Source organism: Pongo pygmaeus, chromosome 15 (genome assembly GCF_028885625.2).
Source record: "Pongo pygmaeus isolate AG05252 chromosome 15, NHGRI_mPonPyg2-v2.0_pri, whole genome shotgun sequence".
Taxonomy (NCBI): domain Eukaryota; kingdom Metazoa; phylum Chordata; class Mammalia; order Primates; family Hominidae; genus Pongo; species Pongo pygmaeus.
The window spans coordinates 33,676,932-33,748,280 of NC_072388.2; the positions used below are offsets into that span (position 1 = coordinate 33,676,932).

The 71,349-nt window shown below is 48.5% G+C and overlaps 1 protein-coding gene and 2 pseudogenes across 1 annotated transcript; 1 reads left to right on the top strand and 2 right to left on the bottom strand.

Annotated features, from left to right (window-relative positions):
• Window positions 1-23,745: 23,745 nt before the first annotated feature.
• LOC129012299 (large ribosomal subunit protein uL10-like) lies at window positions 23,746-28,492 on the bottom strand (annotated as a pseudogene).
• A 14,853-nt stretch (window positions 28,493-43,345) lies between these two features.
• NFKBIA (NFKB inhibitor alpha) lies at window positions 43,346-47,572 on the bottom strand. Its single transcript, XM_054449265.2, has 6 exons — window positions 46,240-47,572; window positions 45,516-45,624; window positions 44,977-45,187; window positions 44,603-44,691; window positions 44,226-44,495; window positions 43,346-43,882 (listed from the first exon to the last, which is right to left on the bottom strand). The coding sequence occupies exons 1-6, from the start codon at window positions 46,464-46,466 to the stop codon at window positions 43,835-43,837; spliced, it is 954 nt and encodes a 317-aa protein (XP_054305240.1). The 5' UTR covers window positions 46,467-47,572; the 3' UTR covers window positions 43,346-43,834.
• A 15,866-nt stretch (window positions 47,573-63,438) lies between these two features.
• The window catches only part of LOC129012319 (dnaJ homolog subfamily C member 8-like), an 11,215-nt pseudogene continuing 3,304 nt past the window's right edge, over window positions 63,439-71,349 (top strand).

The window sequence follows — 71,349 nt, forward strand, 5'->3', positions numbered from 1 at the left end:
GTGGCTCATGCCTGTAATCCCAGCACTTTGGGAGGCTGAGGTGGGAGGATCACTTGAAGCCAAGAGTTCGAGACCATCCTGGGCAACATAGTGAGACTCTGTCTCAATAAATAAATAAATAAATAAATAAATAAATGAAACTCCTTTGAGGATCTCAACCAACATGAGCTGTTTGTAATTCCAGAAATAGCCCGGACGCTGAGTGGCCCTACCCCCTCAAAGGATTCCAGGACAGCTCCCACCTTCTTAGAGGGAGGGAGAGCCAGCCCTGGGCATGTGACTTCTGTGCCCTCAGCCGCTGTTGGCTCACGCTGAGGAGGTCCAGCCTCCCTCCCACGGGTCACACAAGCATCCCTCCTCTTCCCCGAGGAGCAAGAACACAGGGAACGTCTACATCGAAAGGAGGAGCTTTAGGGTTTTGTGCCAGCTTCACTTCATTTCTTCTGTTGTTCGTTCATTCATCTAACAGAATTTATTGAAGTCCTAAGGGGTGGGGACACAGAACTGAACTCTCCTGGTCCTGGCCCCTGCCTGGACGGCTTGAATCCGGGAGGGCCAGGCCCACCTCCCGTGTGGCCCGGTTTCCCCTCTGGGAGGTGGGCAGCCTCACTCGGAAAAGTGCTTGTAGAGCAGTTTCGCCCCTTTGTGAATGAGCTTCGGCAAGCACAGGGGTGAGTCACGGCCTCGGTGACACAGAACACATGACTTCAAATTGCCCAGAAGTATGACTGGTGCCCCGGCCTGTGCTTCCCCACCCTGAGGGGGAGGCCACTGTCAGCTCAGAACAAGGGATCCAAAGATGACCTTTCTTGTTTTCCAAAGACCTGCTGTCAGCTGAGGCCTTTCAAGGCCCTGTATATCCACGGTGAATTCCTGGAAGGCAGCTTGAAGTAACCACCGAATGGGTTGGGTTTGGTTTCTTTTTTTTTTTTTTTTTTAACTATCTAAGCAAAGCACCTTTCTCCAAAAAGAGCAAATTCACTTGTGGGTCACTTCCTGTGGGAAGGTGGAAAATGTTCTTACTTGAGAGTGGATGGGGAGAGCAGGCCCAGCTCCAATAGCTTGCTGGTACCACTGAGATTCTTGAGCCTGGAGGATCCTGGCTGACTTGCTCCAGACCTGGCGGAGGGTCTGTCTCAGTCACGGTTCTCCCCAGCGACGACCGAGAACTGGTCCCAGTTCCTGACATGCTCTAGGTCCAGTGTGACCCACAATCTGCCTGGCCCATCCCCTCGGCGGGTGTACCTCTCCTAGCGTAGAATGAAGCAGAAATGGCGGAAGTCAGTGGGCGCCGCTTCTGTGTCCACCAAGTCAGCTGGGATCCATGCAGCTGGTGGCTTGTCGGTGGCAGGCCAAAGCCTGAGTCATGTCCCCATCACAGCCTTCAGTGGAGGGCTGACCCACAGAGGAAATTACACAGCATTCTGTGGCCCATGATGGAGTCAGGGGCTTTTCCAAGGGCATCAACTGGTAAGGCAGAGAGAAGTCATCACCCACGCTGGAGTCTAAGGCTTGGGGACCCCCACTTACTCCAGGGGAGAATGCCTGATGACCTCGGGGACAGCGAGGCCTGTGCACACCTCTTCCACAGCCCTCCACTGGCCAGCAGGGTGCCCACAGTCCCGACCCCTCTGTGACAGCGCTGCACGTTCACCAAGCCAGCCTCGCCCCACACAGTTCCTTGGGCTGCAGCAAGAAGTCCATCTGCAGCCTTTTACCCAGATCCACACCAGCCCCAACCCTCAGTCAGAAAACACAGCACCTCCAATGGAGCCAGAGGCCACCCCTCTCAGATAGCTGTGTGACTCTGGCAACTAAATTCAACTCTGTGGGCCTCAGTCTCTTCATCTGTAAAATGTGTCTTGAACACGGGGCTTCAGTCTCTTCATCTGTAAAATGGGTCTTGAACACCTATCTGACCAAGTTGTGGTGAAGATGAAATGAGACTATGCAAAGGCCTGGCATAGAGCCGGCACACAGTGGGTTCTCTGTACATGGTCCTCGCTCTCAGCCTGCTCTGTTGCAAAATCCAGGTTGGCACTACCCCCCAGGGCTCAGCCCTCAGCATTATCCCTTTCCTTCCCCATACCCAGTCTCCCAATCCTTCGTGCAAGTGTGTGGTGGAGGAGACTGAAGCTCCACATGCAAATGGAGGGGTTGACTCCTCTGTAGTGAGGGGTCAGCCTAGCTTGAGTCACTGGGAGACTGTCTTCCAGCCTCCCCTTGCCCACCCCAGACCTGACATCCCAGGGCCACCCTGCAGGGAGCCTGAGGTGGAGGGGCCTGGCTACCTGTCTGCAAATGTGGAGCGGGGGAGGTTCGTTGGCAGAAAGGAGGGACAAGTGACGAGGCGCCCCAGGCCCTGTGCCTGGAGTCAGAAGGGCCAGTTCTGGGAGAACCTTCACCCCCGTGGACTTTGCCGCAGAATGTTTGCCTGGAACCCAGCCCACTAGGGCTGACACCTGAGGCTGAGGCTGCCCTGTCATGCCCCTTCCATGCCAGGGGCTCTGTGCTGGGATTGCTGTGGCCGGTTACGGGGAGGCCTGCAAGTTTGGGCAGCCAAGGTCATGCTTCTCAAAGAGGAGCTGGATGAATATATCAAGTAGATGTGCATTTCAGCTTATGGTAGGGCCAGACACAGCTCTGTGTGTGTGCGTGTGTGTGTGTGTGTGTGTGTGTAAGGGGAGCAACATTCACTGTGCACCTACCATGTGGCAAGCTAGTGCTAGGCCCTGCACTTGTACTATTTCATTTAATGAGTTTAATTTGCATGGCTGCTTCTATGGCATTCCAGAGTGGCTTTTTACACATTCTTTGGCTGGGGTGGGGGTGGGGAGAACTGTATTTCTATTTTTATCTTCCCAAGGTGGGGTGCTCTGCTCATGGGGCCCCTTATCTCCCCCGGCACTTTCCCCTACATCCGGCTGCAACTAGAAGCTTTCGGTATGCAAAGGGAACTTGCAGCTTCACACCAGCCCCCTCACCCGCCTCCTCCCAGCCCTGCATGGCGGTCAGGCCACCTCTTCCCCAGGAGGACCCTTCTTTTTCTCTTTTGGGCTGGATGGAGGCAGGATCTGTGCTTCTCCCTCCAACCTGGGAACCAACTGGGAGGGGCATCTTCTGCTTTCACCCTCTTGCCCCAGCAGCTCAGGGGTTCATTTGGATGAATGGGCCCTCCCTGTAGCAGCCTGGCATGGGGGCAAACCAGGACTCCACATGGCTGAGGAGCTCCCCGGGCCCCTGCACTCCAGTGGGTTGACTTATTTTAACCCATTGCACTCCCAGCTGAGCATTAGAGGGTGAGGTTTGGGGTTAGCGGGTAGCCTTGGGGTTGGAGGTGCAGTCTCGCATAGTGACTTGACATCTAGGAAGAGCTCATTGTTCTGAATGTGATCTTTACAACCACCCTGAGGCTGGTCCCTAAAGCTATGCTCTGGAAATGAGTCCAAGTGTCCCCAGTCTGTTTCCTCATTCCTCTGCTTACAAACAAAGGTGCGCTTTTACTTGGTAGGTACAGTTGTGGGTAGTTTATTTGATTTTGTAAAAGCAAAACTCTGTAATATTTTATGACGTTGGGATGCGAAGTGTGTTTATTCTCATTTCTTTTTCTTTTGTTTCTCCCCTCACCCCAGAGAGGTGAATAGTCTCATTTTTAAGCAATGTGCAGCTACTGGTGCCTTCCTTCAGCTGGAACTGTGTACAAAAGTGGCCCGGAGAAGGATCAATGACAGGCAGCTTAAATTTCTAAGGGGTGTCAGGGTGGAACGTGTGATTCAGAGCTTGCGCCCACTCCAGGGGCTTTCCTGGACAGAGGGGCTGGGCTGCCCAGGCCTCCTGGGTGACCGCGGGGGCAGGAGAGCAAATGCCTGGGGACGCCCGCCCAGACTCTGCCAGAAAGAAGCCCACAAACCCAGCGGGGGACAGGACGGCTGGGCTGAGATTTTTTAACTCTTGAGATATCGGAATGCAGCTATTTTTCATTCGGTTATCTCTAAATTGCAAAGACAAAAGAAAACCACTTAAACATCAGCTAGCTGTGCCAGACATTTGTCCCTCTGGCCACGTCTTGGGGACAGCGGCGCTGCGGCTCTGGCCCGTGGGATCCCGGTTGGGCTCAGCCCCGGGAAAAACGCGGCGGAGATGGGCGGCGGAGGGCGAGCCGAGGTCGGGGTTTGTTTCCTGGACTCCCTACGGGCTCTCCACGGGAGTTGCGGGTCACCTGAGGTCCGCACCGCTCTAGCGCTGCCACTCCTCTTTCTTTCTCTCACTGGGCCGCTTCTGGGTTCAGGCAGGGTCCGGGCAGCTGCCGCGCGCCCAGGATCCAGCACTAACCCTCGTGGCTGCCCCACGCTGGGCCCTGGCCTTTGTAAACGGTTCCTTTATTAAACTCTCTCCAAATACCCACCGCATGCGTGTGACAGCGGACTCCTTCCTGCCCGTCACACTGGCGATGTGCACGAAAAGTATCTCAGACCCTCTCCTCACCCCAACTGATCCCGTCAAAAAGGCCTCCATGAACGCCACCCTCCATGCTGGGGTCTCGGGGCCTGGAAGATCCCAGCTCAGTGGATTTGAAGGAACTGATGGGCCTGGAGTCTGGCAGTGTGAATGAATACACTCTGGGAGCAGGCCCCGCTGCAAACTCCTGTTTCAGACCTGTGGATGTGCCAAGCACATTCCTCCCCAGGTGGGGCCTCCGGAGGCACCGGGGATCATATGTCCATCATGGATCCGACTGAGACCACCGCTGTACCAAGCCGGGTGCGGGGGCACCTGGGCACACAGGGCTCTGCAGGTGCTGCCGGGCTGCGGGGAGGCCCCTCCTTCCGCACCAGCTCCACCCATGGTAGGGCAGGGATGACACTTCTCAGCTCCTGGGCCAGACGCCAATAAGCGGACCAGGGGCCACACCCAGTCCTAGAAGGAAGAGGGGCGGCCGGAGGTCGGGGCGCACTAGGAGATGCTGCCTTTTTTGGCACACACCGCCCCGGGATGCTCACAGCCAGTCAGCTTTCGGAGAAACAGGAAACGTTCTCAGACTGGTCCACGCTTGGCACTCATGTTTTTTTCCAGGTCTAGAGAGCAGCATGAAACGCATCCTGTTACCGTAACATGAGTCAGATGAATCCTGTTGTGTCCTCCAGGTGTCCAGATGTACAGCCCGGGTTGGGGCGGGGACTGGAACGCAAAGGAAGCTAGACTTTGCAAGCTAGAGGAGAGGTTGGGGAGCTTCTGACCAGTTCTCTTATCACCCGAATTTCACAGACCAGGAAGGGGCCTGGGAGTTGGAACTTGCTCATGAGCTGCAGAGCCAGACCAGAACCCAGGAATTCCAGCTTGGTGCAGCGCCCTTCCCTCTAACCCTGCTCTCTTGGCACTCAGCATTCTCTGAGCAGCTTTTCTAAACCCTTTGCCAAAAGCCTGGAATCTCAGACCAAAGAGGCTGAGTTGAAAACAGGTTTTTCAGAAGCTGGGGAGGGATGATCCTTGGCATATTAAGAAAAGTAAATGCCACCTCCTCCTGAAGCTGAAACTGCTTTTGCAAAAAATTTAACAGTGAGGAAATGATGACAGTGAAAGGGATCTGACCTAACCAACTCCATCCTGCCTTTAACCTCCAAAGTGCCCCTGGTGATTCTTAGGTGTGAGCCAAGCTAACGCTGGGAGAAATTTAGTTTATAGTTTAAATGATAATAGCTCTTCTCCAAAATTAAACCACTTTTGTAAAATGAATGAAACGCCACCAGGTTAGGACGATGAGAGGGGCTTGAGCTCTGCTAAGATGTACACATAGTTCAATGATTACCAGCCATTATTCCAGAAGTCACAAGATTTGTAACTTCTCCAATTACTTTCTTATATCACATACGTCGCTATTGTAGAAACTGAGACTGGCCTTCTGAGATGGATTTTCAGCCATTTGCATTTCTGAAGGCCAGGCCTCTTGACCCAACTTTTCTGTGCCCCACACCCAGAAATGGACTCAGTGCAAGAGGACCGTTTTCCACACCACTATGATTGCATCCCCAGCCATTCAGCAATACTGATTCCCTAGCCCCCTGCCCACCAAGCTATACTTGAAAAACCCTGGCCTCCAAATTTTCAGAGAGGCTGATTTAGTAATAATAAAATTGTGGTCTCTTATTTAGTCAGCTCTTGGTATATTAAACTCTTTCTCTATTGCAGTTCCCCTGTCTTGATAAATTGGCTCTATCTGGGCAGCAGGCAAGAAGAACCTGTTGGACAGTTACAAAGCCCTCCCTGATAACCCCTATGGGAGTGGTGACCGTTCCCTTTTCTGAGATTCCATCTCTTGGGATCTTCCAAAGTAGGGTGGAAATATAGATATCAATCCACACTGACTGTGTGATGCCAGTGTTCCTTCTTCTTGCACAGCACACAGATTCCTGAGCAACTTTCCACCTCCCCATTCATGCCTAACTTGAAGAGTGTGTGCTGAATGTGGATGGACAGTCATTCTAGGAGAGAAGCCATGGAAATCCAAGGACTGGAGTGAAGAAGATCTAGGTGCTGCATCTCTAGGCTATCCGGCTGAGACAAGGCCTTCTGCAGCCCAGGTGGTTTGGGGGGTTGGGGTAGGGGGTGTTGACTCCGATTAGTGGGACCAACTGGGATTATTTTCTGAAATGGGGCAGATAAAAAATCTTCATAGTCTCCCCACTGCCCAATAACTAATTTTTTTTTTTGAGATGGAGTCTAGCTGTATCGCCCAGGCTGGAGTGCAGTGGCACGACCTCAGTTCACTGCAACCTCTGCCTCCCGGGTTCAAGCAATTCTTGTGCCTCAGCCTCCCAAGTAGCTGGGATTACAGGCATGCACCACCATGCCTGGCTAATTTTTGTATTTTTAGTTGAGACGGGGTTTCACCATGTTGGCCGGGCTGGTCTCAAACTCCTAACCTCAAGTGATCCACCCACCTCGGCCTCCCAAAGTGCTAGGATAACAGGTGTGAGCCACCACGCCCAGCCCCAATAACTAATATTAATGGTCACATTATTGAGAGCTTACCATGGGTCAAGGGTTTGGGTTACTTCTTTCCATACCACAGGTAGGAACTACAAAACCCTTCAATTGAAAGGTAAGCAAATTGAGAAACAGAAAGGTTAGGAGATGTGCTCAAGGTCCCACAGTTGGCAGGCAGTGAGGCCAGGAGGCCACCATGAACCACTGCGTTCTATTGCCTTCCCAGAAGTGACTCCATGGTGGCCTCCCTCCCTTGATGGAGTATCAGGGGGTCCTCTGAGCAGGGACTCACAAAGCCTGCCCAGGCAAACCGGGCCCCAAGAGCAAGGAAGTTTTTCTTGGTTATTCACAGTGAGGACTCCAACAGTGAACTGTGAGAAGGCCTTACTCAGACCAGATCCTTGGCTGCCAGTGGGCAAGAGGAGACCACAAGGAATGCGTCCAGCTGGACCCTGGGCCCACCCCTGTTGCTGCCTGCTGGAGGGCGGGTCATGGAATTCTCACCAGGAGCTGGGTTGTTCAGACTGCACAACAATGAGGCTGGGCCAGGCATGGTGGCTCGCGCCTGTAATCCCAGCACTTTGGGAGGCAAAGACAGGAGGATTGCTTGAGCCAAGGAGTTCTAGACCAGCCTGGGCAACATAGTGGGACCCTGTGTCTACAATGCCAGGTGTGGTGGCACGCACCTGTAGTCCCAGCTACTCAGGAGGCTGAGATAGGAGAATTGCTTGAGCCTGCAAGGTTGAGGCTGCTACAGTGAGACATGATTGCACCACTGCACTCCAGCCTGGGAGATGGCGTGTGACCCTGTCTCAAACAAAACAAAAACAATGAGGCTGGAAGGCAAGCCAAGGTGCAGGACTAGCAAGCCAGAAACAGTAGTAACTAGTGCCTTCCCCTCATCAGGATATTAGAGGCCTGGGGCACTGAGCAGTCAGAACTAAAACTTCCCATTAAGACAAAGTGGCCTTTTGAAGCAGACCATTTGGGCAGAAAGTCAACACTGTGTATACAGCTGGCCCTTCTTTTCCCAGGGAAGGGTCCCAGCCAGCAGTCTTTCCTGCATCTATGAATGGAGCCTTTAGCAAATAGAAAGGTCAGGTTCTGGACCAGGTGTGGTGGCTCATGCCTGTAATCCCAGAATTTTGGGAGGCCCAGGCAGGAGGATTGCTTGAGCTCAAGAGTTCAAGACCAGCCTGGGCAACATAGTGTAGACCTTGTATCTAAAAAAAAAAAAAGAAAAAGAAGAAAAAAGAAAGAGAAAGAGAGAAAGAAAGAGAAAGAGAGAAAGAAAGAAAAAGAAAGGAAGGAAGGAAGAAAGAAAGAGAAAGAAAGAAAAGGGAGGGAGGGAGAGAGGCCAGGCGCAGTGACTCACGTCTGTAATCCTAGCACTTTGGGAGGCTGAGGCAGGCAGATCATGAGATGGGCGGATCACGAGGTCAGGAGTTCGAGACCAGCCTGACCAACATGGTGAAACCCTGGCTCTACCAGAAATACAAAAATTAGCCAGGCGTGGTGGTGAGCGCCTGTAATCCCAGCTACTCAAGAGGCTGAGGCAGGAGAATTGCTTGAACCCAGGAGGCGGAGGTTGCAGTGAGCAGAGATTGTGCCACTGCACTCCAGCCTGTGTGACAGCGTAAGACTCTGTCTCAAAAAAAAAAAAAAAAAGAAAAAGAAAAAAGAAAGAGAGAGAGGCCAGTCGTGGTGGCTCACGCCCATAATCCTAGCACTTTGGGAAGCTGAGGTGGGTGGATCACCTGAGGCCAGGAGTTCGAGACCAGCCTGGCCAATATGGTGAAACCCCATTTCTACTAAAAATACAAAAATTAGCTGGGCATGGTGGCACGCGCCTGTGGTCCCAGCTACTCAGGAGGCTGAGGCAGGAGAATTGCTTGAACCTGGGAGGTGGAGGTTGCAGTGAACTGAGATTGTACCACTGCACTCCAGCCTGGGCAACAAGAGTGAAACTCCATCTCAAGAAAAAAAAAAACGAGAGACAGAAAGAAAGAGACAGGTTCTGTTTCAAAGCCCCCTGCGCTGCACCTGAAGGAGTCCCAGCTGTTAACACCTATGTCTCCCTACCTTCTGTGATATGACTAGGCTACTTTTTTTTTTTTTTTTTTTTTTTGAGACAGGGTCTTGCTCTGTCACCCAGGCTGGAGTGCAGTGGCACAATCTCAGCTCACTGCAACCTCTATCTCCCAGGTTCAAGCAATTCTCCTGCATCAGCCTCCCAAGTAGCTGGGACTACAGGCATGCACCACCACACCCAGCTAATTCTTTTAATTCTTTTGTATTTTTTGTAGAGATGGGGTTTCACCATGTGACCCAGGCTGGTTTCGAACACTTGAGCTCAAGTGATCCTCCCTCCTTGGCCTCCCAAAGTGCTAGGATTACAGGCATGAGCCAACGCATCCGGCCTGCACTCATTTCTCAATCAAGGAAAAATGAATATAAAAGGAGTCTTGGGAAATCTAGGAAGCTCATTACAGGAATTCCTCATAGAGGTGACTCAGCACTTCATTTCACAAGGAGAACCAGAAGTGTCGCAAACACAGTGTTCTTCCCTTTAAAGAGGCAGATCGAACCAAGATCTCCCTGCGTAACTCTCTGCAGGAGACCCGGGCTCAGTTACAAAAGACTCCGGGTTGGCAGAAACAGTGCTCCCACTTTTTCAGAAGTGATTGGGTCTGGAACGGCTGAATTACATGATGTGCTTCTGCGAGAGGATGGCAGACTAGCTGGGGCCAGGTAGCCAGGGCTACCTGAAACACCAGGAAATAACTATTAGTTCATCTCATGAACCAGAAGCAATAGTGCTAACAGAAAATTTGCCTCTAAATAGGTCGTAAAATCCCAGCCAAACTTTCGCACACAGCATGATCAATGGTGTCCTAGTTTTTTATTAATATTCATTATTAATTTAATATTAATATTATTAATATTCATTTGAGCTTATAAATGTATATAAAGGTATATGAACACTAATTATAGTCAAGAAATGGAAAGGATGGAATGTCTTTATAGTAGCTTGTTTTGCCAAATTACCTAAGGGTTTTTTTGTTTGTTTGTTTTTGAGGCGGAGTCTTGCTCTCTCGCTGGGCTGGAGGGCAGTGGCACGATCTTGGCTCACTGCAACCTCTGCCTCCCGGGTTCAAGCGATTCTCCTGCCTCAGCCTCCCAAGTAGCTGGGACTACAGGTGCACACCACCACGCCCAGCTAATTTTTGTATTTTTAGTAGAGCTGGAGTTTCACCATGTTGGCCAGACTGGTCTCGAACTGTTGACCTTGTGATCTGCATGCCTCGTCCTCAAAGTGCTGGGATTACAGGTGTGAGCCACTACACCTGGCCAAGTTTTCTTTTTTTTTTTTTTTTAAGTACTTTCCAGGCGGGGTGAGGTGGCTCACACTTGTAATCCCAGCACTTTGAGAGGCCAAGGCAGGCAGATCATGTGAGGTCAGGAATTCGAGACCAGTCTGGCCAACATGGTGAAACCCCATCTCTACTAAAAAGCTGGGCATGGTAGCACATGCCTGTAATCCTAGCTACTTGGGAGGCTGAGGCAGGAGAGTCACTTGAACCTGGAAGGCAGAGGTTGCAGTGAGCAGAGATCATGTCATTGCACTCCAGCCTGGGGAACAAAGAGCAACACTTCATCTCAAAAAAAAAAAAAAAAAAAAAAAAAAAGGTACTTTCCCAGATGTCATGCCTTCCTTACCAATGCTGTAATTTTCCTAATTTCACACATGCCTCACATATGGTATATTTCAGCCAGCGAGAGCTCAACCAACTGCAGAACATCCGGCACTGCATGTCACATCATGTCACCCACTTGCTGAGGGCAATCCTAGCATGGTTTGGTCTGAAGCTGACTGGAAGAGCTGAGAGTTCAAGACTTGTCAGTGGGTCCCAAAAAGGCCCTGTGAGCCTGGAGGCAGAACCCAGTCCTGTCTCAACCACCAAGCTCAGGACTGGGGGCTTTCCTGAGGATAGAGTCACACACGCGCGCGCGCGCACACACACACACTCATTCTGTTTGATGGTGGAGCTCCTTCCTTATGGAGAGACACTTTTCAATAAAAAGAAGATGTGCTCTCTCCTCCCTCTCCCTCTCCTCCCTCTCCTCCTTCTCCTCCCTCTCCCTCTCCCCTTTCTTCGGTCTCCCTCTGTTGCCGAAGCTTGACTGTACTGCCATGATCTCGGCTCACTGCAACCTCCCTGCCTCGGGCTCCTGTGATTCTCCTGCCTCTGCCTGCCCAGTGCCTGGGATTGCAGGCGCGCGCCGCCACGCCTGAATGGTTTTTGTGTTTTTGGTGGAGACGGGGTTTCGCTGTGTTGACCGGGCTGGTCTCCAGCTCCTGGCCTGGAGTGATCTGCCCACCTCGGCCTCCCGAGGTGCTGGGATTGCAGACGGAGTCTCGCTCACTCAATGCTCAATGTTGCTCAGGCTGGAGTGCAGTGGCGTGATCTCGGCTGGCTACAACCTCCACCTCCCAGCCGCCTGCCTTGGCCTCCTAAAGTGCTAAGATTACAGCCTCTGCCCCGCTGCCACCCAGTCTAGGAAGTGAGGAGCGTCTCTGCCTGGCCGCCCATCGTCTGGGATGTGAGGAGCCCCTCTGCCTGGCCGCCATCCCGTATAGGAAGTGAGGAGCGCCTCTGCCCGGCCGCCATCCCGTATAGGAAGTGAGGAACGTCTCTGCCCAGCTGCCCATCCTCTGGGATGTGAGGAGCGCCTCTGCCTGGCCGCCCCGTCTGGGAAGTGAGGAGCACCTCTGCCCGGCCGCCCCGTCTGGGATGTGAGTAGCGCCTCTGCCCGGCCACCCCGTCTGGGAGGTGAGGAGTGCCTCTGCCCGGCTGCCCCGTCTGGGAGGTGAGGAGTGCCTCTACCCGGCCGCCACCCCGTCTGGGAGGAAGTGAGGAGCGCCTCTGCCCGGCAGCCCCGTCTGGGAGGTGAGGAGCGCCTCTGCCCGGCCGCCCCGTCTGGGAAGTGAGGAGCGCCTCTGCCCGGCCGCCCCGTCTGGGAGGTGAGTAGCGCCTCTGCCCGGCCGCCCCGTCTGGGAGGTGAGGAGTGCCTCTGCCCGGCTGCCCCGTCTGGGAGGTGAGGAGCGCCTCTACCCGGCCGCCACCCCGTCTGGGAGGAAGTGAGGAGCGCCTCTGCCCGGCCGCCACGTCTGGGAAGTGAGGAGCGCCTCTACCTGGCCGCCCCGTCTGGAAAGTGAGGAGCGCTTCTGCCCGGCTGCCCCGTCTGGGAAGTGAGGAGCACCTCTGCCCGGCCGCCCCTTCGGGGAGAAGAGGAGCGCCTCTGCCTGGCCGCCCAACGTCCGGGAAGTGAGGAGCGCCTCTGCCCGGCCGCCCCGTCTGGGAGATGAGGAGCGCCTCTGTCCGGCCGCCCCGTCTGGGAGATGAGGAGCGCCTCTGTCTGGCTGCCCCGTCTGGGAGGTGAGGAGCGCCTCTGCCTGGCGGCCTATCGTCTGGGAAGTGAGGAGCGCCTCTGCCTGGCCGCCCATCGTCTGGGAAGTGAGGAGTGCCTCTGCCCGGCCGCCCCGTCTGGGAGGTGAGGAGCGCCTCTGCCAGGCCGCCACCCCGTCTGGGAGGAAGTGAGGAGCGCCTCTGCCCGGCAGCCCCATCTGGGAGGTGAGGAGCGCCTCTGCCCGGCCGCCCCGTCTGGGAGGTGAGGAGCGCCTCTGCCTGGCGGCCTATCGTCTGGGAAGTGAGGAGCGCCTCTGCCCGGCCGCCCATCATCTGGGAAGTGAGGAGCGCCTCTGTCCGGCCGCCCCGTCTGGGAGGTGAGGAGCGCCTCTGCCCGGCCGCCCATCGTCTGGGAAGTGAGGAGTGCCTCTGCCCGGCCGCCCATCATCTGGGAAGTGAGGAGCGCCTCTGTCCGGCCGCCCCGTCTGGGAGGTGAGGAGCACCTCTGCCCGGCCTCCCCGTCTTTGAAGTGAGGAGCGCCTCTGTCCGGCCACCCCATCTGGGAAGTGAGGAGCGCCTCTGCCCGGCCGCCCTGTCTGGGAGGTGAGGAGCGCCTCTGCCAGGCCGCCACCCCGTCTGGGAGGAAGTGAGGAGCGCCTCTGCCTGGCCACCCCGTCTGGGAGGTGAGGAGCGTCTCTGCCTGGCTGCCACCCCGTCTGGGAGGAAGTGAGGAGCGCCTCTGCCCGGCTGCCCCGTCTGGGAAGTGAGGAGCGCCTCTGCCCGGCCACCCCGTCTGGGAAGTGAGGAGCGCCTCTGCCCAGGCCGCCCTGTCTGGGAGGTGAGGAGCGCCTCTGCCCAGCCGCCCTGTCTGGGAGGTGTACCCAACAGCTCCAAAGAGACAGCGACCATCGGGAGCGGGCCATGAGGACGATGGCGGTTTTGTTGAAGAGAAGGGGAGGAAGTGTGGGGAAAGGAAGGAGAGATCAGATTGTTGCTGTGTCTGTGCAGAAAGAGGTGGGCATAGGAGACTCCATTTTGTTCTGACTAGGAGAAATTCTTCTGCCTTGGGATGCTGTTGATCTATGGCCTTTCCCCCAGCCCCCTGCTCTCTGAAACATGTGCTGTATCAACTCAGGGTTAAATGGATTAAGGGCGGTGCAAGATGTGCTTTGTTAAACAGATGCTTGAAGGCAGCATGCTCTTTAAGAGTCATCACCACTCCCTAATCTCAAGTACCCAGGGACCCAAACACTGCAGAAGGCCGCAGGGACCTCTGCCTAGAAAACCAGAGACCTTTGTTCATGTGTTAATCTGCTGACCTTCTCTCCACTATTATCCTATGACCCTGCCATATCCCCCTCTCCGAGAAACTCCCAAGAATGATCAATAAATACTTAATTAAAAAAATAAATAAATAAAAAGAAGATGTAGGTCGCTTCTCCTGCAAGCTGCACTGGCCTTCCGCTAGCCCCAGAACCTCTCCTAACCAGGCAGTCCCTCTCTGGGCTGGGAGTCACCAGCACTGTTCTTAAGAGCTCCCTGGCACTACTTTCCCCAATGACTGGAAGATCTTGACAACAGGAGCTATGACTGGCTTTTTGAAGTTTCTTACAGCACTTTTAAAGAAATATATACTTTAAAAAGTAACCCAATGAGCAGCAGACACTTTATATAATTTTAAAGTAGCTTCTAATCCTGATTTGTGCTATAGGCATGCATTTTTACAAAGTCTCGATTACGATGAACATCTTCCTTTGTATTTTAATTTCTGCCTTAGCATCCTACTGCGTCCACATTCCCATGTGTTTCAGTTACCTATTGCTGTGTAATAAACCACCCAAAAACTCAGTGGCTTAAAACAACCTTGATTGTTTCTCATGATCCTGTGGGTTGGCAGGGAGGTTCTTTGGCTTCACGAGTATTGCTCATGTGCCTGCACTGAGCTGGAAGCTCAGCTGAGCCACTCTGTTCTTCTTCCTGTGCTGGCTAGCCAGGACTTCCTTACCACATGGCAACCAGCTTGGAGGGAGTGATCTGAGAGAACAGACATAAGGTGCAAGTGCTTATCAAGTCTCATCTTGTGTCATGCCTCCAAAGAGTCCCATTGGCCAAAGCCAGTCACATGGCCAAGGCCAGCCTGACCAACCTGGTGAAACCCTGTCTCTACTAAAAATACAAAAAAATTAGCCAGGCTTGGTGGTTCAGGCCTGTAATCCCAACTACTTGGGAGGCTGAGGCAGGAGAATCTCTGGAACCCAGGAGGCGGAAGTTGCAGTGAGCCGAGATTGTGCCACTGCACTCCAACCGGGATGACAGAGTAAGACTCTGTCTCAAAAACAAAACAAAACAAAAACTAGTGATGGCTGAAAAGATGCAAGAATAAGGACAAGATACAGAGGGGCTCTCTGTGAAGACATGATAATTTAGGGAGTGAGGAGCTGCAGGAACATTTCCTTATGTGCAAATTTGGAAAGTAGCAAAGGTCTTGAAACATACCAGTTGTAATTGTCAGGAGGCTACTGAATTAATGCAACAAATCTTTTGCTGATATTAATAGAATTTAAATAAAAGAGGAAATTGGACTGGGTGTCGTGGCACACACCTGTAATCCCAGCACTTTGGGAGGCTGAAGTGGGATGACTGCTTGAGCTCAGGAGTTCAAGATCAGCCTGGGCAACATGGCAAAACCCCGTCTCTTTTTAAAAAAAAATGCAAAAATTAGCCAAGCATGGTGATGTGTGCCTATAGTCCTAGCTACTCAGGAAGCTGAGTCAGGTGGATCATTTGAGCCCAGGAGGTCGAGCCTGTGGTGGGCTGTGATCACACCACTGCACTCCAGCCTGGGCAACAGAATGAGACTCTGTCTCAAACACACAAACAAATAAATATAAAGGGAAAATAATTCACCCAGGGGCACCTCTCACATCTCCAGATTCTCTTTGTTTTTGTATGTTTGTTGTTGTTTTAAAAAGTTGAGGTCTTTCCGTGTTGCCCAGGCTGGTCTTGAACTCCTGGGCTCAAAAGATTCTCCCACCTCGGCCTCTCAAGTAGCTGGGACTACAGGATCATGCCACCTCGTCCAGCTCAGATTCCCTCTCTGAACACCCTCAAAGGAGAGAGCCACCCACCTGCCCTGCAGCAGCAGTCAGTAATTTCTTACAAGCCTGCCACTTGTGTATTTGTCCGAATTCTGTGGTCATAGTCCTGCATGATTTTATATAAGTGTAAGCATAGAGTACGTACATTTTATATTCACATCTGTCATCCACCTGTAATCCCAGCACTTTGGGAGACCAAGATGGGAAAATCACTTGAGGCCAGGAGTTTGAAACCAGCCTGGGCAATATAGGACACCCTATCTCTATTTTTAAAAAATTTAGTTGGTCGGGAGGGGTGGCTCACGCCTGTAATCCCAGCACTTTGAGGGGCCGAGGCGAGTGGATCACCTGAGGTCAGGAGTTCAAGACCAGCCTGGCCAACATGATGAAATCCCGCCTCTACTAAAAATACAAAAAATTGGCTCAGTGTGATGGCAGGCACCTGTAATCCCAGCTACTCAGGAGGCTGAAGCAGGAGAATTGCTTAAACCCAGGTGGTGGAGGTTGCAGTGAGCTGAGATAGCACCATTGCCCTCCAGCCTGGGCAACAAGAGTGAAACTCTGTCTCAAAAAAAAAAAAAAAAAAAGTAGCCAAGCATAGTGGCATGCACCTGTAGTCCCAGCTACTCAAGAGGCTGAGGTGGAAGAATCACTTGAACCCAGGAGTTCCAGGCTGCAATGAGCTATGATCATACCACTGCACTCTAGCTAGGGCAACAGAGCAAGACTCTGTCTCTTAAAAAAAAAGAAAAAGAAAAAGAAAGAAAAGAAAAAGGAAAAGCATCATATACACCTTTCCTTCTCCTAGGCTGTGTTTGCTTAACTCTCCCCCTAATGGTTGGTATATGGGCTTTCCAAACTGTTGCTATTGTAAATAGTGTTGCTATGAAAATCTTTGCAGTTCTTTTACGTTGGATTATTTCCTTGAAGATATAGCCTCTAAAATGGGCCAGGGACTATAAATATATTTCTTGTTGCAAATTTCCAAATAGTTCCTAGATCCACCCCATCAGAATAAACTCCAGATGGATTGGACTTAGGTGTAAAAAAAATAAACCAAAAACCATAAAATCTGGGCTGGGCGCGGTGGCTCATGCCTGTAATCCCAGCAGTTTGGGAGGCCAAGGCGGGCGGATCACTTGAGGTCAGGAGTTTGAGACCAGTGTGGCCAACATGGTAAAACCTCGTCTCTACTAAAAATACAAAAATTAGCCAGGCGTGGTGGCGGGTGCCTGTAATCCCAGCTACTCAAAAGGCTGAGGCACGAGAATCGCTTGAACCTAGGAGGTGGAGGTTGCATAAGCTGAGATCGTGCCACTGCACTACAGCCTGGGCAACTGACTGAGACTCAAAAAAGTGAGTCTAAAAAAAAAAACCACTATAAAATCTAAAGACAAATGAAGGAAAATAAGCAATGCAGTCACTAGAGACAAGAGGACTTTCTAATTATATAAGAAAAGATTGATAGATTTGATTGTAAAACATTCTGAGCCACAATGAGCTAAGAAAAGACTATTCCCCTCCCCCTCCCCCTCCTCTCCCCCTCCCCCTCCCCCTCCTCTCCCCCTCCCCCTCCCCCTCCTCTCCCCCTCCCCCTCCCCCTCCCCCTCCCCCTCCCCCTCCTCCTCCCCGTCTCTCTCTCCCTTTCCCCCTTCTTTCTTCGGTCTCCCTCTGTTGCCGAGGCTGGACTGTACTGCCGTGATCTCAGCTCGCTGCAACCTCCCTGCCTTGGGCTCCTGTGATTCTCCTGCCTCGGCCTGCCGAGTGCCTGGGATTGCAGGCGCGTGCCGCCACGCCTGACTGGTTTTTGTATTTTTGGTGGAGACGGGGTTTCGCCCTGTTGACCGGGCTGGTCTCCAGCTACTGGCCCCGAGTGATCTGCCCGCCTCGGCCTCCCGAGGTGCTGGGATTGCAGAGGGAGTCTCGCTCACTCAATGCTCAATGTTGCCCAGGCTGGAGTGCAGTGGCATGATCTCGGCTCGCTACAATCTCCACCTCCCAGCCGCCTGCCTTGGCCTCCCAAAGTGCTAAGATTACAGCCTCTGCCCGGCCGCCACCCCGTCTAGGAAGTGAGGAGCGTCTCTGCCTGGCCGCCCATCCTCTGGGATGTGAGGAGCGCCTCTGCCCGGCCGCCATCCAGTATAGGAAGTGAGGAGCGTCTCTGCCCGGCCGCCCCGTCTGGGATGTGAGGAGCGCCTAGGCCCAGTCACCCCGTCTGGGAAGTGAGGAGCACCGCTGCCCGGCCGTCCCGTCTGGGAGGTGAGGAGCGCCTCTGACCAGCCACCACCTCGTCTGGGAGGAAGTGAGGAGCGCCTCTGCCTGGCTGCCATCCCGTATAGGAAGTGAGGAGCCTCTCTGCCCGGCCGCCCCGTCTGGGAGGTGAGGAGCGCCTCTGCCAGGCCGCCACCCCGTCTGGGAGGAAGTGAGGAGCGCCTCTGCCCGGCCGCCCCGTCTGGGATGTGAGGAGCGCCTCTGCCCAGGCCGCCCTGTCTGGGAGGTGTACCCAACAGCTCCGAAGAGACAGCGACCATCGAGAACGGGCCATGATGACTACAGCGATTTTGTTGGAAAAAAAAGGGGGAAATTTGGGGAAAAGAAAGAGAGATCAGATTGTTACTGTGTCTGTGTAGAAAGAAGTAGGCATAGGAGACTCCATTTTGTTCTGACTAGGAGAAATTCTTCTGCCTTGGGATGCTGTTGATCTATGGCCTTGCCCCCAGCCCCGTGCTCTCTGAAACATGTGCTGTGTCAACTCAGGGTTAAATGGATTGAGGGCGGTGCAAGATGTGCTTTGTTAAACAGATGCTTGAAGGCAGCATGCTCTTTAAGAGTCATCACCACTCCCTAATCTCAAGTACCCAGGGGCACAAACACTGCAGAAGGCCACAGGGACCTCTGCCTAGGAAAACCAGAGACCTTTGTTCATGTGTTAATCTGCTGACCTTCTCTCCACTATTATCCTATGACCCTGCCACATCCCCCTCTCCGAGAAACACCCAAGAATGATCAATACTTAAAAACAAACAAACAAACTATATGACAGTTAAAACTCTGAACTTATCTGAAGCATGAAGATATTAATATAGTTGAATATAACTCACAGTAGTATAGAATACTATTATCTTTCAGGTCTGACATCAGGTAAACCATTAGGTTATAATTATCCTGGTTCTTAATACTGCATCATGGACAAAGAAACAGTAAATATGTGTGATTTGACTAAAACGGAATACATCAAGAACTGAGAAAAAATACCTATAACTTTAAACCTAAATTGCCATGTTAATTAGTAGAAATTATATTTTAATGTTCCTTATTCATATTTAGACTCTTATGCTCCCCAGACTGTACATTGTCTTCTTTAAGTCCTTTCATTTGAAAATATTTATTTTATTAAAGTAAAATTGTGGTTATTACCTTTAAAAAAAAAAAAGAAAAGAAAAGAAAAGATTATTCCCTATGGCAGTGAGGGAAACTGACCTGTAAGCAGAGGCCTCTGGCCTCTGCATTGCATTAAAGTGTAAACAATAAAATCTCTCAGGAATAACACAGGAGTAGTGTATACTATATGGAATAAAATATCCTCTGCTTGGAAAATAGCATGAGATGTCTGAGATGTACTATCATGACTAAATGTTTCAATTAAGTCAGATATTGTGATTATAAAGGTTTATTTATTTATTTATTTATTTATTTATTTATTTAGAGACAGGCTTTCGCTCTGTTGTCCAGGCTAGAGTGCAGTGGCCTGCATGATCATAGCTCACTGTAGCCCGGAACTCCTGACCTCAAGTGATCCTCCCATCTCAGCCTCCCAAAGTGCTGGGATTACAGAGCCACGAAGCCCAGCATAAAGTTGTTAAAAGACTTGGCCGGGCACAGTAGCTCATGCCTATAATCCCAGCACTTTGGAGGCAGAAGTGGGAGGATCACTTGAGGTCAGGAGTTTGAGACCAGCCTGGCCAACATGGTGAAACCCATCCCTACTAAAAATACAAAAAATTAGCTGGGCGTGGTGGCAGGCACCTGTAATTCCAGCTACTCGGGAGGCTGAGGCAGGAGAATCTCTTGAACCCGAGAGGTATAGGTTGCAATGAGCCAAGATTGTGCCACTGCACTGCAGCCTGGGCAATAGAGTGAGACTCCATCTCAAAAAAAAAAAAAAAATAAAAAGACTCTGGGCCAAGCACAGTAGCTCATACCTGTAATTCCAGCACTTTGGGGAGCTGAGGTGGGAGAATCGCTTGGACCTGGGAGTTCAAGACCAGCCTGGGCAACATGGTGAGATCCCATCTCTATGAAAAATTTAAAAAATTATCCGGCCGTGGTGGCACATGCCTGTAGCCCCAACTACTCAGGAGACTGAGGTGGAAGGATCACTTGAACCTGGGAGATCGAGGCTACAGTGAGCCGTGACTTCACCACTGCACTCCAGCCTCGGCAACAAGAACAAGACTCTGTCTTGGGGGAAAATAAAAGAAAGAAAAGAAAAGAAAATCTGGTAAAAGATATTGATAGACAAGATGACAAAGAGTTGAAATTCTTACTACATGATTAAATTCTAAAGAAAAATAATATTACTCCAAGATATGTAAAGAATGAGTAGAGAAATCACACATAAAAAAACCACAATTGATTATGAAATCTTTGAAAAAAATATAATCAGGCTGGGCGCGGTGGCTCACACCTGTAATCTCAGCACTTTGGGAGGTGGAGGCAGGTGGATCATATGAAGCCAGGAATTCGAGACCAGCCTGGCCAACCTGGTGAAACTCCATCTCTACTAAAAATACAAAAATTAGCTGGGTGTGGTGGCAGGCACCTGTAATCCCAGCTACTCAGGAGGCTGAGGCAGGAGAATCACTTGAACCCAGGAGGCGGAGCTTGCAGTGAGCCGAGATTGTGCCACTGCACTCCAGCCTGGGCAACACAGCGAGACTCTGTCTCAAAAACAACAACAACAAAATAAACGAAAATATATAATCAAATAAATATAGCACTTCAGGAGGCTGAGGCGGGTGGATTATCTGAGTTCAGGAGTTGAAGACCAGCCTGGCCAATCTGGTGAAACCCTGTTTCTACTAAAAATACAAAAATTAGCCAGGTGTGGTAGTAGGCGCCTGTAATCCCAGCTACTAGGGAGGCTGAAGCAGGAGAATCGCTTGAACCCAGGAGGGGGAGGTTGCAGTGAGCTGAGATTGTGCCACTGCACTCCAGCCAAGGTGACACAGCAAGATTCCATCTCAAAAAAAACAAGCTATAACCTTAAATACATAAGATGCTCTATAATCAACATTATCTCTAATACCAAAAAAATGGAAGTGGAAATAAAATATCTAATAGGGAAGTGATCAGAAAAATTACTAAATTCACTTGGCTATTATGCAGCCATTAAGACATGCTTAAATAACTTTTATAATATGGAAACTACTTATATTATAATATTACATATAAAAACGTATGCAGTGATACCTAGTAATCACTTCATTACCCGGGAGTTGGCCATTTGATTTATTCCTACTGGCAGAGGTGGGTCATTTATGGTCATTTCATTATATATATACATATACATGTATATATGTATATATATAATGAAATGACCATAATATACATATATATTATGTGTATACATATATACATATATATGTGTATATATATACACATATATACATACGTATACATATACGTATATACATATATGTACATGTACATATATACACATATATGTACATGTACATACACACACATATATGTACATGTACATACACACACATATATATGTACATGTACATATATATGTATATGTACATATATACACATATATGTATATGTACATATATACACATATATGTATATGTATATATATACACATATATACATATATATGTATACCTATATATATACATACACACACCCACATATATATACGTATATATATATATTTTTTGAGGCGGAGTTTCGCTCTTGTTGCCCAGGCTGGAGTGCAATGGCACGATCTCAGCTCACTGCAACCTCCACCTCCTCGGTTCAAGTGATTCTCCTGCCTCAGCCTCCCAAGTAGCTGGGATTACAAGCATGCACCACTGTGCCAGGCTAATTTTGTATTTTTAGTAGAGACAGGGTTTCTCCATGTTGGTCAGGCTGGTCTCAAACTCCTGACCTCAGGTAATCCACCCGCCTCGGCCTCCGAAAGTGCTGGGATTACAGGTGTGAGCCACTGCACCTGGACTCATTTTACATTTTTCAAATTTATGTTCAAATGTTCTCCAAAAGATCAGCATGACTGAAGATGTTGGATGAGGAGCAGAGAGCTGCAGGGAAGGGTGAAAGAGAGGGTAGATTTATAACCTAGAATGCAGGCTGGGTGCAGTGGCTCACATCTGTAATCCCAGCAATTTGGGAGACCAAGGTGAGAGGATTGCTTGAGTCCAGGAGTTCAAGACCAGCCTGGGCAACATAGTGAGACATTCATCTCTACAAAAAATTTTAAAAATTAGCCAGATATGGCCGGGTGCAGTGGCTCATGCCTGTAATCCCAGCACTTTGGGAGGCTGAGGCAGGTGGATCACAAGGTCAGGGGATCGAGACCATCCTGGCCAACATGGTGAAACCCTGTCTCTACTAAAAACACAAAAATTAGCTGGGCATGGTGGTGCATGCCTGTAGTCTCAGCTACTCGAGAGGCTGAGGCAGGAGAATTGCTTGAACCTGGGAGGCGGAGGTTGCAGTGAGCCGAGATTGCGCCACTGCACTCCAGCCTGGCGACAGAGTGAGACTCTGTCTCAAAAAAAAAAAAAAAAATAGCCAGATGTGGTGGTGCATGCCTGTAGTCCCAGCTACTCGAGAGGCTGAGGTGGAAGGATGGCTTGAGCTCAGGAGGTTGAGGCTGCAGTGAGCCAAGATTGCACCACTGCACTCCAGCCTGGGTGACAGGGTGAGACCCTATCTCAAAAAATAAAACAAAAATAAATACAAAACCTAGAACTCAAAAAAACGCAGGCCATGAGGGACACGGAAGGTGGGAAGGAAGCCGTGTAACTGGGCATAGATGTGACATTTCCAATAAAAATACTGAAAATGAGTCTTGAGTCGTGCAAATATTCCTTCAAAAATATTTCTCGAGCACCTAATTGGGAACACAGAGCAGAAAAGACACAGGTTCTGCCCTTTGAGGAGAGATGCCACATGGCTGACAGAAGAGTGGCCACTGCACAGCCTGTGGATCGCCCGGAGGGTGCTGAGCAGGAAAAGTGAAGGCCTGGAATGGCGCCTGGAGCCCGATGACACTGTTGTCAATGGGACGAAAACCAACACTGCCAAAGGCTGCACCAGGAACTGGTTGTGGAGGCATAGGTGTGTAAAAGAAGCTGGAATGGATTGGAAAGCGACACACCAAATTCAAGAAAAGTGCTACCTGCAAAAATGGGAGGGGAAAGGAATGGAACCAGGAGTGGTCATTAAAAGGGAAAAAGGATTGCAAGCAAATGTCACAAAATGTGATATTTCTGGGGGGAATAAATGCGTTGGTTGAGATATGTACAAACGTGCTGGGATCAAGGAGAAGGAGCACTTAGAAACCTGAGGAGAGACAGAGGGGACCTGCAGGCTGAGGAGGGGTTGGCCAGCTCCAGCGGGACAAGATGGCTGGTGGATGGGGTTCAGAGGCCTTTCAGGCAGAAGCACCCCAAAAGTATGGTTGTGCCTGTCGTGGGAAAGACTGTGGCAAGCAGGCGTGGCAGGTGCATGAAAGGCCCGGGCACCCTGGAAGGACATCAGGCTTCACACTGAGGGAGATGGGAAGCTTGTTCTGGGGCAGTATGAAGGGTAAACTGAGGGAGGGAGGGGCCTACAGAGCCAGGACCTTCCTCAAGAGCCCTGGAAGCTTGGAGGCCAACACACCCAGCTGCCATCTGCAGCGGCATTGGATGCAGCACAAATGGGGGAGAAGCCCTGGGGAGCAGTTTCAGGAGAGGAAGAGGGTGGGGGAAGGGCTCAGCAAGTTGGGGAAGCAGTGGAATGGCGACAAGGCCAGGTGGAGGCTGGCTGTATTTTGGGGGCATCCAGTGCCCCATCCTAAGAGCACCCTGACCTCCTTGGAGGAGATCGCCTTATGCCCGCTTCCCTCAAGGAGAGCCAAAGGGGTCACATCCTTCCCAGCCAGCCCCAACCTGGGACAGGAATGTGGCGTCCCCTGGCCAATTGGTCGTTCTTGCCTAGGGCTTTGGCTCCTGAGTGAGTGAGATGAGGACACTGGTGGTAAGAGGTCCTTTATAAAAGCAGGTGCGGCAGGAGTGGCTGCGGCCCCGGGGTCCTGGCCGAGACTGGCTGACCGGCTTCCGCCCCCAGAGCCCTCACTTCCTGACTTTCCCAAGCCTGGTTTCCCCCTGTCTATTGTCCATTTTGTGAGCTCGTCCCACTGTGGACTTCCATTAAATTCCCCTCTGCTTAAACTAGCCAGAGTCAGTTTCCTGCTCCCAGACACAAGCATGGGCCTGAGTCAGCCACTCAACTGACGTCCGTGGAGTCAGCCGGAGTCTCTGCAGTTTGCTCCTCACAGTGCATCTTGAACCTGATTCATTCCCCTGACCTCGCTCCAGATCTGCATTTTCTCACTCCTGGGCAGCTGCAGCTGCTTCCAGCCTGGGCTTCCTCCCAGCTCTCTACATCCTAAGTTCTCTTAAGTATCACTGCTGGACTTTGATCCTGCAGACACCCCTGCTCAAGAAGTTCATGTGGCTCCCGCCGCCCAGTTGTCCAGTCCAGCGTCCATAACCTTCGGTAGCCGGGCCCTGCCCCCTGCCCTGTGACTGGAGAAGTCCTGTGTTCTTGAGGGGCTCCAGGCGGGTCACCTTGCAGCCTTCTCCCGATGGAAAGCCTGTCCTAACCTTAGTGAGAGTTCGGGGTGGGGGATTGGCTCTCTGGATCTGTGCTCCAGGCAGCTGCCTTAGTTTGGGGCAGTCACTGACCCCCTTGGAGTTGCTGCCATCTATAGAAGGCCTGGGCTGGGTCAGGTGGCCGCTGGCCGTTCCTCACAGTGGAACGGATGCTCTGCAAAGGCCCTCCTGACTTTTGTTCACTTCGTCCCTTTGTGAGGCCCCAGCCCTGGCAGAAGTCATGGAGGGACCATCCAAAGGCCCCGCTTTCTCCACCTTCATCATTGCAATCCCATGAGACAGGTGGGCACAGGTGGCTTGCACTGTGGAACCTAGGAAAAAGGAGACAGGCATTGATGCCAGCCCCACAGAGGCACAGAGCTCTTCCTTGGCGCCTGCTGTGTGGACAAAGGCCTGGCCAGTGTGAGGAGTCTGGGGTTCTGTGATGTCACAGGCCCTGCCTCTGTGTGAGCTGCTGCCTGCAGGGCCTCCCTCACCCTGCAGCCTCATCACCTCCTGACCATTGCAGGCAACCGACCAAGCTCTCCTGTGAGGTGGGCACCCCCTGGGCTGTCTCTCCAGCTTACAAGAATGGCCCCCTTTCAGGTCATTGCCTTGAGCTGTCTAGACCCATCCGGGTTTTAGCACAAGGCTCTCAGGAGTTAAACATGCCGTGAAACATGCCCCACTTCCCAGGATATAATTAGACCAGAGTCCTCTCCCTGGGAGTGTGTGCGTGTGAGAGAGAGACAAAGAGAAAGAGAGGGAGGGAGGAAGGGAGGGAGGGAGGCGGAGATTGGCTGAGGGCCTGTCTCTGGTTCGGGGCCTGTCACCCATGAGCAGCTTGGCTCCCCGCTGAGCTCCCTCGCCTCTTGCCATCGGCAAGACACACGGAGGAAGGCTCCTGCAGAGAAGACAGACAGGCAAAGCTCCTCAGAGGGGAACTGGCCAGGAGGCCCAAGCCTCACCCACCCCATCATTTTCCTGGCTCTGAGGCCATCCTCACCCCTTGCTGCAGGGCTTACCCATCCCCACTGGGTTAGGCCGGGTGCCCGACTGGCCTTTTTCCTCTGGGTATTTGGGGCATGCTCACCTGTGGACTAATGTTTTTGCGAACAAATTTTAAATGTTAATAGCCTTATTTTTTTTTTCTGATAAAGTAATAGAGGAAAACATTAAAAAGAGAGTAAATCTCCCTGCTTTGTTTTGCTTTGAGGGTCTGGCTCTGTCGCCCAGGCTGGAGTGCAGTGGCGTGATCTCAGCTCACTGCAGCCTTGACCTCCTGGGCTCAAGGGATGCTCTCACCTCAGCCTCTGGGACTAAAGGCATGTGCCACGGCACTCAGCTAATTTTGTTTAGTTTTCGTAGAGACGAGGTCTCACTATGTTATCCAGGCTGGTCACAAACTCCTGGACTCAAGCAGTCCTCCCACCTTGGCCTCCCAAAGTTCTGAGATTACAAGCAGGAGCCAAGGTGCCTGGCCTATTGTTAGTTTTTTAAAGTGTGATTGTAGTGTTAAGTTATAGTTTTATTTTTGTTTTTTAAAGAAGGTGGGGGGAGGGAAAGTGAGGAAAGGGATAAAGGTTATATTTTTAAAGCATAGTCCTTCTGTTTTAGGGATAAGTACTAAAATAGGGATGACTTTACATGATATGATGACTGCTGCTTACTTTTGAAGCAGCTGTGTTGTCTGGGGTACATACCCTGGGGTTCTTTGTCTTGTGCCAGGAAAATTTAGGACACGGACACACACGAGGAGTTTAGGAGTGGAGGTTTAATAAGCAGAAGAGAAGAGAAAGAGAAACAGTACTCTACGAGAGAGAAAGGTCTCCCAGTGGAAAAGACAAGCGGGCAGCAGATGTGCCACATTTTAAAGGCAGGTTTGAGGAGACGGTGTCTGATTTACATAGGGCTCACAGATTAGTTCAATCAAGTATGACATTTACATAGCACCGGGAATGCTGGACGCCCTGCCCTAATCTTATTATGTAAATGAACTCTCCTGTTGACCAGTGCCATGTTGTCTGCTCCTTACTGTACACCTGGCGGATAAAGAGAAGAGAAGATGGAGCCGCCATCTTGAATATGATTGGCACAATTGCTGGCATCTATGTCCCTGCAGCTAGATTTTATAGGCTGCTCTTTGTTAGAAAGGAAAATAAGTTGGGGCTGCTTTTCATTAAAAGGAAAATTTACCGAGGACTTCCCTACCCTCACTATCTGCCTAAGTAATTTCTTCTTAACTCCTGTATTATTTTGAAATGGGGAGAGGGAGATGGATAAAAGTATAAATGAAATAAAATTGCTCTGAGGATACAGGAAAAAAACCAACCAAAGTGCTCCCCCTATTTTCTCACTAAACAACACAGATACTTCAGTGACCAGACGTGTAGGGGTATCTCCCCATACACCAAGCAAGCAGCAGAATTCAGCTCAATTCTGACACTGTCTACCTGGGAAACAGCCTCAGATCCTGCGGATTGGAGGCTTAGTCCCACAAGACTTCAGACGCCAATCGCGAGCCCCAGGTTGTTTTGCTTGTGCTTCTGACCGACAGCTTTAAATCTGGGTTCCCAAGACCCTCTCCTTGAGTTCAATTAATTTGCTAGAGTGGCTCACAGAACTCGGATAAACACTTTACTTATATTATCGGTTTATGATAAAGGATATTACAAAGGATACAGATAAAGGGATGCGCAGGGCGAGGCATGTGGAATGGGGCATGGAGATTCCATGGCCACCCCGGGCACATCACCCTCCAGAAACCTCCATGTGTTCAGCTGCTTGGAGGCTCCCTGAACCCCGTCTTTTTGGCTTGTATGGAAGCATCATTATGTAGGCATGATTGATTAAACCATGGCCATTGGTGATCAACTTGACCTTCAGCCCCTCTCCCTTCCCTGGAGGTTAGGCGGGGGTGGGACTGAAAGTCCCAACCCTCTGGTCCTTCCCTGGTCTTGCCAGTGACCAGCAAGCTGCTAGGGTTGGCCAGCCAATAGTCAACTCATTTGTATACAGAAAATGGCATGTCACTTTAGAGATTCTAGGATTTTAGGAGTTGTATGCCAGGAAACCGGATGAAGACCAAATATATACATACCTTTTAAAAAAAAATATGTAAGCCTTTATTTCCTTATTTTGCAAATAAAGCTGGCTGAGTTGGTTGCTTTTTGGTGGTTAGTCAAAGAGACCAAATCCCATATCCTCATCCAACTCCTCCGACTCCTCGTTTTCAAACTTAGTTGGGGCTGCTGCAGCAGCAGGAGCAGCCGTGGCGGTAGTGGCCGCAGGGGCAGCAGCCACAAAGGCAGATGGATCAGCCAAGAAGGTCTTGATCTTTTCAGCAGGTGGGAAGGTGTAATCAGTCTGCACAGATAGAGCCAGGCCTCCTTTGTACCCACTGATGATAGAATGGGGTACTGATGCAACAGATGGGTAGCCAGTCTGCAGACACACTGGCAACATTGCGGACACCCTCCAGGAAGCCAGAATACAGAGTTTCTTCTGTGATGTCAAGCACCTCAGGGTTGTAGATGCTACCATTGTTGAATGCCTGCTGGATGACCAGCCCAAAGGAGAAGGGAGAGATGTGCAGCATGTTCAGCAGTGTGGCTTTGCTGGCTCCCACTCTGTCTCCAGTCTTGATCAGCTGCACATCACTCAGGATTTCAGTGGTGCCCCTGGAGATTTTAGTGGTAATGCCCAAAGCCTGGAAAAAAGAAATCTTCTCGGACCCCTGACCAGTGTTCTGAGCTGGTACAGTGACTTCACATGGGCCAATGGCACCAGCATGGGCAGCAGCTGGCACCTTATTGGCCAGCAGCAGATCCCTGACCTCAGTGAGGTCCTCCTTGGTGAACGCAAAGCCCACATTCCTCTGGAGAGGAGGCAACAGTTTCTCCAGAGCTGGGCTGTTTTCCAGTTGTCCTTGGGTGGCCTTGCGCATCATGGTGTTCCTGCCCATTGGCACCACGGCCTTCCCTTGGAGGGACAGGTGGATCTACTGTGTCTGCTGGGAGCCCACAGTGTCTGCTCCCATGATGAAACATTTCGGATAATTATCCAAAAGCTGGACGATCTTAAGGAAGTAGTTGGACTTCCAGGTCGGCCTGTCTTCCCTGGGCATCACGGTGGTGCATCAGGGATGGTCACGCAGGCCAACACGATGTCACTTCCACGAGGACGCCTGGTGAGAGAAGGCCCAAATATATATTTCACAATATCACAATTGCCCGTGAGCTGATAACAAAGCTGGAGATGGTGTCTATTTTAATATTGTGTCTACATTTGTGTATATTTGAACTTCTAAATAATACCTTTTTTAAAACACCATAGAAGACAACCACCCAGCAATAACCACTGTTGACATCTTGGGACATTTGTCACCTGAACCCATTTCCTATGTTTAGGGGATGCACTGACTTAAAGCACAAATGCAAGACACTCACTTTCCCAGCCTCCCTTGTGTGGCATCTGACGGAGGTTGCCCAGACCTTGAATCAGAGGCTAACAATGGGAAAACCTGTATGCATTCTGGCACTGCATGGGGGTTGCAGGAGGTCGGCTGCAGGAGCGAGCTCAGCAGATCTCTCTTGCTCTCCAGGTCACCTGCAGAATCTTAAGGCTTCCCCAAATCCTCTTCACAAATCTCTTTTTGTTGTTGTTGTTGTTGTTGTTGAGACGGAATCTCACGCACAATCTCGGCTCACTGCAACCTCCACTTTCTGGGTTCAAGTAATTCTCCTGCCTCAGCCTCCCTCCTGAGTAACTGGGATTATAGATGCCCGCCACCACACCAGATAGTTTTTTGTATTTTTAGTAGAGATGGGGTTTTGCCATGTTGGCCAGGATGGTCTCGAACTCCTCACCTTAAGTGATCCACCCACCTTGGCCTCCAAAGTCCTGGGATTACAGGCATGAGTCACCGTGCCTGGCCCACAAATCTCCTTTCTGTCCAAAGTATCCAGCATTAGTTCCTTTGGCTTATAACCAAGAACCTTGGTGGGGAGAACACGTTGGCGTGGTTGTGTGTTTATTGGTAGGATTGCACCATTCTTTTATTTATTTATTTATTTATTTTTTTGAAAAGGAGTCTCACTCGGTCGTCCAAGCTGGAGTGCAGTGGCATGATCTCAGCTCACTGTAATTTCCGCCTCCTCGGTTCAAACCATTCTCCTGCCTCAGCCTCCCAAGTAGCTGGGACTACAGGTGCGTGCCACCATGCCAGGCTAATTTTTGTATTTTTGGTAGAGACAGGGTTTCACTGTGTTGGCCAGGCTGGTCTCAAACTCCTGACCTCAGGTGATCCACCTGCTTTGGCCTCCCAAAGTGCTGGGATTACAGGCGTGAGCCACCAGGCCCAGCCAGGATTGCACTATTCTAACGGTGTCGAGCTTTCCCCTTCTGCTGAATAGCAAAGCACAAGGAGGAGCGTTTGCGGGGATGCAGCCTTCCTCCCTCCCTCATTCTCTCCCAGCTAGTGCTGCCACTAGAGCGATGCTCTCTCCTTCCCTACCTTTCCCACCAGTGGTAGAAGAAAAGGAAAGCGTTTATAATAAAGCCCACTTTCTGCATTACAGAGGCAGGATAGAGAGGGCTGAGGGCCCAAGGTTCTGCCTGATTTGCTGACCCCCTCACAGAGGGCTCCAGGCAAGGCCCCAGGAGGGGGGGTTTGTCTCTCTCTTTAACCAGGTCGGGCTTCCCTACTGAGTCGCGTCCCCGTTACCGTCAGCGATCTGCCACCTGGCCCACTGCTGACCACAGGAGCAGAGGCTTCTCTCACCTTCCATGACTTGAGAGGACTCCCAGAGGTCCAGGGCCTTCCAGGCTTGCACCTGGGGTGGGCCCATGACAGCCCTCGGTTTCATGCCCCCACCTGGTGGGTCATGCCCCCCAGCCTCAAGGCAGCTCCTGTGGGTCAGGGCTGCGCTGAGCAGGTGTTGGAGGCTGGGAAGGGCCTGGTGAAGGGGGCTCCCCAGTGGCAAGGGACAAGGTCAGGGAGGGTGAAGAGGAAGACTAGATGTTCCAGTTTGTCCTTAGAGGATCTGGTTCCTCAGGTCCTGGCCACCCTATGAGCAGGGGAACAGGAAGTGCTGGCTTGCAGGGAACAACGTGCCTACAGGGAGGGCTGTCAGATGCTCTTCACATTAGTGATAATTAATCATCCTAATCGAAGCTGTCACCTACTGAGTGCCTACTATGTGTCTGGCACTTTGCCAGAGCTTTACAGACATCATGAGTTATAGCTAAGCTTCGCAGACACTCTGCAAGGCAGCTGCGGTCACCCTGCTTTAGAAATGAGGAATTGAGTCTCAGAGAGGTTAAGCCACTAGCCCAGGGTTACATGGTGTAGAGAGTAGGGCCTCCAGTGGGAGCCAGATTGGTCTGAACCTCCAATGGAGAATGATTGATTGCTCTGAAAGCTGTCTCTGTCATGAGAGCCACCCAGGGTGTTCCTGGTTGTTGGCCTTCCCAGGTCCCAGGCCTTCCCAGGACCTGGCCTTCCCAGGTCCCCCCTCAGACAGGCCTTGCAGGCGTCTTCATTCTATACCCATCTCCACCCCAGTGGGTCAGCTGGAAATGGGCTCAAAACTTAATCACACAATTACCTCAGCTGTGGCTTCCCTGCAGCCTCAGGAGGCAGAGTTTTTTTCTCCTTTGCTGGTGGGTTTCTGCTGTCAAAAACCATCCCAGGGCTGGGTGTGGTGGCTCACACTTGTAATCCCAGCACATCGGGAGGCCAAGGCAGGAGGATCACTTGAGGTCAGGAGTTCGAGACCAACCTGGCCAACACGGTGAAACCCCATCTCTACTAAAAATACAAAAATTAGGTGCACGTGGTGGCGGGTGCCTGTCATCCCAGCTACTCAGGAGGCTGAGGCAGGAGAATCACTTGAACTTGGGAGGTGGAGGTTGCAGTGAGCCAAGATTGCACCACTGCACTCCAGCCTGGGCAACAGAGTGAGACTCTTTCTCAAAAAAATAAAAATTAGCTGGGCTTGGTGACATGCACCTGGGATCCCATGCCCTCGGGAGGCTGAAGTAGGAGGATCATTTAAGCCCAGGAGGCCGAGGCTGCAGTGAGCCATCATTGTGCCACTGCACTCCAGCCTAGGTGACAGAGTGAGACCCTATCTCCAAAAAGAAAAAAAGAAGAAAAAATCCTCCTGGGATAGTATCCTGAGCTGGGACCAGAGCTGGCTGGAGCCTCTTTGCGAGCAGCCAGTTCTTAGGTGCCAAGACTGCACCTAAGGCTATTGCAATGAACTGAATGTTAGTGTCCCTTCAAAATCCATATGTTGAAATCTGAATCACCAAGATGATGGTGTCAAGTGGGGCCTTGGGAAGTGATTAGGTCATAAGGATGGAGCACTCATGAATGGGATTAGGTCCCTTATAGAAGAAGCCCCAGCAAGCTAGCTGGCCCTTTCCACCACGTGCAGACACAGCAAGAAGGCCTCATCTTCAAATAGAAAAGCTGGCCCTCACCACACACAGAATCTGCTAGCATCTTGATCTTGGACTTTGCAGCCTCCAAAACTGTGGCAAAATAAATTTCTTTATTTCTTTTTTTTTGAGACAGAGTCTTGCCCTGTCACCCAGACTGGAGTGCAGTGGTGTGATCTCGGATCACTGCAACCTCTGCCTCCCAGGTTCAAGCGATTCTCCTGCTTCAGCCTCCCGAGTAGCTGGGATTATAGGCGTGCACCACCATGCCCAGCTAATTTTTTGTATCTTTAGTAGAGACAGGGTTTCACCATGTTGGCCAGGCTGGTCTTGAACTCCTGACCTCGTGATCTGCCCACCTTGGCCTCCCAAAGTGCTGGGATTACAGGGGTGAGCCACCATGCCCAGCCGGATAAATAAATTTCTATTGTTCATAAGCAACCCAGTCTATGGAATTCGGCTGTAGCAGCCTGAACAGTATAAGACAGCTGTGCTCATGCCATTTCCTATGGACTTACAGCATCTGTCACTTACTTTTCACACACTCCTATGAGGTATCTTTTCAATGTTTCCTATGAGAAAATTTTACACAATAGAAACAGTAGCAAATGACTTCTCAGAGTAAAATAAGTTTATTTGATGGCCAGGGCCATGTAGGACTAACACCAGCTGCAGTGGAAAATGGCAGCTGTTGAGAAGCCTTGAACATCTTCAGTAAAATGAGGAGGCTCACCCTGACCAGTCTGGGAACAGAGCTTTGGAGCCGAAGGGAGCAGGTTTGAGTCCCAGAATGGCCACTTTTCTTGGTTTCATCACCTCAGACAAGTTACCAAGCCTCTTTGAACCTTGGTTTCCTCAATAATGTCCCCCTGTGATGATCACATATGCCTGGCATATAGTCATTGTTTCATAAATGGCACCTACTACCATTATTATTCACCCATAGCTGGATTACCTGGGTCCTCTGCAGTGTGAATTATAGTGTGATGGGATTGGAGCTAAGGCTTGTCAGTGATAGGTAGGTGAGATTCTAAAACAGGTAAGGCTTGTTTTTTTGTTTGTTTTTTGAGACCGAGTCTCGCTCTGTCGCCCAGGCTGGAGTGCAGTGGTGTGATCTCAGCTCACCGCAACCTCCACCTCCTGGATTCAAGCGATTCTCCTGCCTCAGTCTCCCAAGTGGCTGGGATTACAGGCACCTGCCACCACGCCCGGCTAATTTGTTGTCTTTTTTTAAGTAGAGACGGGATTTCACCGTGTTAGTCAGGATGGTTTCGGTCTCCTGACCTTGTGATCCGCCTGCCTCGCCCTCCCAAAGCGCTGGGATTACAGGCGTGAGCCACCCAGCCTGGCCCAAGGCGTGTTTTTTAATGCACCCCTCCTCCATGCTCCCTGTCCTGTTTAGCAGACCCCCAACATTGTCATGGGTCCATTTCCTGAATTTTTAACTTTTTAAATGTATTGAAAGATACTTGACATGTGTCCTAGCCCTCAGGTCTTTAGGCCTAATGACTAGTCAGATTGAGGCAGAAACTATTCCCTTCCACCCCCAAGTTGATTGTCTGCATTAACATGACTTTTTTTCTCCCATTGTCTTTGGTACAATAACTTTACTATTCCAAGAGTCTCTTGCCCAGGCAAATAACTTCATTGTTTACTACAGGAATTTCCCAAGAGGCCCAACAACTCTTTAATCGGAGAGCTTTATTTAATAGAAGCATCAACAGACATTTCACACCTAAGACATTTCAAACCCCTTGCCTAGCTGTTTCCACCAACCTGAAACTACTGTATCATGATCTTCCCCAATCCGAAGCAAGCCCCTGCGTCGAAAGGCCCTCCTTAAACCAATCTTGAAATTCTCAGTGAGATCCTAGACTCTCCACTTCCCCTGGCAGCCGCCATGGAGGCTCTGTGCAGGGGCTATTCTCTCCCCTCCATAAGCAATGAACTCAGCGCTGCCTTCCACCGTCTTCCCAGAACAGAAATTCTGGTGCGCTCCTTCCAGAAAGTCCTTTTGGTGTGACTGACCCAATCTGAGGAGCCGTGAAAGCCAGGAGGGGAGGTCCCAGGGCCAGTTTGGCTCTGGGTGTCCTTTCCATCCTTCCCTGTGTGTGGAGCTGGTCCCGCTGTGGGGACCATGGGTAGAGGGCAACGTGCACAAGAGCCCCTTGAGGACATCCTTGCTGCACACATTTCAGGCCTGGGAAGTTGTGCACACACAGACAGAGCCCTTCATGGTCAGTCTGCTGGGGGTACTGTTATTCCCGGTTCTAGCCTCTAAGAAATGAAAGCTTCCACTCCCGTTTGACTTGTAGATTGCAGGATATTTGTGTGTCTAAGGCTTGAGTCTCTCTTTCAAACCAAAGGTTTACTCTATGTTTTGAGAAAAGAATGACTGAATTTATGTACACGGAAGAATCTATAGAGCCAGCTGTCCAATAGCTAGGAAACATACAGGGGGCCACGTGGCAAGGTCCTGCCTTGGGAAATTGCCTCTCAATGACGGAGGTGGGAAGGCCTGCGAAGGAGAATGTTAAAAATCAACTTGAAACTGAGTTGGTACTAAAACACTTCACCTGAAAGAAGTTCATTCATTGATCCTTAAAAAGTTGCATTTGCGGCTGGGCGCGGTGGCTCACGCCTGTAATCCCAGCACTTTGGGAGGCCGAGGCGGGCGGATCACGAAGTCAGGAGATCGGAGACCATCCTGGCGAACATGGTGAAACCCCACCTCTCCTAAAAATACAAAAAAAATTAGCCGGGTGTGGTGGCGGGCACCTGTAGTCCCAGCTACTCGGAATGGCGTGAACCCGGGAGATGGAGCTTGCAGTGAGCAGAGAGAGCGCCACCGCACTCCAGCCTGGGCGACAGAGCGAGACTCCGTGTCAAAAAAAAAAAAAAAAAAAGTTGCATTTGCTTGTTTGTTTGGGGCATCCCCAGAGATGAATATTAAAATACTGTGAAGTTTTTAAAAGTCTGACCAAAATGTTTAATGTGGTGACTTTGGGTAGACCTGAGCCTCGGTGAGAACCAAACCCAGACCACACAACTGGAAACTCCTGGAAGTAGACGCGCCTCACTTCCTTTATTTAGCACCGTATGAAACAACAGTAAAGATTTCAGCCGGGCGCGGTGGCTCAAGTCTGTAATCCCAGTACTTTGGGAGGCCGAGGCGGGCGGATCACGAAGTTAGGAGATCGAAACCATCCTGGCTAACACAGTGAAACCCCGTCTCTACTAAAAATACAAAAAATTAGCCTGGCGTGGTGGCGGGCACCTGTAATCCCAGCTACTCGGGAGGCTGAGGCAGGAGAAGGGCGTGAACCCGGCAGGCGGAGCTTGCAGTGAGCCGAGATCACTCTGCTGCACTCCAGGCTGGGCGACAGAGCGAGACTCTGTCTCAAAAAAAAAAAAAAAAAAAAAAAGGTTTCAGAGGAGATGAAGTAGGATATCTGTCTGAGTCCCACAGGATTGTTCAGTTTACTGGGGCCTCCTGAGGTCTCAGATCTTGCATTTTCTGCATTATTATAAAGTTTCCATGAGACAGTATTTCCATTAACATAAAACATCAGAAATTCAAACCATCCTTTGTAATATTTGCCCAATTTTGGTAGTATAGCAACAGATACATAAGGAACATATTGACGATTGACGACCTGAAACACTTTTGTTAATTCCTGTGTGTGCTTGGTAGCTGCCTTTTTTTTTTTTTTTCCTGCCTGGGTTTTGCTCTGTTGCCCTGGCTGGAGTGCAGTGGCACCATCTTGGCTCACTGCAACCTCCACCTCCTGGGCTCAAGCAATCTTCCCGCCTCAGCTGCCCGAGTAGCTGGGACTACAGGTGCGCGCCACCACTCCCAGCTAATTTTTTGTATTTTTGCAGAGATGGGATTTCACTGTGTTGTCCAGGCTGGACTCGAACTCCCGGGCTCAAGCAATCTGCACGCCTCAGACTTCCAAAGTGCTGGGATAACAGGAGTGAGCCAGTGTGCCTGGCCTGGAAGCTGCTTTATCCCCAGGTTAGGAATATAGACCTAGAGCCTGGCTCTGCCATTTACTGGCTGTGTGACCCAGGCTTTCTTTCTTTCTTTTTTTTTTTTTGAGACAGAGTTTCACTCTTGTTGCCCAGGCTGGAGTGCAATGGCACGATCTCCACTCACTGCAACCTCTGCCTTCTGGATTCAAGTGATTCTCCTGCCTCAGTCTCCCAAGTAGCTGGGATTACAGGCACGTACCACCAGGCCCGGCTAATTTTTGTATTTTTAGTAGAGATGGGGTTTCACCATGTTGGTCAGGCTGATCTCGAACTCCTGACCTCTGGTGATCTGCCCGCCTCGGCCTCCCAAAGTGCTAGGATTACAGGCATAAGCCACTGTGTCCAACCTTTATTTATATTATTAAATAAATAAATACATAAACAGGTAGAGACAGAGTCTCACTGCATTGCCCAGGCTGGTCTCAAACTCCTGGGCTCAAGCAATCCTCCGGCCTCAGTCTCCCAAAGTGCTGGGATTACAGGCATGAGCCACCACGCACAGCCAATTTAAAAGTTTTTAAAAAGTTTATCTTGAAGGCCAGTCATAGTGGCTCATACCTGTGATCTCAGTCCTTTCGGAGGCTGAGGTGGGAGGATAGCTTGAGTCCAGGAGTTGGAGACCAGCCATGGCAACATGGCAAAACCCCCTCTCCACAAAGAATACAAAAAATAGCCCTGTGTGGTGGCACACATCTGTAATCCCAGCTACTTGGGAGGCTGAGGTAAGAGGATCACCTGAGCCTGGGAGGTCGAGGCTGTAGTTAGCCGTGATTGTGACACTGCACCTCAGCCTGGGTGACAAAGTGAGACTCTGTCTCAAAAAAATAAGTAAATAAAATAAAATCTTACCTTTAAGTAGCCGACTATTTTTCATATAGGTTATATTTAAGAAATTTTAAAAATATATGAAATGATAGCAATATTAAAGGGGAAATTGTTATTTACTTAAGATTTTCTCTGAAGCATTTTAGTCAACTGCTTGTTAAAGCTTCTCATATTACAGTATGGGCAGTGGGGACTCGGTCACAGAGAGGGAGCAGCTGCCTCTCCACTCCTCCCAGTTCCGATGCTTAGTCAGGGGCCAACCTGCACACCGCAGCAATCTCCTACCACAGGTAAAAATAAGCTCATTTTAAAACCAGGTTTCCGGCTGGTGCGGTAGCTCACACTTTGTAATCCCAGCATTTTGGGAGGCTGAGGCGGGCGGATCACCCGAGGTAGGGAGTTCAAGACCAGCCTGACCAACATGGAGAAATGCCGTCTCTACTAAAAATACAAAATTAGCCAGGCGTGATGGCGCATGCCTGTAGTCCCAGCTACTCAGGATGCTGAGGCAGGAGAATCGCTTGAACCCTGGTGGCAGAGGTTGCGGTGAGCCGAGATCGCGCCATTTGCACTCCAGCCTGGGCAACAAGAGTGAAACTTTGTCTCAAAAAAATAAATAAATAAATAAAACCAGGTTTCCATCCTTCAAGTCCATTTCCTTCAGGATTTTGTTCCTTTCTTGGAGCCCTGATGATTATGCCTTTGGCCTTGTACTGTGTCAGCCATCTCCCTTATTACATTTAGCTGGGTTTTTTTTGCTGTTTTCTTTTTTAAATATATATATATTTATATATATATGTATATACGTATATATATACGTATATACATATATAGTGCGTATATATGTACACACTATATATGTATATATGTATATACATATATATAGTGTGTGTGTATATATATACACATACTCTGTCTCAAAAATAAAAACATATATATACACACACATTATATATATTTATATATGTACATATATATATAATATGTATATACATTTATATATATACATATATGTATGTATTTATATATGTATATATTTATATATACATATATGTATATATTTATATATGTATATATTTATATGTGCATACATTTATATATGTATATATTTATATGTGCATACATTTATATATACATATTATATATGTGTATACATTTATATATACATATTATATATGTGTATACATTTATATATACATATTATATATGTGTATACATTTATATATACATATTATATATGTGTATACATTTATATATACATATTATATATGTGTATACATTTATATATACATATTATATATGTGTATGCATTTATATATACATATTATATATGTGTATGCATTTATATATACATATTATATATGTGTATGCATTTATATATACATATTATATATGTGTATGCATTTATATATACATATTATATATGTAGATACATTTTTATATACACATATTATATATGTAGATACATTTTTATATACACATATTATATATGTAGATACATTTTTATATACACATATATATTATACATATATAATAGTATAATATATATTATATTGTTATATATGTATATATGTATATATAATATGTATTATAATATAATACATATTATATTACATATTATATATGTATATACATTTATGTATACATATTATATATGTATATACATTTATGTATACATATTATACATGTATATACATATATACATATTATACATGTGTATACATTTGTATACACCTATTATACATGTATATACATTTGTATACACCTATTATGCATGTATATACATTTATATACACACCTATTATACATGTATATACATTTATATACACACCTATTATACATGTATATACATTTATATACACACCTATTATACATGTATATACATTTATATACACACCTATTATACATGTATATACATTTATATACACACCTATTATACATGTATATACATTTATATACACACCTATTATACATGTATATACATTTATATACACACCTATTATACATGTATATACATTTATATACGTACCTATTATACATGTATATACATTTATATACGTACCTATTATACATGTATATACATTTATATACGTACCTATTATACATGTATATACATTTATATATGTACCTATTATACATGTATATACGTTTATATATATGTGTGTGTGTGTGTATATGTTTTTATTTTTGAGACAGAGTCTCGCTCTGTTGCCCAGGCTGGAGTGCAGTGGTGTGATCTCAGCTCACTGAAGCCTCCCTCTCCTGGGTTCAAGCGATTCTCCTGCCTCAGCCTCCCGAGTAGCTGGGATTACAGGCATGCACCACCATGCCTGGCTAATTTTTGTATTTTTAGTAGAGATGGGGTTTCACCATGTTGGCCAGGCTGGTCTCAAACTTCTGGCCTCGAGTGATCCGCCTGCCTCAGCCTCCCAAAGTGCTGGGATTACAGGTGTGAGCCACCGTGCCCGGCCTTAATGTATTTTTTTTGTAGAGATGGGCTCTCCCTATATTGCCCAGGCTGGTCTTGACCTCCTGGGCTCAAATGATCCTCCTGCCTCAGCTTCTCAAAGTGTTGGGATTATAGGCATGAGCCCCCGCACCTGGTCACACTTACCTGGATTGCTGGCCAGTTTGTGGGCCTTGGCCCTATTTTCATGTCAGTGTTCGGGGTCCAGTCCTACTTTTCAATGACTCAGATTGGCTGATGCTGGGTCATGCTTCCTGCCCCCTGTGGAAAGGGTGCCTGCCACAGTCACTTGGGGCATGGGATAAGATAATATAGTACTGGCAGGTAAATAGCTAACTGGAATATGAGCTCTGGACCTGTCTCTCCCACCCCCACTCCGCACTGGCTTTCATCCCACCACGCCTTTCCATGTATTTGTCTGTCTCCCTCTCCACCTAAGCAAGGAGCTCTTAGGGCAGAGGCCATGGCTTATTCCTCTTCGAGTCTCCAGCCCTTGGCAGGAGGCCTGGAGAATAGTTCTTTTTGATACAAATGAAGGAATGGGATGGAGAGTCGTACTTCTCTAGGAGGGAAACACAGGTGAGGTCCAGTTTCAGTTTCTGTAATGCTCTCTTTCAATGGGGAAACAGCCTAGGATATTCTTGTCCAGGCACCAGAGGTTGGGGAATGTTTCTTGGGCATGTTTCCGACTGGAGTTCCACAACTCAGACTTTTCTTGCCAAATGAAATTTCAGCTACACTTAAGGCAAGTTAATGAAAATATTGGCAGAAAGTTGGGGGTGGGGGAATGGGTGGGTGCGGGGGTGGGAAGACGGGGGGGAAGGAAGACCCATCTGACAGACTTAATTCTGTCACCACTTAATCACTTCCAGTAGCAATTGAACTTTCCATGCAAATCCACCCAAGCTTCCAGCCTTCTGAATTTCCAGGCCCCAGGGGAAGGTCTTCAGATTGCTCAGACTAGTTTGTTCCCTCTTTAAAGAAAAATCCTTACTTTCTGGAAGGACTTGGTACACGTGGCCTCTACAGGAAACGTATCCTGATGGATAAGGCAGGCAGAAGGAATCAAGGAACTGAATTCAAGGAAGTTGCTGATGTGATGTATTATTTCCCCCTCATATCACTTCCCCTTTCTCTAGGCACTCTTAGTCCTACCTGTCCCCACACGATCTGTAACTTCTTGGAGGAAATCAAAGTGCATTAAAGAAGGCTCTCCATCTCCTGGCCTGTTTGCTTTGAGATCTTTTGCTCTTGTTTGCTTAGGAATTTGAAGATTTTCTACAGATTAGAATGTTTCCCTTCTAAAATTTTCCTTTAGGGAACTCCAGGCTCCAGTCACCCAACCAACAGGCAGGACAGAAAGATAATAAATTTAAAACAAAAAGAAAAAAGCAGGGAGGGCTGGGTGTGGTGGGTCACACCTGTAATCCCAGGACTGTGGGAGGCCGAGGTGGGTGGATCACTTGAGGTCAGGAGTTCGAGACCAGCCTGGCCAACACGGGGAAACCCCATCTCTACTAAAAATATAAAAATTGGCCGGGTGTAGTGGTGTGCACCTGTAGTCCCAGCTACTCAGGAGGCTGAGGCAGGAGAATTGCTTGAACCCAGGAGGCAGAGGTTACAGTGAGCCGAGATCGTGCCACTGCACTCCAGCCTGAGCAAGAGAGTGAGACCCTATCACAAATTAAAAAAAAAAAAAAAAAAAAAATGGGGGGATGAGAAATGGGAAGAAGAGCTAGAGAGTAAGGAACCGGGGCAGCCTTCAGTGCTTAACTGGGCCCAGCTACCTTGAGATTTATGCAGATGACAGAACCTTTTCCACAGTTTAGGACCTAGAAAGAAGAAAAGCTGAAGCCTAGAAAGGTGGGAGACTGGGCCCAAGTGGGTGAGAAGGGGCCCACCCTTGCTTGACCATGGAGGGTGACGCCCCATGCAAGAGCTGGGTGCTAAGGAGGCTGGGGATGAGGGGATGGCACACAGCTTTGTCCTGTTACTACAACCTAGCACAGAACTAGAGACAGTGTATGGGTGAATTGGCACAAATTTAACCCCTTTACAGAGGGAAGAAGAGTCACATTTGACTGAGTAGAAAGTACTAAGGGCATCGTTCCAAAATTGGGGAGCCAAGTTTCCAACCTTTGTTCTTTTGAGAATGAGGTGGGGATATCACCCCACTCCCATCTTACCTCTCCCACTTAGCTGAGAGCTGAACCTAACTGACCTAATTCCTGTGGTAGGTCATTTAACACCTGTGTTGAGGTACTTGGGGATGGACAAGGAATTTCAGTGAAGAACCCGGGCACTTTGACAGAGAATAAGACTGGTAGAGGGACCACCAGTGCTGGGTTCCAGATGGACTAAGGCTACAGAAATGGGGCAGAGCTGGGCGCAGTGACTCACGCCTGAAATCCCAGCACTTTGGGAGGCTGAGGTGGGCGGATCACCTGAGGTCAGGAGTTCAAGACCAGCCTGGGCAACATGGTGAATCCCTGTCTCTACTAAAAATACAAAAATTAGCCAGGCGTGGTGGCAGGCACCTGTAATCCCAGCTACTTGGGAGGCTGAGGCAGGGAGAATCGTTTGAACCCGGGAAGTAGAGGTTGCAGTGAGCCAAGATCGCACCACTGCACTCCAGCCTGGGCGACAGAGCAAGACTCCATCTCAAAAAAAAAAAATAAATAAAAAATAAAAAATAATTGGGGCAGAACTGGCTTTAACCAGTCTGTAGTAACACTCCTTATATGTGGAAAACCACTAAATATTGGCTCCTTTTTGGTCCAAGGTGACCATATTCTTTTGACATAGTTTGTGGATCAGGAAAGGGATAATGTAATAATTTTTTCTTAGGTATAAGTCAAAGACATGAATTGCATTTATACACTACTCTGCATTTTCTAGAATGCAGTAACTTTACTTTTTCCTTAAAAATGTTTTGGCTCGGTGTGGTGGCTCAGACCTGTAATCCCAGTGCTTTGGGAGGCCATAGTGGGTGGATCTCTTGAGCCCAGGAGTTCGAGACCAGCCTGGGCAACATAGAGAAACCCTGTCTCTACAAATAAAATTAGTCAGGCATGGTGGTGCATGCTTGTAGTCCCAGCTACTCAGGAGGCTGAGTTGGGAGGATCGCTTGAGCCCAGGAGTTTGAGGCTGCAGTGAGCTGTGATTGCACCATTGCACCCCAGCCTGGGCAACAGAGTGAGACTCTATCTCAAAAAAATTTTTTTAATAAAAATGTTTACAGAGTACAAATGCAGATTTTTTATATTGTATAGCGGTAAAGTCTGGGCTTTTAGTATACCCATCTTTATTCTTCTCTCTACCTAGGCAAGAGAGCCATTTTAGGGATGAAAACTCAAGATAGAGCATCTAAGCCAAGTTTCACATTACTGATTTCTTGTGACATTTGCTTCTGTAGAATCATTCAGTACAATCAGTAGACTGAACTGATAAGACCCTTCAAGCCTTTATTACTTTTCTACTACAGCCAATAACACATAGATTTAAGAGATGGAATGCTCTTAAAAGATGTTTAACTACCCCAAAACAAGCGCGTATGAAATATGTTAACCACCTACTTCTCCTGCAAGGTGACCCTGGACAGGACATTCTCTGAACTTGTTTCTCCTGGTATGACAAAGAACATTGTGTAACAGCTTGTTTTTCTTTAGCACTACATGCCTGCCACTCTGCTATGCATTTTACATGGATTGTCTTACGTAATTTTCACAACACCCCAGCTAATAAATGAGAAAACTGAGGCTCAGAGGTGAGCATCTGCTAACAAATGTCAGTGCAGTCCCATTTCTGAGCCGATGTCCTTAGGAACCTCCTGTATTAGTGAGATCTTTCCCAGCTCTATATGAATTCAGCATATTCTTCTTGGCCAAAATAATTTTCTCAACTGGCAATTAGGGTCCAGGAATCAAGGGGATGACAGAATGACAATGGAGAGGTCTCCAACCACAGGCCAAGCAGCACGCTTCCACCCCAAGCCTGAGACTGGTATTTCCTATAACCTTGCAACACCCTCCCTCCCACACACTGGGCCCAGGGTGCCTGCAAAGCTTTGCTGGAGGCTGGGTGTCAGGTGTGAGAAGCTGCTGGGAGTTCCCTCCTCCCTCACAATGCTCCACCTCCACCTCTGCCGGAGGATGGAACTTCAGAACAGGAGGCCCATGGCAGCCTGAAGAAAATGATCAGGATAACTCATTTGTAAAAATCTGTTTAATAAATATACATCATAAAAGTACCAAAATAATTACCAACAATACACTATGTACACCATTTACAGGAGGGTAACACAAACCTTGACAGATAGTAACTTTTCACCCCACATCACTAAAAGGCTTAACACTCCTGGCTGATACCACTGGGGTCAGTCACTCGAAGCATAATAAATATAAAATGTGGTCCTTCCACGAAATTTTTGATAACCTTCTCCAAAAACCCCACAAAGGTGAGGTTTAAAAGAAGTTTTCTTGGAATTTCAATGATCTTTCTCGTCCCCTACAAAAAGTTCACAAAAGCAACAAAATGAGGGCTGATCCTACCACAATAAAACGTTTTGGGCCAGGCAGTGTGCAGTGTGGATATAAGTACACCCTTTCAATTTTTTCTTCTTTTTTCTTTTTTTAGAAAAATAAAACTTTTTTTTGTACAAATATACAAGTCCATGTTCTTTCAGCCCCTTTGCGCTCATAACGTCAGACGCTGGCCTCCAAACACACAGTCATCATAGGGCAGCTGAAAACAAGGGGAAAAAAGACACGTTAAGCTTCCGGAGCTCTGCCAAGCTACTGGGATGGGGAGGCCACTACCAGAAATAACTCTTGGACTCCATTCTCCATAGCCCAAATATAATGAACTTTACAGGCTGAGGAAGTTTGCCTTTAATGCTTCTCTTTAAAAAAAGAGTAAGCTATTAAAAAAAAGGGGGGCAGGTACATTCTTGGGATACTGGTTATGCACAGAAATTTGAGACTCATTATGTAGATACCCCTCTGATAAGGAGCAGCTCTACGGGCCTGGGAGGGTGAAGGGAATGGCACCTCATTAGTTAGAGCGCCTAAGGAGTTCACAGACTCACCTCGTCCTCCGTGAACTCCGTGAACTCTGACTCTGTGTCATAGCTCTCCTCATCCTCACTCTCTGGCAGCATCTGAAGGTTTTCTAGTGTCAGCTGGCCCAGCTGCTGCTGTATCCGGGTGCTTGGGCGGCCCCAGGTGAGCTGGTAGGGAGAATAGCCCTGGTAGGTAACTCTGTTGACATCAGCCCCACACTTCAACAGGAGCGACACCAGGTCAGGATTCTGCAGGTCCACTGCGAGGTGAAGGGCAGTCCGGCCATTACAGGGCTCCTGAAACCAAAAGGAATTTGAGATGCTTATGGTTGCGTTTGGAATTTCTGCTCACAACATGAGCACGAGGAACCTGACTCAGTGCGTCAGAGGCAGGAAGCACCAACCTGAGCATTGACATCCGCACCCAAGGACACCAAAAGCTCCACGATGCCCAGGTAGCCATGGATAGAGGCTAAGTGTAGACACGTGTGGCCTGGAAGAACAAAAGGAAAAAAGTATAACCACCTGTTTCAACCCTCACTCCTTTCACCTATTCTTTTATACGACATAAATTCTTCTGAATTTTAAGAACCCACAGTCTGGGTTCTGAAAGAACTTTATAAAGGCATCCAACAGGCACTTTGCACCCATATTTTCTCAACCTTCCAAATGTTGGGAGTTTAAACTCTTGCGTGGACTCCTTAAGTTGGCCCACCTGCCCCTTCTCCACGTCACCTGCCCTCCGAGGGGGTGGGGCAGGGCAGGGAGGCAGACATACCATTGTAGTTGGTAGCCTTCAGGATGGAGTGGAGGTGCTGGGTGGTGCAGGACTGAGTCAGGACTCCCACACTGGCCAGGCAGCCCTGCTCACAGGCAAGGTGTAGGGGGGTATTTCCTCGAAAGTCTCGGAGCTCAGGATCACAGCCAGCTCCCAGAAGCGCCTCAGCAATTTCTGGCTGGTTGGTGATCACAGCCAAGTGGAGTGGAGTCTACGAATGCAAGAGAGACCAGAGAAAGTAAGCCATGGACCAAACCCACACCCCGAGTTCCCCTCAACCCGTGTCTCCTGGTTGGGTGCTGCTCCTCCTAGATAGGGGGGTGGGGAGGGCTGGCAAATAGCAGAGGCTCCAGGTGGGTCATAAAGACCTCACCAAATCAGTGGAATTTCCTTCACTCTCTAGGATGTGGGCTGATGTGAAGTAAAAGGTGAGGGTGAATAGTGCTCAGTGGCCCTGAATTCAGAAAGGATCTGGGGTGACTCTGCTACATCAGCTACGTCCCAGGGTCAGAGAGAGCCCGGGCCAGCAAGCGGCGCACCTGCTGCAGGTTGTTCTGGAAGTTGAGGAAGGCCAGGTCTCCCTTCACCTGGCGGATCACTTCCATGGTCAGTGCCTTTTCTTCATGGATGATGGCCAAGTGCAGGAACCTGTGGGGAAGAGAGGGAAAAACCCCAGGGGTGGTGAGTGCACCGCGTGGGGCCCAGGGAGGCGCGGGCTGCGGGGGATTGCGCAAGGCCGGGGTTTCTGGAGGCCGAGGCCGCGGTGTTTTCCGCGAGGTTATTATGAGCTGAGTGTTCCTGGCAGGCGCCCAGGGACTTTCCGCCCCTCCTCCCCCCGCGGCCCCGGCGGGCGCCGGCCAGACCGCCCCGCCCTCCCGCCAGCTCGGAACGCCCTGTACTTCCCCTCCCGGCTGCTCGGCGCCCGCCAGCGGCCAGAAACTCCCGCCCCGCCTTATGCAACAGGGGACTTCGCGTCCCCGCTGCCGCCCCGCCCCCGGCCTAGAGGACGGGTCTGGGGGGAGGGGGCGTGTGGCGACGCTGCCATCCACCAGGGCCCAGCCGCCGCCCCTCCGAGTCGGTGTCCGGCGCGGCCCTGCAGCCCTGTAGCGTTCGGGGCAATGCAGGAGCCCCGGGGCGCCGCGGCGCCCGCCCAGCTGCATCGCTGGTCCCCCGGCTAGGGCTCCAGGCCCGGCGCCTCCCACCCCCTGGCCGCGCGCGTCCCGCCCTCCCGACGACCCCCAGCCCCGGGCCTGCGCCACTTACGAGTCCCCGTCCTCGGTGAGCTGCTGCTTCCAGGGCTCCGCGCCGCGCGGCACCTCCTGCGGCTCGAGGCGGATCTCCTGCAGCTCCTTGACCATCTGCTCGTACTCCTCGTCCTTCATGGAGTCCAGGCCGCTGTCGTGGCGGTCGTCCAGTAGCCGCTCCTTCTTCAGCCCGTCGCGGGGGCCCTCCATGGCCCACTCCTGGGGGCGCTCGGCCGCCTGGAACATGGCGCGGGCGAGCTGCGGGCGCTGCTGCGGGTGCGCTGGGCCGCGGGCTGCGCGCTGCTTCCTCGCTGAGGCGCTGGCGGGCGGGACGGCGGCACGGACTGGTGTGGGCTCTGCAGCGCCGCCGCGGCGCCCTATAAACGCTGGCTGGGGATTTCTCTGGGGCGGGGTCAGGCTCGGGGAATTTCCAAGCCAGTCAGACCAGAAAAAGAGAACTGGCTTCGTCCTCTGCTGGGGGAAAAAGAAGCCTAAACCCTGAGCTGGGGTTCATCGGAGAAACTCCCTGCGATGAGCCACTGGGGTCACGGACAGGGAACTTTTTGATGAGCGCCGAGTGGCTGGAAAGTCCTTCCGACCAGGCCCCCTCCCCCCGGTACTTCCCTGCAGCCTGCACCCTGTAATCCTGTCCCTCTGCAAGTGAACCTTCTTTCCCTGGGGTTTCCCACGATCGATTTGAATTGGGGTCGTCGGCTGCTGAGATCCCAAGGACGCCGACCTGATGGGCGGTCCCTCTTTGGGGTTTGCCAACCTGCCGGTCCTTTCCGTTTTTTGATCTTTTGAAAACGCAAGAGTGGAAATGATGGCTGGGCGTAGGGATTTGCTTTCCCCAGACTTCTAAGGGGAAGGACGCATTGTGGTTAGGGGGCTGCAGGCCGCGCCGGTGTTTCTGCCAATACCAGGCTCTTTGCAGCATAGGAACTTTTAGCTTCGCCCCCTCCCACCCCCTCCCCACGCACCCCCGCCAGGTAGAAGTTGTGAAAGCTTTGGAGGAGTGAAAAGCCTAAATCCTTGGAGAACTCTCAAATCACTTCCTAGGGATGAACAGCCCTGTTGACTGGGGGAGGGGCAAACTCTCGTGTATGGGGAAACTGCTGAATAGGACCATGATTTTTTGTTGTTGTTGTTTCCCAAGTAAAGCAAAGTGTTAATCTTTGTAGTGGTGGTTGTGGATACCTTGCAATAACAGAATACCTATTGTGTTCATAAGTAGCTGTTCGTTTATGCTATCTGACCTACATTGTGCTGCCGCAGAGAATGGATCCTGAGCCTACTTCTGGGCACCCAAACTGAGCAATTCGAGGAGCACTTAGAGAAGGAGGCTGAAGAATGAGTTTAGTTAGTGCCTTAACCGCGATTGGACCTTAAGGACCGCTAAGAAAGTAGTTGCCAGGCATCCTGCAGGAGGCTCAAGGCAGTCCCATCCTGCCCGCCCCTCCTTGCTCCCTTGTCCTGGGGGACAGTAGCAGTTGGACCCATTCATGCCACCCGGGTAGAAAGGGGTTTCGGCTCACTATGCTCTTGTTTCACCTGCAGAAATATAATTTATGCTCTCCACTCCGCCTCCACCTCCAAGCCTGCAAGCCATGGACTGATTCATCTACTTGGTAGAACTGGTACAGGCAAAATAAAGCCAACTTCGGTCAGAGCTGTTTAGAATTAGTGCCAGGAGGCCTCTGTAGTTCTGCAGAGATTTCTGGTGATTATTGCAATCATCTTTACCTTGACTGGCCTTGTACTAACCAATCATTCCCCTCTCTTCAAATCTCCACCCCTCCCCTAATATTAGAATGTAAGAAATCTGACTCGATAGAGAGAGACCAAGTATGAAGGGAAAAAAATTAAAATCAGATAGAACCTCCAGGGTAGTAACGATCACATGTTACAATGAAAACTTCCCAGGGATAGACACCATTGTCTCTTATGTCAGGCTTATGATATGCAAATCTACAATGATTGAGGCAAGGTGAAACAGTGACTGCAATGGGACATCTCAGTTCCAGGTTCTGTCTTTACTTGACTGCACATTAGTTGGAGAGGTCAGTTAACTTTTTTGTGGTATACTTAACTTTTATAATAAGATTAGATTGAATGTTACTTAAGGTCTTTTCTAGCTTAAAAGTCATATTACTTGTCTACAAATGGCATGCCTAACTCTCCTTTGTAAGGGTGACCGTGGCTCTTGGAAATGTCAGGGTATAAATTTTTGAAAGAATTCCAGCGCCTTATGTGCCACATTGTTCTCAGAACTAATCTTGTAAGATAGATATTGTTCCTACTTCCCTAAAAAGAAACTGAAATGCATAGAAATTTACCCAGGAAGCCCTTGGCAGTATATTAATCATTTGGCCAAAGCAGTCTTAGTATTAACACTTTTGAAAACACGCTGTGAAAATCAGACTGACTACACTATAATTTGGAATATACTCAAACCTATTTTCTACTCCAACTGTTAGGGAAAATAAAGGGTGGGTGTCCCCCGACCCCCATCTGAGGATAGTCACTTCTTTTAAACATGTACAGAAACATCAAACTCTAAATGTCCCAATTATAGAGGATACATCAGAAGAAGATATTTGGCTTCAGGTATAAAAATGGTTATAAAAAATAAAAATATCTGAGGAATAAGTTTTTTTTGCACCACCTTCTGTGGTTTTATATTTCTGGTAGATCCTTCAGGATCTTGGTGTTTATTCCTGATTGTTTTGTGTGACACCTAGTGGTACGAGTAAGGCACAGGCGTTCCTTGATTTGTCATAGTGCCTTTTGAAAAAATTGGGAGGTGCTGAGCCTTGATGACTTGTCCCTACAGTGGAGATTCCCAAGGAGGTACCTTTTGTTTTCCGCAACTCTGGGAAACAGTTTTGAATAATGTGATCCAACAGGTTTTCTCCCCATCATCTATAGCGCTATATGGTTTAAGTCAACAAACATTACAACGTGGGTGAAAAAGAATATACACTTGGAAATTAGAACCATGAGCAGACTGGGCAGAAGACAACAAGAGGGTCTGGTTTTGATTTAGAAAGACCTTTATGGGCCGGGAGTTGTGGCTCACTGCTGTAATTTCAGCACTTTGGGTTGCTGAGGCAGGAGGATTGCTTGCCACCCAGGAGTTGGAGACCAGCCTGGGCAACAAGGCGAAACTCTGTCTCTACAAAAAATATAATTAGCAGAGTATGGTGGCAGGTGCCTGTAGTCCCAGCTACTCCGGAGGCAGAAGTGGGAGAATCGCTTGAGCCTGGGAGGTGGAGTTTGTACTGAGCCATGATGGCACGACTGCACTCCAGCTTGAGCAACAGACTGAGACCCTGTCTCAAAAAAGAAAAAAAAGAAAAAGAAAGACCTTTATGGACCCTTCAGCACTCAGATTTTTCTCCTCCTCATTGTCAAACATTCTAGCTAACCATAACTGTTAAAAAGAATGTTAAAACTGTAGGCTGTGCGCGGTGGCTCACGCCTGTAATCTCAGCACTTTGGGAGGCTGAGGCGGGTGGATCATGAGGTCAGGAGTTCGAGACCAGCCTGGCCAACATGGTGAAACCCCGTCCCTATTAAAGATACAAAAAATTAGTCGGGTGTGGTGGTGCAGATGCTGCTTAGGAGGCTGAGGCAGGAGAGTCACGTGAACCGAGGAGGCAGAGGTTGCAGTGAGCCGAGATCCCGCCATTGCACGCCAGCCTGGGTGACAGGGTGAGACTCCGTCTCAAAAAACAAAACAAAACAAAACAAAAAACTTTAGATAACTCATTTTTAATGTTATTTGGCCTTTTTAATGCATAAGGCAAAATAATAAGTTACACCTCAAAGCTGCTTTGTATTTTGGCCGAGGACGCAGCCGTAGGAAATGACAGGATGGCCAGTGATGCTCCAGGAGCACCCCCATGGGAAAAGGAGCATCACCAGGGCCTGGTTTGGCTGCAGGCACTTCAGGCACTCCTCCTGCATGGAACAAGCACAGTATGGACAAAACCTATTGCCTGAAGTGCCATGGAGAGAGTCTACAAGTTCAGCGAGGTGGCCCAAAATCCTCAGCTTTTCTTGATATCGTGGGCAGGGTGGCCTGTGTTAACTGGCCTGGCCAATTAAAACTAAATTGTTTTGGCTACAGCAAATTCAACTCTGGAATCAGGCTACCCATTGCTCAGTGCAGCTAGGCTGGAAGAAAGATGAGCCATGACAGAGTTCCTGAAGAGCAAGTCAGGTGCACTCCTGACTGGCAGCCCCACTGTGAAATTCTGAATATTCTGCTTTCAGTCTCAGGTTGTCTTTTCTTGCTATAGTGGTAGCAACTGTCTGCATCCTCTTCAGAACATGGAGCCCCCAAGCTATGGATCTTTTCCCATAGAAAAACAAGGCTGGGGGCGGTGGCTGCGGCCTATAATCCCAGCACTTTGGGAGGCTGAGGCGAGCGGATCACCTGAGGTCAGGAGTTCAAGACCAGCCTGGCCAACATGGTGAAACCCTGTCTCTACTCAAAATACAAAAATTAGCCAGGCATGATGGCACATGCCTGTAATCCCAGCTACTCGGGAGGCTGAGGCAGGAGAATCACTTGACTCTGGGAGGTGGAGGTTTCAGTGAGCTGAGATCATGCCATTGCACTCCTGCCTGGGTGGCAGAGAGAGACTCTGTCTCAAATTAAAAAATTGAAAAAAAAAAAAAAAAAAGGAAAAACAGCTGTCAGAACCTTCATTTGTAGTGAAGTGAAAATAAGACTGTCAAATCCTTAATGTGTTTCTTTTGCTACAAATTCTGCAATTTAATGGAGATCAAAGCTTTAAAGGATCTCAAACTCAAATACTTACACATAGGGAGCAGGCAGGTTTCACAGATAAGTGAAGCAGACCATTTGAGTCCGAAAGGAGTGGGATCTCCAACAGCTTAGGTCAGGGTGTGTACTTCCCTCATACTTAGCTCAGACAGCTTTTGTCGTGTAGCACCTTCAGTTCAGTAGTGACCTTCTATTGTTAAAGAAATAAAAAAATTGGCCCAGCTCCGTGGCTCATGCCTGCAATCCCAACACTTTGAGAGGGTGAGGCAGGAGGATCACTTGCGTCTAGGAGTTTGAGATCAGCCTTGGCAACATAGTGAGACCCCATCGCTATAAAAATAAAAATAAAAAAATTAACCAGGTGTGGTATACACCTGTAATCTCACCTACTTGGGAGACGGAGGTGGGAGGATCGCTTGAACCTGGGACGTTGAGGCTACAGTGGGCCATGACTGTGTCACTGAGCTCTAGCCTCGGCAAAAGAGTGAGACCTTGTCTCAAACAAACATAAAAGCATTATGAAGACTAAACACAATGCATTTCTGCATCTTTTGGCTAAACAGAGCCTATAAGCTCCGAGTTTACAACCTCTTTTACAGCCAAGGTATGATGTTTTAATTGTGCCTTGCGGGAGGCACAACCTTCTGCTCTTGGCATCATGGGGTCTCTGCTCCTGTGTAACAGGAGACTGGGACAAAGTGTGTCCATCCATGATACGCAGGGCTGCTCCTGCCAGGCAGGGTTAGAATTAGGGGCTCTAACCTCTGAAAAGTGAATTTTTCCTCCCTCAAACCAAGTATTTATTTGTTTTGTTTGTTTGTTTGTTTTTGAGACAAACCAAGAGTTTTGCTCTTGTTGCCCAGGCTGGAGTGCAATGATGTGATCTTGGCTCACTGCAACCTCTGCCTCCAGGGTTCAAGTGATTCTCCCGCCTCAGCCTCCTGAGTAGCAGGGATTACAGGAGCCCGCCACCGTGCCCAGCTAATTTTTTGTATTTTTAGTAGAGACAGGGTTTCACTGTGTTGACCAGGCTGGTCTCGAACTGTTTACCTCAAGTGTTCTGCCCGCCTCGGCCTCCCAAAGTGCTGGGATTACAGGTGTGAGCCACCACACCTGGCCGTGCCTGGCTAATTTTTTAATTTTTTGTAGAGATGGGTCTCCCTGTGTTGCCCAGGCTGGTTTTGAGCTCCTGGGTCCGAGCGATCCACCCACCTTCACTTTCAAAAGTACTGGGATTACAGGTGTGAGCCACTGCACCCTGCCCCAAAGCAATTTTTAAGCGCTACAGTGTAAAATAAGCGTAATAAGTCCAACAAAGTTCTGATTTTTCTCACAATGACTACTTACGCTGTTTTAAGGAATCAGATGACTTCACTAAACATCTCCTGAGGTGTGCCTGCTCTGCTGGTGCCCTAACTGCATGCCCATCTGGCTCTTGGGTAACCTGCTGCGAGGGAGGGAGGAGGCCTGCACGTGTCACCCGTGGCCAAAATTACTGGCTCTCCCTTTTTGTGGCTTGTTGGTAGTAACCAAGTAATATTTATAGGCGTGTAGCACTGTTCATGGTCTGTTGTGTTCAGGGAGAAGTAGTTGGATCAGGAAGGTGGTAGAGGCTTAAGGCAGTTTCCCCTGCGTGGTGGTGTATTTGCTATTTTGTCTTGGGTGTAAATTCATTCTGAGTTTAGTCAGGGTATGAGGATACTTAGCACTAGGGAACTTCCACACAAGAGCCTGGTACTTGGCAGGGGATGAGACATAAGTGATATGGGGCCCTTGTTCTTTGGCACTGAAATTAGGTGAGGAGCTCATGATCCTTCTCAGAGACGGCCTAAGCTGTATCCACCAACGGAAACCACATGAAGAGGTAGACCCTTTCCCCCCTACAGTCTAAGGTCTTGGGAATCATTTAGGAAAAAGGAAAACAGAATCAGAGCTGCTGAGAGATAGATTCATATTGCAGAGTAAGGATTTAGGAAGCTTGTTCCTGAGCCCTTTCTTGTAAGTGCTAAAATAATGCCTTTCTTAGACTTCCTTTTAGAGCCTCTATTATCTGGAGTAAAACCCCAGAGTGCTTGGATGAGTATTAGAAATTGAGATTTGTCTCTGAGGCTATTAGTGGGGAAGGGTACCACAAAAATATAGTTTCTGAAAGTTTTTATTAGGTTGATTTTTTTTTTTTTTTTGAGACAGGTTCTCACTCTGTCACCCAGGATGGGGTGCAGTGGCACGATTACGGCTCACTGCAGTCTTGACCTCCTGGGCCCAAGCAATCCTCCTGCCTTAGCCTCCCATGCAGCTGGGCTTACAGACACGTGCTACCACACCTAGCTAATTTTTGTATTTTTAGTAGACACGGGATTTCGCCATGTTGGCCAGGCTGGTCTCCAACTCCTGATCTCAGGTGATCCACCTGCCTCAGCTTCCCAAAGTGCTGGGATTATAGACATAAGCCACCACGCCTGGCCTGGCCAGGTTTGTTTGTTTATTTATTTATTTATTTTGACACAGAGTCTCACTCTGTTCCCCAGGGTACAGTGCAGTGGTGTGATCTTGGCTCACTGCAACCTCTGCCTCCTGGTTTCAAGTGATTCTCATGTCTCAGCCTCCCTAGTAACTGGGACTACAGGCGCCTATCACCACGTCTAGCTTATTTTTGTATTATTTGTAGAGATGGGGGGGTTTTGCCATGTTGGCCAGGCTGGTCTTGAACTCCTGACCTCAAGTGATCCATCTACCTTGGCCTCCCAAAATCTGGGATTACAGGCGTGAGCCACTGTGCTCAGCCTATTTTTTTCTTTTCTCTTCTTTTTTTTTTTTTGAGATGTTGTCTCACTCTGTTGCCAAGCTGGAGTGCAGTGGCGTGATCTCGGCTCACTGCAGTCTCCGCCTCCCAGGTTCAAGTGGTTCTCCTGCTTCAGCCTCCTGAGTAGCTGGGATTATAGGCACACGCCACCATTCCCGGCTAATTTTTGTATTTTTAGTAGAGACAAGGTTTCACAAGGTTGGCCAGGATGGTCTCGATCTCCTGACCTCGTGATCTGCTTGGCTCAGCCTCTCAAAGTGTTGAGATTACAGGCGTGAGCCTCTGTGCCTGGCTGCCCGGCCTGTTTTTAAACACTGAAAGCAAATGAGAAACAGAGTGAGAAGGATCACAAATAGGAGCCATGAGCAGAAAAAAAGGAAGAAATTGGCCTGGAACATTTTTTTTTGTTACCAGGTGTCAACTGTCAGAGTCCAGTCCCATGATCGTGACACAGTCCATTTGGATAAGCCACTTAGCTTGGCTTAGGAATATTCGTCATTTCCTATATCCCAGGGCTGTTCATAGGCTAACGTGTAGTAATTATTTGGCAAAAAAACTGATATTTTCAGAAAGTGAAGCAGATTAATGCATCACCAAATCTTTTAAATGCTAATATTTGAAAATTGGGCCAGTTTGGAAGAGTGTGAGAAAAGAGGGAATGGGGTGCCCCTGTACTCATTGATTGAAACTCAAGAGGCTAGGTGGAAATGGGTGAGGTTGACAGCACAGGTATGGGTTTTGCTAGAAATCTAAATGAACATCATGAATAGAGAGCAGAGAAGTACACAGATAACCCAGTCTCGATGTTGGCTCTTCCACCTTTAGGGATCAGGTTCATCTCCAGGTTGCCAAGGCATCAGGAAAGCACCTCACTGGATTTCAGGGCAGGAGGATGGGAGTCACAGGGAAAAGGGAAGAGGCTACACGCAGAGCAGGAGCAGGGGCTATGGGAGTTAGGGAGGGAGCCGAGGGGGAATTTTCCCTTCACAAATGGCAGGGCAGAACACCAACATGAGGAACACAGTATATGCATGGTGCTGTCTGCAGTGACATCTTCTGGCCATTTGTGGAAGAAGTTTTCTCTGAGGCATCACCGATTCTTGAGAAGAGGAATTTAGGAATGTTGAGTTGAGGATGTGCACTGAGACTGGATATGGAGTTGTGATTGTGGTACATCACTTAACACAGTCCCAAAGGAAAGACCCCCACTTTATCTGTGAGCGTCAATTTTCCTTCAGTGACTGTTGCCAGTCAGCTCAGTGCATCCTGCTACTGAAATGATACCCGGACCATCCTCTTCCTTCCATCTTCACTGTCCCCACGGTAGTGCGGGCTGTGTTGTACCACGGTAGCTTCTTGGTACTTTTTGTTATGGTTTTTGTTTTGAGATGGAGTCTTGCTCTGTTGCCCAGGCTGGAGTGCAATGGTGTGATCTCGGCTCACTGCAACCTCTGCCTCCCAGGTTCAAGTGATTCTCCTGCCTCAGCCTCCCCAGTAGCTGGGATTACAGGCACCCGCCAGCACACTCAGCTAATTTTTGTATTTTTAGTAGAAACGGAGTTTCACCATGTTGGCCAGGCTGGGCTCGAACTCCTGAACTCAGGTAACCCACCCTCCTTAGCCTCCCAAAGTGCTGGGATTACAGGCGCAAGCCCGGCAAAAATGAATTATTTTTAAAGTTGAAACATAATATCTTCCTGTGATTAAAAAAAACCAAGCAGTCTAAAAAGATTACAATTATACAATTAAATCTCTCTCTTTTTTTTTTTTTGACTTGTTGCCCAGGCTGGAGTGCAATGGTGCGATCTTGCTTCACTGCAACCTCCGCCTCCTGGGTTCAAGCAATTCTCCTGCTTCAGCCTCCCAAGTAGCTGGGATTACAGGCATGTGCCACCACGCCTGGCTAGTTTTTGTATTTTTAGTAGAGACAGGGTTTTACCATGTTGGTCAGGCTGGTCTCAAGCTCCTGACCTCAGGTGATCCACTCACCTCAGCCTCCCAAAGTGCTGGGATTACAGGCTTGAGCCACTGTGCCCGGCCTAAATCTCTTTTCACTGAGGCTTCTGATATGCATTTTCATTATATCATTTCCTGTAACAGAGCCTCTGTTGACCTTCCATGGCCTGCAGGAAACAGTCTGAATTCCTCAGCTGCATTTAAAGTCCTCCAGAGTCAGACTCTACCCTGCCCAGCCACTCCTCATCACCATTTCGTCCGAGCACCAACACTTTGTGCCAGCTGCTCTGGCCTTCATGCAGGCCTCTCCCTCCCTGTCCTAGGACCACCTTCTTTCAGCTTCCTTGCCAGGACCCACCCTTTCCAAAACTCCTTTTCTGTCTTCCTCTTCTTGCAGCACTCTGCCCTCTTCTAAATCCTTCTAGCTTTTACAGCTTGCCTTGAATATTGGGCCACATATTGTCTTATACTGCTTAGTTATTGCTTGTGTCATATTTTGATCCCTAGTTAAACACCGAATAGTGTTGGGTGGGGCAGGGGCTGCTGGGTGGGGAGGAGATATTCATTTCTTCTGTGTCTCCCTTACCTTGGGCTTCCCTTGCCATTGTTTCAGGCATGAGTATCCCCTTTGCTTCATACCTGTCATAATTTTTCTTGGGCCCTCCTCTTCTGTTAATACCTCACTTTGCATGCAATCGATTTCATTCTTTTCTATCTAGAAATTATCTCAAGAGGCCATTGGGTCCAGCTTCTGCTTTCAGGTGAGTAAAGTGTTATCATTCCCATTTTACAAAGGATGCAGGCACTCTGAAATAAAGGCTATTAGGAGGATGGGGGCACATCAGAGCCACCATATCCCATCCTGTCCTAGAGGAATTGAACGTGAGTAAAAGTGAACAGATTATAAATAGACCTAGATAGTGTCTTCCTTCTCTTCTTTTCTTTTCTGTTGCCTGAGAGTAACCTCTGGGGTGGAGCCCAGGGTAGGGGGGGAAGGTTCCTTTTCAAACCTTCAGTTAAGGAGTTAAGGAGATAGGTGATGTCCTGGAGGCTTGCTTAGTCCAGCTCCCCAGGGCAAGAGATCTAACAGGAAATTGGGGCAGAAGCTCTAGTTTAGAGGAATAGATGAGCATTTGCCTGGAGTATTCCCCATGTTAGAAATGCACTGGAGACATAGAATGGTGGGAAGGAAGCAGAATGAGAATGAGTGTTGTTGGTTGAAAGGCCATCTGACAAAGTGATGCATACTCAGACCTCTCATTGAGGACTGCAAGGCTAACGGCCCATGGACATATGACTGGCTGGCCCAGGTAGGGGTGTGGTGGCCAAGGCCCACCTGCTGCCCTTCTGGGGTGCTCTTTAATGGCTTTCAGAAGCAGAGGTATTTTCAACACCAAAATTTCATAAGCTCAAGATCTTTTTTTTTTTTTTTAATTTATGAAGTGTTTATTGATCATTCTTGGGTGTTTCTCGGAGAGGGGGATGTGGCAGGGTCATAGGATAATAGTGGAGAGAAGGTCAGCAGATTAACACATGAACAAAGGTCTCTGGTTTTCCTAGGCAGAGGTCCCTGTGGCCTTCTGCAGTGTTTGTGCCCCTGGGTACTTGAGATTAGGGAGTGGTGATGACTCTTAAAGAGCATGCTGCCTTCAAGCATCTGTTTAACAAAGCACATCTTGCACCGCCCTTAATCCATTTAACCCTGAGTTGACACAGCACATGTTTCAGAGAGCACGGGGCTGGGGGCAAGGCCATAGATCAACAGCATCCCCAGGCAGAAGAATTTCTCCTAGTCAGAACAAAATGGAGTCTCCTATGCCCACCTCTTTCTACACAGACACAGCAACAATCTGATCTCTCCTTTCTTTTTCCCACACTTCCCCCGCTTCTTTTCAACAAAACCGCCATCGTCCTCATGGCCCGCTCCCGATGGTCGCTGTCTCTTCGGAGCTGTTGGGTACACCTCCCAGACAGGGCGGCCAGGCAGAGGCGCTCCTCACCTCCCAGATGGGGCGGCCGGGCAGAGGCGCTCCTCACCCCCCAGACGGGGCGGCCGGACAGAGGCGCTCCTCACCTCCCAGAGGGGGCGGCCGGGCAGAGGCGCTCCTCACTTCCCAGACCGGGCGGCCGGGCAGAGGCGCTCCTCACCCCCCAGACGGGGCGGCCGGACAGAGGCGCTCCTCACCTCCCAGAGGGGGCGGCCGGGCAGAGGCGCTCCTCACTTCCCAGACCGGGCGGCCGGGCAGAGGCGCTCCTCACTTCCCAGACGGGGCGGCCGGGCAGAGGCGCTCCTCACTTCCCATACGGGGTGGCGGCCGGGCACAGGCGCTCCTCACTTCTCAGATGGGGCAGCCGGGCAGAGGCGCTCCTCACTTCCTCCCAGACGGGGTGGCAGCCAGGCAGAGGCGCTCCTCACTTCCCAGACGGGGCGGCCGGGTAGAGGTGCTCCTCACTTCCTCCCAGACGGAGTGGCGGCTGGGCAGAGGCACTCCTCACCTCCCAGACGGGGCGGCCGGGCAGAGGCGCTCCTCACCTCCCAGATGGGGTGGCCAGGCAGAGGCGCTCCTCACTTCCCATATGGGGTGGCTGCCGGGCAGAGGCGCTCCTCACTTCCCAGATGGGGCAGCCGGGCAGAGGTGCTCCTCACTTCTTCCCAGACGGGGTGGCGGCCAGGCAGAGGCACTCCTCACCTCCCAGACGGGGCGGCCGGGCAGAGGTGCTCCTCACTTCCTCCCAGACGGGGTGGCCAGGTAGAGGCGCTCCTCACTTCCCAGACGGGGCGGTGGGGCAGAGGCACTCCTCACTTCCCAGATGGGGCAGCCGGGCAGAGGTGCTCCTCACTTCCTCCCAGACGGGGTGGCGGCCAGGCAGAGGCACTCCTCACCTCCCAGACGGGGTGGCCGGGCAGAGGTGCTCCTCACTTCCTCCCAGACGGGGCGGCCAGGCAGAGGTGCTCCTCACTTCCTCCCAGACAGGGTGGCGGCCAGGCCGAGGCACTCCTCACCTCCCAGACGGGGCGGCTGGGCAGAGGTGCTCCTCACTTCCCAGACGTTGGGCGACTGGGCAGAGGCGCTCCTCACTTCCCAGATGGGGCAGCCGGGCAGAGGCGCTCCTCACTTCCCAGACGATGGGCGGCCGGGCAGAGATGTTCCTCACTTCCTATACGGGATGGCGGCCGGGCAGAGGCGCTCCTCACTTCCCAGACGGGGCGGCCGGGCAGAGGGGCTCCTCACATCCCAGACGATGGGCGGCCGGGCAGAGACGTTCCTCACTTCCTAGACGGAGTGGCGGCGGGGCAGAGGCTGTAATCTTAGCACTTTAAGAGGCCAAGGCAGGAGGCTGGGAGGTGGAGGTTGTAGCGAGCGGAGATCACGCCACTGCACTCCAGCCTGAGCACCATTGAGCATCGAGTGAGCGAGACTCCATCTGCAATCCCAGCACCTCGGGAGGCCGAGGCAGGCAGATCACTCGAGGCCAGGAGCTGGAGACCAGCCCGGTCAACACTGCGAAACCCCGTCTCCACCAAAAATACAAAAACCATTCAGGCGTGGCGGCGCGCGCCTGCAATCCCAGGCACTAGGCAGGCCGAGGCAGGAGAATCACAGGAGCTAGAGGCAGGGAGGTTGCAGCGAGCTGAGATCACGGCAGCACAGTCCAGCTTCGGCAACAGAGGGAGACCAAAAAAAGAAGGAGAGGGAGACCGAAAGAGGGAGAGGGGAGAGGGGAGAGGGGAGAGGGGAGAGGGGGCTCAAGATCTTGACCCAGTTTAACAGAGTATACATAAACCAATACAATCAATATTTAAAATGAAAAGCCCATTGGTGTACAAAGAATGATGTATGCTTTGCAGTCTGACTAAGGCAACATCTAGAACAATTTATTTCCCAGGAAAGTTTTCCTTGAAGAGGAAACCCTAGGCAGTTTAGATCCAGGTAGACTTCACATCTTGGACTTTGAGCACAGAGAACTTCATTCAAATGCTATTACGTATGAACATATACTAAATTGTTTTATAAAAGTAGTACTATTTGACGTATTGAGCCTCAGGGCATCACTGCAGCTTTCCATTGTTAAAGGCCTTAACCTTCTCACTTTGTCTTTTCACTCTCAACATTGAGTCTATCGATTTCTCAGCCCAGCTCAGCGACAAGACTGGAAATTAACTTAGAGGTATATGGGAGGGTTGTTGTCTTCAGGGTGTTGAACTGAGGCTAAAAATAGGTGGGGATTCCTGGGGCAGCCTTCTTCGTGGTCACAGGCACCACAAAAGGAAAACTAAGCAGGGAAATTTGCTTTCGAGCCCTGCCCACAAGGGAGGGTAAAAGCCCCCACCTCTGTTGCTCCCCACAGGAAAAGCTCAGGGTGACAGTGAGTTTGGTGCTTTCAAAATGTCAGGGCTCTCACAGACAGGCTGTCACCCCTTCCCGCCCCCAGACTTCTGATCAGAGGCTTTCCCTTTGGGTAAATTCACTTTCTTAGTTCAAGCTCAAATGTCTGTCCCTGACTGCCTGTAGCTATGTTTTGCCGCAGGCCTGATTAAGATAAAGGGAATGTGAAATATTGACACAACAGGGTTAATGTGGGGGAAAAAAAACTCTAAAGAAGCAAAGCACTGTAGGTAGGGAAAGCAAAACCCATTAATCTGTCAAGCATTTATTAAGCTCTTTTTTTTTTGGTGCCAGGCACTATGCTGTGATATGGAGCATAATAAAAATAAATTTTTATTTATAAAATAAAAATAAATATGGTTCCTGCTCTCAAGGCGCTTCTAGGCTGGTGAGAAGACCAGCAGGTAAATGAGTAGTTCTAGTAGGGAGTGATCAGAGATGTGGCCGAGGCCTGAACAAAGTGGCCTGGGAGCATGAGGCGGGGGAAGCCACACCACACTGAGAGGGATGGTCCAGGGCAGCTATTGAGAGACAAGTCAGAGTCAGGAGTGGGAAGAAGGTTGTGCAGGCAGAGGGTTAAGCCTGTGGTGGGGCTGGGAGGTGTGAAAGCAGCTTCACAGGGCTTGCTGTGTGGTAGAGGGATATGAGTAGGCAGGAAAGACACAGCACACAGCCATGTGACTGAGCCGAGAAGCTGGGCCTGCACCCTGAAACCTGTGGTGGGTCACTGATCAGGTGTATGCTTTAGAAGACAGTGTGGCAAATAAACTGGAGTAGGTTAGGCATGAGGCTGGTGGCCAGTTAAAGACAGTGACTGGAGGCCAGGCGCAGTGGCTCATGTCTGTAATCCCAGCACTTTGGGAGGTTGAGGCAGGTGGATCACCTGAGGTCAGGAGTTTGAGACTAGCCTAGCCAACATGGTGAAACCCCGTCTCTACTAAAAATACAAAAATTAGCTGAATGCGGTGGCGCATGCCTGTAATCCCAGCCACTCGGGAGGCTGAGGCAGGAGAATCACTTGAACCCGGGAGGTGGAGGTTGCAGTGAGCCGAGATATCGCACCACTGTACTCCTGCACTCCAGCCTGGGCAACAGAGCAAGACTCTGTTAAAAAAAAAAAAAAAAAGGACATGACTGGAAAGTGAGATGGCTACAGAGAGATCTAAGAACAAGGATTTCGAGGTCTGAGTGACTGATTGGATGTGAAGGAGACAAGGAAGAATCTAGGAGCTCTGTTTCTGACTTTGGTTATGTAATGGAAAAACAGGAGGAAGAGCAGGTTGAGGGGAAGATGATGGGCTCCATCTTGGACACATTAATTTCAAGATCCTGGTAGATACAAACAGCCAATTTAATGTGGAGAGTTCTAAGAGCATGCAATATATTGGAAGTCATTGACTTATTTGAGAAACGGACAAAGCCACCCAGGAATTCTGTGTAGAAGTCCAAACACCAAGACTGGGAACACCCAAAGAGGTGAGCTTGGCTGAGAAGCCAGCCAAGGAAACTGAGGAAAAGCATCCAGAGAGGTGTGAGGAAAAGCAGAAGAGAGGGCTGCCCAAAAGCTGAAGAACGTGAGAAGTACAAGAAAGTGGTCTTTGTAAACCAAGTGTCAAGTATGGCAAGATTGTGTGTCTATAGGAAACTGCACAGATATGCTAAAGCTCATGAATTCAGGCTAACTTGAGAAGAGAAAGGCCAGACTGAAAGAAAAGAAAGTTTTATTTAAGATATGATGTTTAATTACTTTTAAATACACAATTACAGGCTAACTAAAGGGCTCCTTCAGGGCTGTGATTCAAAGATTTACAATTATTTCATTAAAAGCACATAATGAAAACGTGGCATCTCTTTCATTTGATCAGTAAACAGATGGGAGTTGATGAAGTTAAGTGATGTGCTCAAGGTCACACAATTGAACAATTTGGACTAAAACCCAGATCTCTAGATATTGAGCCTGGTGCTCCTTCCTCTATATCAGTGGTTGGTTCTCAAACTTTGGCTTGTGTTAGAGTCACCTGGAGGGTTTGTTAAACCACAGCTTCCTGGGCCACCCCCCAGAGATTTTTATTCAGTAAATCTGGGTTGAGGCCTGAGATTGCATTTCTTACCAGTTGCAGGTTACCTATTGCTTTTGGCCCAGGACCACATTGAGGACCACTCCTCTGTATAAGCCTCTTTGTCTCTAACACTTAAAATACTCAAGGGTTCTAGAAGGCAGTTAGGTCTTTCAGGTTGCTTAATCATTTTCTCAGAAACCCTCCTTATATTATTAGTTTGCTTAAAAAGAATATTTTCTTCATGAAAACAGTCTCCTTGAACTTTATTCATTGACAACACTCAAGCTGTTTTAGATAGACACTGTTCTGGGCATTAAAGATATAGTAAAATACTTTGTCCTCAGAGGCCAGGCATGGTGGCTCACACCTGTAATTCCTAATCCCAACATTTTGGGAGGCCGAGGTGGGAGGATTGCTTGAGCCCAGGAATCTGAGACCAGCCTGGGCAACATGGTGAAAACCCATCTCAAAATAAAATACAAATAATACAAAAATTAGCCAGGTGTGGTGTCGTGCACCTATAGTCCCAGCTACTTGGGAGGCTGAAGCGTAAGAATCACCTGAGCCTAAGAGGTCGAGGCTGCAGTGAGCCGAGATCGCACCACTGCACTCTCCAGCCTGGGGGACGGGGTAAGACCTTGTCTCCAAAAAAAAAAAAAAAAAGGAAAAAGAAAAAACAAAGGAACAAAGGAACAAAAAAAACCTCTGTCCTCAGAGAGTTTACTTTGTGTAGGAGATACAAATGACACAAAAAATAAAAGAATATAATGTGTTAGTGAGAGCGCTAAGGAGGAAAACAGAAATAAAGGAAAAGTATGGAAATGTAGGGGCAGGAGAGCATGTTGACATTTTAGGTAGGGTGGCCAGAGTAGACAAGAAGGCAACCATGAAGTAAATACTTTTTTATTGTTGTTGTTGCCCGGCTAGAATGCAGTGAGGCGATCTCGGCTCACTGCAGCCTTGACTTCCTGGGCTCAAGTGATCCTCCCACCTCAGCCTCCCAAGTAGCTGAGACTACTACAGGCATGCATCTGCATGCCTGGCTAATTTTTTTTTTTTTTTTTGTATATTTAGTAGAGACGGTGTCTCACCAAGTTGCTCAGGCTGGCCTTGAACTTCTGAGCTCAAGCAATCCACCCGCCTCGGCCTCCCAAAGTGCTGGGCGTACAAGCATGAGCCATCATGCCTGGCTGAAGTGAATACCTGAATAAAGAGCATGAGCTGTGTGGCTGTCCAGGAAGGAGGGGCCAGGCGGTCTTCAGTGAGTGCAGAGGCCCAGAGAAGGACGCACCTTCAGGGACAGCAGGGGGTCAGCGTGGGGGACGTTGTGTGAGTCAGAGGAGTAACAGGAAATGAAATCAGAGGTAACAGAATGCCAGATCAATGCTGGGACCTTAGGAACTGATTTTGACAATATTTAGTAAATTCCCCTAGAAAATATCACTCCATTTCTCTTGCTTTAAAACATATTTTGAGGGAACTTTAGGTCCCAGCCTTGAGTGGGCCCCAGAAGCTCCCAATCCTAAAGGGTATAGAAGTTCCCTCCACAAAGTGGCTGATCAGTGTGCCAAGTTGCTTGTTTTCCCAAAGCAACAGAGTACAGACCCATACGGAGAGACATATATGGAAGGAAGTAGGTTTCTTTGGCCACGTTTTATGTATAAATGTGCCCTACTCCATCCTCCCCCAACCCATACGCCAACTCCTATCCTCAGCTTCTTCACTAAATTCCAAGTGAATTGCCCTGGCAATGTCTACCACATTTTTTCTGTATTACGAATTTCATCGTCTACACTTCTGGGAAAAATTAACCCCACCCTTATGAATTGTGAGCCGTGGCTCAGACCTTCAGTTCTTTTTATGGTCAAACTTTTGGGTCTTGGCCCACCCACAACCACCTGTAATGGGGGAAAAAAAAAACCTCATTAAAACATTAAAGGACTTTTTGTCATCCTGGAAGGTTACTAAACTTATATTCGAACAAATAGAAATCTTCAAAGTATAATAGTTGCCACAGTCAAAGGCAGATTACTAGGCTGAATAGATCATTGGTCTAAGAAAGTTGTGGAAAAAAAATCATGTCCTTTGCAGCGACACAGATGCAGCTGGAGGTCATTATCCTAAGTGAATTAGTGCAGGAACAGAAAACCAAATGCTGCGTGTTATCACTTATAAGTGGGAGCTAAACACTGGGCCACATGGACATAAACATGGTAACAGTAGACACTGAGGACTACGGAAGGGAGAAGGGAGGGAAGGGGGAAAAGACTGAAAAACTAGCTCCTGGGTACTATGCTCACTACCTGGGTGACAGGTTCCATTATACCCCAAACCTCAGCATCACTTAATATACCCTTGTCACAAACATGCACATGTACCCCCTGAATCTAGTACTTGACTATTTTGTCTTGGAACCTGGAGCTAGGTCCTGCAAAAAAAAACTTGGGACTATAAAGATGGAGTCCTGAACTCTAAGAGATTATATTCTAAAATAAAATGTCTTAGACCTCTGAGGATGTCGGGGTATTTATGAATATTAATGTTTTCCTATTGGTACATGAGAAATATTTTCTAGCAGAATAACTACAAAAAAATGCAAGCCTCCCTCACATTTTGGTTTTAAGCCTTCAGAGACTACATTTATTATCTTGAACAGAATATAATTTTGAAGTCATATTGGCAAATTGTCAAGTTATCTGTGGGTACAAACTATAAAATACTGGATATAAAACCAGACCAGATACAGTGGCTCTGGCCAGGCACGATGGCTCACACCTGTAATCTCAGCACTTTGGGAGGCCAAAGCGGGCGGATCACTTGAGGTCAGGAGTTCAAGGCCAACCTGGCCAACACCGTCTCTACTAAAAATACAAAAATTAGCCAGGCATGGTGGTGCTTGCCTTGTAATCCCAGCTACTTAGGAGGCTGAGGCTGGAGAATTGCGTGAACCTGGGAGGCGGAGGTTGCAATGAGTCCAGATAGTGCCAGTGCACTCCAGCCTGGGTGACAGAGCAATACACTATCTCAGAAACAAAACAAAACACAACACAACATATGAGATTTCACTGATGACTTTTCCAGACTTGAATTGGCTCTTGGGGACCCACATAGAGCAGAGGATGAATTTCTATAGGTGAACTTGCCAACTTCTCTAGAGCAGGCCCTGCTGCTCCATCTAGAATAACACATCACATGCGGGTTACTTCAAGATCCTAGCTGCTTCTGCTCCTAGGATCTGACAGCTGTTTGGGACAGGGACATTTTTTGCTGTTATTGATCTCTAAACTCTTAGACTGTAAGAGCTAGAAGTGACCTTTAAGGTCATTTAATCCAACTGTTCCTTTTATACTTAAAGCAAGTCTTTAACATCCTTGCCAAGGGCTCCAGCAATTTTGGTCAAACACCTCTATCTAGTGTTTACGCTTAGGAATAATCTTAGGTGAGAACAAATATCCTGATTCCATTTACTGAGGAAGGCTTTTGTGCAGGAGGTAAGTTTTGGTGTGGTTAATATATTCAATTTAAATGTAATTCAGTTCAATTAAAAAAGATGAAAAGGAAACTTGGCTAATGCTTTTTTTTTTTTTTGTCAAATGAAACAATATTGTGGATGAATAATCAATAATATTTCTTTGGAATACAGATAAATGGTAAACACTAATCCTAAATATCCATCATATTTGCCATCCTAATTTAAAAAATCCCAAATGCCAGACCACAATAGCAAAATGCTTAATAGTGCTGCCTACCCCAGTAAGCCATCATGGCTTGTCTCCACCCACACAAACAGATTTTATGGCCCAGTCTTTACATGAATCACTGTGAAAATGATAGCAAATGTAATAACCCCAGACAACTGCAATTATCTAAATGTCTCCCTATTAGCCATTTGAATGGCTGAAGCCTTATAATCAAATTAGAGTGAATGCTAATTGAAATCTAATAGAGCTTACATCCATGTGATTAGATATCAGAATTTGATTCCAATATTGTTAAATTACAGACAGGGCCCATCAAATCATACTAAAATGCAGTAACCTCAATGACAAAAGGAGATGGATTCTTTCAATAAAGAGATCAAGCTGGAACCAGTTTGTATGGTGTTACCGCCACCTACTGGGACTTAGTGGAACCGCACAGACAATTTTTCCTTTGACGTGGGCACAATTATTCTCTTTTATCTTTTTTCTTTTCTCTTTTCTTTTCTTTCTTTCTTTTTTTTTCTTTTTTTGACGGAGTCTCGCTCTGTCGCTCAGGCTGGAGTGCAGTGGCGCAATCTCAGTTCACTGCAACCTCCGCCTCCCTGGTTCAAGCGATTCTCCTGCCCCAGCCTCCTGAGTAGCTGGGACTACAGGCACAAGCCATCACACCCGGCTAATTTTTGTATTTTTAGTAGTGATGGGGTTCCAGCATGTTGGCCAGGATGGTCTTCATCTCCTGACCTCGTGATCTACCGGCCTCGGCCTCCCAAAGTGCTGGGATTATAGGCGTGAGCCATTGCACCCAGCCTTTTCTTTCTTTTTTGAGACTGAGTATCCCTCTGTTGCCCAGGCTAGAATGCAGTGGTGTGATCACAGGTCATTGCAGCCTCAACCTCCTGAGCTCAAGCGATCCTCCCATCTCAGCCTCATGAGTATGTGGGACTGCAGGTGTGTGCAACCACACCCAGCTAATTTTTGCGTTTTTTGTAGAGACAGAGTCTCACTATGTTGCACAGGCTGGTCTCAAACTCCTGGACACAAGCGATCCATCTGCCTTGGCCTTCCAAAGTGCTGGGATTACAGGCGTGAGCCACCGCACCTGGCCTACATAGAAACTTAAATATTTGCATACTGGATTTGGCCCCAAATTAGCCTGATTATTTATTTATTTATTTTTTTTTTGAGACAGAGACTCACTCTGTTGCCCAGGCTGGAGTGCAGTGGCGTGATCTGCACTCACTTCCACCTCCGCCTCCTGGGTTCAGTTGATTCTCCTGCCTCAGCCTCCTGAGTAGCTGGGACTACAGGCACACGCCACCATGCTCCGCTAATTTTTGTATTTTTAGTAGAGACGGGGTTTCACCACGTTGGCCGGGATGGTCTTGATCTCATGGCCTCATGAGCTACCCGCCTTGGCCTCCCAAAGTGCTGAAATTGCAGGCGTGAGCCACCATGGCCCACCAGCCTGATTTTTTAAAATTATAATTTTATTTTTTATATTTTTTTATTTCAATAGTTCTTGGGGTACAGGTGGTTTTTGGTTACATGGATAAGTTCTTTAGTGGTGATTTCTGAGATTTTAGTGCACCTGTCACATGAGCAGTGTACACTGTACCCAATATGTAGTCTTCCATCCTTCGCTGGCCTCCCAGCCTTCCCCCACAAGTCCCCAGAATTCATTGCATCATTCTTGTGCCTTTGTATCCTCATAGCTTAGCTCATGCTTTTAAGTGAGAACATAAATTATAATTTTCTTTACTCCAGTGTGTATTTCTAAACCACGCTGAATTGTTAATAAGGCAAGAATATAAACATATAAATGAAAAAGTTTGAATAAAACTTACTGGAAAAGCAAAGAAATATCATTTGAAACATTTAACAAGGGTTAAATACATCTGAAGTGATAAAAAGCTTACTTCAATGCCAGCATTATGGCTAGTGACAGGCAGAACAATGCGGCCCCCCGCCACCCCCTGCCCCCGGATGTCTTAGTCCTAATTCTCAGAATTTGTGATTTTGTTAGGTTATATGGCAAAAGGGAATTTAGGCTGCAGATAGAATTAAGGATATTAATCAGACGACCTTGAGATAAGGAGATTAGCCTGTCTTATCCAGGTGGGCCCAGTGTAACCATAACAGTACTTATAAACAGAGGAGGGAGGCAGAAGAAAAACAGGGAAATGGCAGTGTGAAAAAGACATGGCCTGATGTTGCTGGCTTTGAAGGTGGAGGGATGAGGCCACAACCCAAGGGATGCAGGCAGCCTCTAAAGCTGGAAAAAGATCAGGAAATTGAGTCTTCTCTAGAGCCCCCAGAAGGAGCACAGTTCTGCTGTCCCTTTGATTTCAGCCCAGTGAGACTCATTTTGGACTTCTGACCTTCAGAACTGTTACATAATACATTTGTATTGTTTAAGCCACTAAATTTGCGGTAATTTGTTATGGCAGCGATGGGAAAACTTGTACATGGATTGACAGAAGGGAGGCTGAAAGTGAAGAGGCAAGTAAAGATCAAGGCACTGTTACATACGGGCAAAGCAGTAGACATGGAATCAGAAATTCCCTGCTCTGCCAGTTACTGTTAGTACCTCTGTAACTCAGTTACTTAACCTCTCTGTGTTTCAATACTTTCATCTGTATGAAGGGCTGGTACTTCCTCAGATGGCTGTTGTGAGGAAGAAATGAATCGATGCGAACCCTTAGCACAGTGCGTTTGGAGAGCCCTAACACATGTGCACTGCTGTTGCTGCTGCCACATGCCGTCACTATGACTGCCACAGGGTTAATGGTGGTTTTTTATTGTTGTTTAATGAGTAGGTGTTTATTTACAAAATTATGTGTACCATATATACATAATTCAGACAAAATTCACAAGTGAAGGATTACAGATTAAAATTACATTAGATTTTTGCATATAACAAGGTTTTATTTAGCACATTCAATTAAACCTCTGCCTCTATAATCACATTGCATTTTTGGTGGTTCCTGCACAGTAGATGACAGGCCTTGGCTTACAGAAGTGAAAACAGACTATCTCATTGTAAGCAATTATTCTTGAAATTTTGATTGGCAACTTTGGCTCTAGGTTAGTAAAATTAAATTTGCTTCTTATTAATCATGACTATTGGGTACCAATTTAGGGTGTCAGTCTTTTATTAAGTTTTTGGAATGGGTCAGAATATGCAGAACTACACAATATTAAACATGGTGCTAGGCCAGGCTTGGTGGCTCACATCTGTAATCCCAACACTTTGGGAGTCCGAGGTGGGAGGATCACTTGAGGCCAGGAGTTCAAGACCAGTGTGGCCAACATGGCGAAACCCTGTCTCTACTAAAAATACAAAAATTAGCTGGGTGTGGTGGAGGGTGCCTGTATTCCCAGCTACTCAGGAGGCTGAGGCCAGAGAATCGCTTGAAGCTGGGGGGCAGAGGCAGCAGTGGGATGAGATTGTGCCACTGCACTCCAGCCTGGGCAACAGAGTAAGACTCTGTCTCAAAAAAAAAGAAAGAAAATGGTGCTAATGTTTGCAATTGAGAATCTCCACAATGTAAATTATTTACTTGATAGTTCTAATTAAAAGTGTCAGTTTTCATATTCTATATATAATTCCTATAATTATACATCATTTAAATTTTTTATTTAAAAAAAATTTATGTTCATAAGAAGTTGCAAAATAGTATATAGAGTTCCCCTATATCCTTCACTCATCTTTCTTCAGTGCTAATATTATCAAAACCAGCAAACTGATGCTGGTACAATGTTAACCATAACTACAGATCTTATTCAGATTTCACAGTTCTTACACATACTTTTTTTTTTCAGTATAAAAGTTCTATGAAATTTTATCATATGTATAGGGTTGTGTAACCATTACCATGATCAGGATACAGAATCGTGCTGTCACCACAAAGAAACTCCTTGTATTACCCCTCACAGTCACACTGTCCCCTGTCCCTAATCCCTGGCGCTGACTGATCTGTTTGCCATCATTATAATATTGTCATTTTGAGAATGTTACATGAATGGAATTATATTTCAACTTTTGAGATTGGCTTTTTTCAAGCCAATTCACTCAGTGTAATGCCTTTGAAATCTATCCAAGTTGCTATATGTGTTAATAGTTTGTTCCTTCTTATTAATGAGTAGTACACCGTTATATGGGGGTACCAGTTTATCCATTCACCTGTTGAAGAATATTTGTTTGCAGTTTTGGGCTTTTACAAATGAAACTGCTATAAACATTCATGTACAGGTTTTTGTGTGAATATAAGCTTCATTTCATTTCATTTCTTTTTTTTTTTTTTTTGAGACGGAGTTTTGCTCTGTCACCCAGGCTGGAGTGTAGTGGTGCCATCTCAGCTCACTGCAACCTCCCCCTCCCAGGTTCAAGCAATTCTCTGCCTCAGCCTGCTGAGTAGCTGGGATTACAGGTGCCCATCACCACGCCTGGCTAATTTTTTTGTATTTGTAGTAGAGATGGAGTTTCACCATCTTGGTCAGGCTGATCTTGAACTCCTGACCTTGTGATCCACCCACCTCAGCCTCCCAAAGTGCTGAGATTACAGGCGTGAGCCACTGTGCCCAGCCCATAAGCTTCATTTCTTTAGATAAATACCCAGTTTTGTAAGGTTTTAGGAGTTAAGATCATTGGTGTTAAAATACTTTGTAAATGGCAATGCTCACTTCAAATTTAAGGTGGGTTACTCTGAGTTATCTTAAGAATGATAAACAGTGACAAAAGGCTGAAAAATTTGGGGAGAATACGTGGTAAGTGTTGGTAGCAAAGGGAACCCAATTTTGAGTTTTTTACTTTGTAGAAAATAAAATGCTGTTAACGGAAAGTGTGAGACATAGGGGCAACCTTTTATACAGTGGAAATGTGGGATTGAACTAAAAACAAAAGACTGGAATATCTTGGTACATTGGCAGTGCACCAGCCACTGAAGGATGTACACAATTAGTGGAGAGAATATTAATTGGAAGAAAGATGAACAGAGACAGAAAGGCAGATTCATTAATTCATCTAGCCAATATTTACTGGGCCTCTACTATCGGCCATGCATTGTTGTTGACCCTAGACCCACCCAGGAGCAAGTCTCTGTGTTATGAAGCTTATATTCTAGATAGAGTGAAAGACAATAAACAAGGAATATGTAAGAGAACGTCAGAGAGTGATAAATACTATGCACAAATATAAAACAGGGAAAGGAACTGGAGAGAGACTGGAGATGCTATTTTAGAATATATAGTCAGGAAGGCCTCTGTGTGGAGGTGATAGTTTTAGAAGTTTCTGGGGAGCTGAGATCATAGGAAGAAAAGAATTGAGCCAAGACTTGGTTCAGAGGAAGTTGTTGGAAGACAACATAGGAAATTATGACATCTGAACATAAACAAGACCAAATGCACAAAATGTAAGGACAAATATT

Coding starts and splice junctions, on each gene's coding strand:
- NFKBIA (XM_054449265.2), bottom strand. CDS start 46,466: ATGTTCCAGGCGGCCGAGCGCCCCCAGGAGTGGGCCATGGAGGGCCCC. Junction 45,188..45,515: donor TCCAGAACAACCTGCAGCAG/GTGCGCCGCTTG, acceptor TTGCATTCGTAG/ACTCCACTCCACTTGGCTGT. Junction 44,496..44,602: donor GTGCGGATGTCAATGCTCAG/GTTGGTGCTTCC, acceptor TTTTGGTTTCAG/GAGCCCTGTAATGGCCGGAC.